This window comes from Theropithecus gelada, chromosome 14 (genome assembly GCF_003255815.1).
Source record: "Theropithecus gelada isolate Dixy chromosome 14, Tgel_1.0, whole genome shotgun sequence".
Lineage (NCBI taxonomy): Eukaryota > Metazoa > Chordata > Mammalia > Primates > Cercopithecidae > Theropithecus > Theropithecus gelada.
In genome coordinates, this window is record NC_037682.1 from 14,270,948 (window position 1) to 14,332,733 (window position 61,786).

At 40.6% G+C, this 61,786-nt stretch overlaps 1 protein-coding gene across 1 annotated transcript; it reads left to right on the forward strand.

Annotated features, from left to right (window-relative positions):
• Positions 1-25,723: 25,723 nt before the first annotated feature.
• PATL1 (PAT1 homolog 1, processing body mRNA decay factor) lies at positions 25,724-58,364 on the forward strand. The gene is made up of 19 exons (XM_025357713.1): positions 25,724-25,908; positions 27,794-27,905; positions 35,237-35,454; positions 35,764-35,844; positions 36,972-37,166; positions 38,098-38,199; positions 38,660-38,749; positions 38,960-39,177; positions 40,545-40,634; positions 41,584-41,764; positions 42,015-42,138; positions 42,953-43,050; positions 43,777-43,836; positions 45,221-45,369; positions 47,234-47,393; positions 52,065-52,220; positions 55,699-55,790; positions 55,885-56,034; positions 56,672-58,364. The coding sequence occupies exons 1-19, from the start codon at positions 25,894-25,896 to the stop codon at positions 56,691-56,693; spliced, it is 2,313 nt and encodes a 770-aa protein (XP_025213498.1). The 5' UTR covers positions 25,724-25,893; the 3' UTR covers positions 56,694-58,364.
• The last annotated feature ends 3,422 nt before the right edge of the window (positions 58,365-61,786 follow it).

A 61,786-nucleotide genomic window follows, 5' to 3' on the forward strand; every position in this document is an offset into this window, starting at 1 on the left:
TGTGTGTGTGTGTGTGTGTGAGAGAGAGAGAGAGAGAGAGAGAGATTGAGAGGAAGAAGTTTGGCAGGAGTTTTTCAAAGCAGTCTTGAAAAAAAATACAAAACCTTTCCTTTTCTTCTAGAATCAGACTCCAGGGAGTTTGGAAGAGAAAGTGATGGGATCCCAGGTGACTATGAGGCTATTACTATGATCAATGCATCATTTTCTCCCACATTCCCCATTGATTTACTGAGAGCCTCTAGCTGACCCCATCACTTCAACCTGAGTCTCCCAAATGCAACCACGAACCCCAGTGGACACAGTTGGCAAGTATGGGCTGTGTCTGTATGGCTTGAATAGGGGCCCAGCCAAGCTTGCTATTGATAAATGAGGCCTCAGCAAACACCTACATCTCCCCTCTCTAAGAAGAGTGAGTATTTACACTCCAGTAAATGTTCTATGCCCCCAAAGATCTTTTTATTTATTTTTATTTCTATTTATTTATCCATGTATCTACTTATTTTAGAGATGGGGTCTCACTATGTTGCCCAGGCTGGTCTTGAACTCCTGGGCTCAAGCAATCTTCCTGCCTCTGAGTCCTCGATTGCTTCAAATTACAGGTATGAGCCACTGCTAAAAACTAAGAGTGAGGAGTGAATTTCACTTCAAAAAATTATTAAATCATTCGATTTTTACTGTTTTTTTCTTGAAATTTTTTGGTTTCTAGGTCAAACTTACCTGGGTAACAATCAAACCTTAAAATATATCTAAAGGAATTGTGTTCAGTAATGCAAAGATGGACACGAGTCTAACAATTTGCATTTTCAGTTTGCTCATGGGCCAGGTGCCCAACACTTTGGGAGGAGAGATGAGAGGATTGCTTGCATCCAGGAGACCAGCCTAGGTCACATAGTGAGACCCCATCGCTACAAAAAAAAAAAAAAAAAATTAGTCGAGTCTGGTGACACGCACCTGTAGTTCCAGCTACTCAGGGGGCTGAAATGGAAGGATCGCTTGAGCTCAGGAGTTAAAGACTGCAGTGAGCTGTGATCACGCCACTGCACTCCAGTCTGAGTGACAGGGCAAGAAAGATCCTCTCTCAAAAAACCAAACAAACAAACAAACGAAAAACAATTTGCTTATGAGTTGACTTCTACAGCCTGGATTCTGTTACGGTAGACTTATTTCATTCAGAGCTAAAGGACCATTCCACCTATTACCATTTCCTTAAGTCTTTGCTGTTGATTATTTACATAACCATTTCTCTGAAAGTATTCCCAGAAGATAGTCTTCATTGGGCTAAATTCATAGGTGGTTAAAGAAAGAGTTCTCATGATCAAATGTTTTAGGGAGCTTTAACCCTACAAAGATTGTTTCATTCTAGGACGTCCCAGATGAAGTGCATGTGAGTCTTCAAGAGGAAAACAGTGTTAGTATGCACTTTTCTTCCTCTTAGCCATGGAACTCTTTTTTACCAGTCATTTGAGGAAAGTAGGCACCTGAAAGTAAGCCAGCATTTTAAGCAATGCTGATTTATTCTGTTCTAGAAGAGAAGATGATACAAACTCTTACGGTAACTCCTTTTCTGCAGCATTTGAGAATTCTGATATCTCGTGGCTATTGGAACTTGACACACTTGCCTTCTTAGCTAATAGTCACCTAAATAATGTAAATGCATTTCAGAAAAAAAAGAGAAATGGATTTTGTTTGTAGGAAGCAACAGAATCAAGACCCAAGTCATCTGAGATCAGACTTAGCAATTTACATAGGACTATTAGGTCCACAGTCTCACTTGATGGTACTTTCTTTTTTTTTTTTTTTCTTTTTTTTTTTTTGGACAGGGTCTGGCTCTGTCGCCCAGGCTGAAGTGCAGTGGAGCGATCTCAGCTCACCGCAAGCTCCGCTTCCCAGGTTCAAGCTATTCTCCTGCCTCAGCCTCCTGAGTAGCTGGGACTACAGACGCCCGCCACCATGCCCCGCTAATTTTTTTGTATTTTTAGTGGAGGCGGGGTTTCACTGTGTTAGCCAGGATGGTCTCCATCTCCTGACCTCGTGATCCGCCCGCCTCCGCCTCCCAAAGTGCTGGGATTACAGGCATGAGCCACAGCGCCCGGCCTTGATGGTACTTTCAACAGGCCTCACAAGCAGGCTGATTTTAGAGATGAAAAAAGACATTGTGTCTTCACAGCCAGAAAGTGGATGCACAGCAACAAAAGGAGAGTTAATAGAATTTACAACAATTCCTGACACTTACATGTCTTTTTTCCCTTAACTTCTGTATGATTCTGTATGGTTCATTCAATTTTTTCCAAGTAGAAATAGCTTCTTGATCAACAATATCCAGAAAGAGTCAGTATGTTCTGAGCAGCAAGAACCTCGCAATTTCTTCTTTTTTAAAAAGAGCATGCTTGAGTTCCTTCTTCCTCATGCTGCAGATCAAGGGGTTTAGCACAGGAGTGACGCATGTGTAAACCATAGACACTACCTTGCCCCTCTCACAAGAGAAGATGGAGCTGGGGCACAAATAGGTGAGGCTTGTTCATTGTGCTGGAGGAGAATTAAACCAGGTGGAAGGAGCAGGTGGGGAAAGCCTTGTACCTTCCCTCTGCAGAGCGGATATCAGGATGGCAGCCACAGTGAAGACGTAGGAGCGTGTGATGAAGAGTTAGGAACAATTAGGACATCGACACTGACCATATGATTTGTGCAATAATTTAACATTTACAAAGTTTCATTTATATTTTATTTCAGTCCTATAAAGATACTACTTTACTTAGTCTCTTGGGCAATAGTTAACATTCAGCTCTGCAGATGGCAAAACCACAATGCACAGAGGCGAAATGATTTTTCCAAGTTTGCACGGTTCATCAGTGTCTGATGTGGGATTTTAACCGAGACTTTTGACTTTATATTTAATCTCCTCCACTAATATGGGTAATCCGCAAAAAGAGACCGTGAATGTCAGAGAGGGCCCTCCTAAAACTGAGTTACGGCCTGCCAGACATTTTTAGTTTAAAAAAAGAAAGTTGGCTGGGCACGGTGGCTCATGCCTGTAATCCCAGCACTTTGGGAGGCCAAGGTTGGAGGACTGCTTGAGGCTAGGAGTTCAAGACCAACCTGGCCAACAAAGTGAGACCCCATCTCTAAAAGAAAAAAAAAAAAAAGGAAAGTTTTTTTTTGTTGTTTGTTTGTTTAATTACTACCTCTATAAACTAGTTAGCCATTCAGACTATTTCCTTCACATAGTTAATGCCACTAGGATTCACTCCAGTGGCTCAGACCAATGAGTAAATAAAGTTAAATTAGAAAATGGGGACCGGGTGCGGTGGCTTACACCTGTAATCCAACACTTTGGGAGGCCGAGGGGGGCAGATCGCCTGAGGTCAGGAGTAGGAGATCAGCATGGCCAACATGGTGAAACCCCATCTCTACTAAAAATACAAAAATTAGTCAGGCATGGTGGCGGGCACCTGTGGTCCCAGCTACTCAGGAGGCTGAGGCAGGACAATTGCTTGAACCTGGGAGATGGAGGTTGCAGTGAGCTGAGATCATGCCACTGCACTCCAGCCTGGGCAACAGAGCAGAGTTGCCCAGGACACCATCTCAAAAACAAAAAAAAAAAAGAAAATTACTCCTGCTTGCTTTTGGTGTCCATTTCCGTGGAATATCTTTTTCCATCCCTTTACCTTAAATTTATGTGTGTCCTTAGTGTTAGGTGGGTCTCTTCAAGACTGCAGAAATTTGGTTGGTGAATTCTTATCCATTCTGCCATTCTGTATCTTCAAAATGGAGCACTGAGGCCATTTACATTCGATGTTAGTATTGAGATATCAGGTACTACTCTATTCATCATGCTATTTCTAGCCTGAATACCTTGTGTTTTTTCATTGTGTTATTGTTATACAGGTCCTGTGAGATTCATGCTTTAAGGAGATTCCATTTTGGTGTATTCTGAGGATTTGTTTCAAGATTTAGAGCTCCTTTTAGCAGTTCTTGTAGTGCTGGCTTGGTAGTGGTGAATTCTTTCAGCATTTGTTTGTCTGGAAAATACTTCCTCTTTCCTTCATTTATGAAGCTTACTTTCTCCAGATACAAACTTCTTGGCTGATAATTGTTTTTTTAAGGAGGCTAAAAGTAAGACCCCCAATCCCTTCTAGCTTCTAGAGTTTCTGCTGAGAAATCTGCTGTATCTGATAGGTTTTCCTTTTTAGGTTACCTGATGCTTTTGCCTCACAGCTTTTTTTTTTTTTTTTTTTTTTTTTTTTGAGACGGAGTCTGGCTCTGTCACCCAGGCTGGAGTGCAGTGGCCGGATCTCAGCTCACTGCAAGCTCCGCCTCCCGGGTTTACGCCATTCTCCTGCCTCAGCCTCCCGAGTAGCTGGGACTACAGGCGCCTGCCACCTCGCCCGGCTAAGTTTTTGTATTTTTAGTAGAGATGGGGTTTCACTGTGTTCGCCAGGATGGTCTCGATCTCCTGACCTCGTGATCCGCCCGTCTCGGCCTCCCAAAGTGCTGGGATTACAGGCTTGAGCCACCGCGCCCGGCCTTGCCTCACAGCTTTTAAGATTCTTTCCTTCGTCTTGACTTTAGATAAACTGATGACCATGTGCCTAGGCTATGATCTTTTTGTGATGAATTTCCCAGGTGTTCTGTGAGCTTCTTGCATTTGGATGTGTAGACCTCTAGCAAGGCTGGGGAAGGTTTCCTTAATTATTCCTTCAAATATGTTTTCCAAACTTTTACATTTCTTTTATTTCTCAGTAAAACCAATTATTCTTAGGTTTGGATGTTTAACATAGTCCCAAACTTCTCGGAGACCTTGTTCATTTTTCATTTTTTAAAATTCTTTTTTGTCTTTGATAGATTGGGTTAATTCAAAAGCCTTGTCTTCCAGCTCTAAAGTTCTGTATTTCTTTCTTTTTTTTTTTTTTTTAGATGGAGTCTTGCTCTGTCAGCCAGACTGGAGTGCAGTGGTATGATCTTGGCTCAGCTCACTGCAACCCCCCGCCTCCCGGGTTTAAGTGATTCTCCTGCCTCAGCCTCCCAAGTAGCTGGGATTACAGGCATGCGCCACCACACCCAGCTAATTTTTGTATTTTTAGTAAAGACGAGGTTTCACCATGTTGGCCAGGCTGGTCTCAAACTCCTGACCTCAGGTGATCTGCCCGTCTCAGCCTCCCAAAGTGCTGGGATTACAGGTGTGAGCCACTGCACCAGCCTAAAGTTATTTCCTCTGCTTGTTCTATTGCTGAAACTTTCCAGTACATTTTGCATTTATCTAAGTGTGTCCTTGATTTTCAGAAGTTGTGATTGTCTTTTATGTATGTTATCTATTTCACTGAAGAATTTTCCTTTCATATCCTGAACCATGTACCCTGTTTTTGATTTATTTAAATTAGACTTCACTTTTCCCTGCTGCCTCCTAGATTAGCTTAATAATTGACCTTCTGAATTCTTTTTCTGGCAATTCAGAGATTTCTTCTTGGTTTGGATCCATTGCTGTTGAGCTGGTATGATCTTTTGGGGGATGTTAAAGAACCTTGTTTCGTCATATTACCAGAATTGTTTTTCTGGTTCCTTCTCATTTGGGTAGACTATGTCAGAGGGAAGATCTGGGATTCAAGGGCTGCTGTTCAGAATTTTTTGTCCCCCGAGGTGCTCCCATGACATGATGCTTTCCCCTTCCCCTATAAATGGGGCTTCCTGAAAGCTGATCTATAGTAATTGTTTTTGCTCTTCTGGGACTAGCCACCCAGTGGAGCTACCAGGCTCTATGCTGGTACTGGGGAGTGTCTGCAGAGTCCTGCGATGGGACCCGTCTTTAGGACTTGCAGCCATGGATACCAGCACCTGCTCCAGTGGAGGTAGCAGGGGAGTGAAGTGGACTCTGTGAGGGTCCTTGGTTTTTTTTTTTTTTTTTTTTTTTTTTTTTTTTTTTTTTTGAGACGGAGTCTCGCGCTGTGTCACCCAGGCTGGAGTGCAGTGGCGCGATCTCGGCTCACTGCAAGCTCCGCCTCCCAGGTTCAGGCCATTCTCCTGCCTCAGCCTCCGAGTAGCTGGGACTACAGGCGCCCGCCACCACGCCCGGCTAGTTTTTTGTATTTTTAGTAGAGACGGGGTTTCACCATGTTAGCCAGGATGGTCTCGATCTCCTGACCTCGTGATCCGCCCGCCTCGGCCTCCCAAAGTGCTGGGATTACAGGCTTGAGCCACCGCGCCCGGCCCCCTTGGTTGTTTTTGTTTAGTGCGCTGGTTTTGTGTTGGTTGACCTCCAGGCAACACCATGGACTACTACTCAGCCATAAAAAGGAATGAATTAATGGCATTCACAGCAACATAGATGGAATTGGAGACTATTATTCTAAGTGAAGTACCTCAGGAATGGAAAACCAAACATCATATGTCCTCACTCGTATATGAGAGTTAAGCTATGAGGGCGCAAAAGCCTGAGACTGATGCATTGGATTTTTGGGACTTGGGGGAAAGGGTGCGGGGTGGTGAGGGATAAAAGACTACACATTGGGTACAGTGTACACTGCTTAGGTGATGGGTGCACCAAAATCTCAGAAATCACCGCTAAAGAATTTATTCATGTAACCAAACACCACCTATTCCCCAAAAATGTATTGAAATAAAAACATTTTTTAAAGAAATGAAAACCAGTCATGTCCAAATCTTGTACACTAAATGTGAAACTTCTTACTCATTATTATTGCAGAATATAGGTGTTCCCGCTCTTGGGGAGAAACTATAATCAGAAATTTTCTCTTTTCCAATTCCTATCAAGATACTGGTTGAGTAAAACAGTGTTCGTGGAGCATTTCTTGAACAACTTGCTGGCTAATCAGGCTCTAAAAGTTTAGGTTTATTCCCTAAAATCAAGTTAGACAATCAAATAGCTGTATCCTTTTACCGATTGTGATGGCCCATTCCAGAACTGCTCAAAGTGCCTTGTATGTCAATGACACACCATTAGCCTACATTGAGAATTAATGGTTAAGGTCACAGGCTCTGGAGTGAGGCTGAGCCAGCACTTAGTACCTGTATAATCTTGGGAAATTTGCTTACTCTCTCTGAGCCTCAGTTCTTTATGTGTAAAATGGGAATGATAATTGTACCTACTCCATAAGATTTTGTGGAATCAAATGAGTTAACATGTTAACTAAGCACCTAAAACAATGTCTGATACATACTTAAATGCCCAATAAAAGACAGCTAGTGTTATTATCATTGTTGATGTGTTTTAATATATGGTATATTCTCCTTTGAAAACTGTAGGAAAAGACCTTTTTACATAGAAAGTTATGCCAAAAAACTTAGATTTCTTCATATACTTGTATGTTATTATATGACTTTAAAATTCTCAAATTTAATTGTCTTTTATTCTTTCTCTTGGCTACTAGGAAGCTCAGATGCCCATAGGTGGCCACTCTCTAAACCGCAGAGGAGTGCATGCTTTGCCTTTCTGCATAGCAATCTTACTACTGTATTTTTTACAATCCTGACAGATTTTTTTCTTTACCCCAATCTTCTTGACCATGTGTTTTTAACTTTTGGATTAGATGTATCTTTAAGCTGCTTCAAATCTTTTGTGGAAGGATATTGGGAATAGAATAGATTAAAAATAGAGAAGTAATTTATTAAGTTCAACAAATGCCATTGTTATAGATAAAATATTTATCAAATCTTCTCCACATTAGCACCATTAAAAATAATTGTGCTAAGACTATGGTTGATCCTTGTAATCCCAAAACCTCAGGAAGCTGAGATGGGAGAATCACTTGAGGCCAGGAGCTCAAGCTGCGTGAGCCATGATTATGCCACTGCCCTCCAGCCTGGGCGACAGAGTGAGACCCCGACTCTAAAAAAATAAAACAAAATAAATAAAATGCTTGTATGGCCCTGCACTTCTTAATGTTGTTGCCCAGCCAAGGACCCCAAGAATTCTTGCCACTGGGTTTCCATATTGGTTTTCTTCATTTTTTCCCTTTTTTGTATATTGCACAATCAGATACAGGATAGAGTGGCTTCTATCATCTATTGCATTGCATTTGCAACATCAAGAAGAGAATGAGGGGCCAGGTATAGTGGCTCACGCCTGTAATCTCAGCACTTTGGGATGCCATGGTGGGCAGATCATTCGAGATCAGGAGTTTGAGACCAGCCTGACCAACATGGTGAAACCCCATCTCTACTAAAAATACAAAAAAAAAAAAAATTAGCCAGGTATGGTGGTATATGCCTGTAGTCCCTGCTACTCGGGAGGCTGAGGCAGGAGAATCGCTTGAACTCAGGAGGCAGAGGTTGCAGTGAGTCAAGATTGCACCACGGCATTCCAGCCTGGGTGACAGAGGGAGACTCCATATTGAAAGAAAAAAAAAAAAGCAGAAGAAGAGAATGAGTTTTTTTTTTTTTAATCTTATTAAGGAAGGTATCTTGAAAATATCTTTCCCTACTCCTAATCTTCCATTTGAACCTCTCCACCAATCTCCACAACAACCCTGCTCATTGCCTATTGTGGTTTTCGCATTCCCCTGGAAGGATTGCAGGACCCAATATACTGCCATAAGAAGCAGCTGACTCTACTACGTATTTTGGGAAGCGCTGATATGACCTTCAGGAAGGTGGGACTTAAACAACTTAGTGAGAGCTATTCAGTTGCAAGTGAGTAAGGACCTTAAAGATACACACACACACACACACACAGAGCTTATTGTGTACTTTCCTATTATATTTTTGCATACCCATTATCTCATTTGACTATCATTCCAATCCTTTGAGGTAGGAAAGCTGTCATTATTATTATCCCCTTTTTACATAAAGGAAAGATTAGAGCTCAAGTTTGTGCCCTAGACCCTAAGGCTAAGCACTTACTATATGCCCAGAACTGTGCCAGAAAATACAGAGAAAAAGTAAGCCATGTCTTCTGACCCAAGGGGCCTTATAGGCATATTATAGAGGCAATACCAAAACCTATGAAACTCAGTTTATAGAAAGAAGTATGATTTAATGAAAAGAGAAAGATCACCAGCAGATAGAGTTGCCAGACAGATTTTCTTGAAGCAGTGGAACTTGAGCAGGCCTTAAAAGACAAAGGGTCAAAAAGACATATGGATATGTAAATCCATTGGGTCTGCATGCCTTCAGGGATATAGGCCCTCAAAACAGGAGACAGGATGGCATCCACTCTAGCACCTGCTCCCACCATGCATCCATTCATTCATTCTTTTTTTGTTTGTTTGTTTGAGACAGAGTCTCGCTCTATCGTCCAGGCTGGAGTGCAGTGGCGCAATCTCAGCTCACTGTAAGCTCTGCCTCCCAGGTTCACGCCATTCTCCTGCCTCAGCCTCCCCAGTAGCTGGGACTACAGGCACCTGCCACCATACCTGGCTAATTTTTTTGTATTTTTAGTAGAGACGGGGTTTCACCATGTTAGCCACGATGGTCTTGATCTCCTGACATCGTGATCCGCCTGCCTCAGGCTCCCAAAATGCTGGGATTACAGGCGTGAGCCATCGCGCCTGGCCACATTCATTCTTTTATTCGTTGACCTTCCTGTGCCAGTCCTTATTCTAAGCCCTGTGGTGGAAGAGGAGTTTGGTGGAGGTGGTAGTATCAGAGGCATTTGAATCAGAGCAACACCATCTTGAATAGGGGCTGGGTAAAATAAGGCTGAGACCTACTGGGCTGCATTTCTAGAAGGTTAAGCATTCTAAGACACAGGCTGTGATAGGAGGTCAGTACAAGTTACAGGTCACAAAGACTTTGCTGATAAAACAGCATATGGTAAAGAAGTCAGCCAAATCCCACCAAAACTAAAATGGCAATGCAATGAAAGTGACCTCTGGTCATTCTCACTGCTCATTATACACTAGTTATAATGCATTAGCATGCGAGAGGACACTCCTACTGTTCCCAGACCAAACTGAGGGTTGAGCTGCTATTTCTCATGGCCCAATAATGAGATGCAAATAAACAGGGAGGAAGAGAGTTTTCATTTCTGTAACCGGAGAAGGGAGAAGGCCTGGAAATTATGACCAGATCAACTCAAAATTATAGTTTTCCAGAGCTTATATACCTTCTAAGCTGTATGTCTATATGTAAGTGTGCATTCATGTAAAGACACAAGTGATTAACTTTTTTTTTGAGACAGAGTTTCACTCTTGTTGCCCAGGCTGGAATGCAATGGCACAGTCTCAACTCACAGCAACCTCCACCTCCCGGGTTCAAGCAATTCTTCTGCCTCAGCCTTCCAAGTAGCTGGGATTACAGGCACCCACCACCACACCCAGCTAATTTTGTACTTTTAGTAGAGACAGGGTTTCCCCATGTTGGTCAGGTTGGTCTTAAACTCCCGACCTCAGGTGGCCTGTCCGCTTCAGCCTCCCAAAGTGCTGGGATTACAGGCATGAGCCACCACGCCCGGCCAACTTCTTTTAATCTATAACTAAGGTCTGAGCCTGAAGACCTTTTTCTGGAGCCTCAGTCAGTTTATTTAATCTAAATGGGTCTAGGTGCTGAGGTGATTACCCTTATCATGTCTCCTGCTAAATCGTAAAGGTCTGGGGAGTTCCTTTAGACCCCAGTAAACCTGTTTGTGGAGGCCTGGGGAGTTTATTCAGACCCCCAATAAAACTTGGTTAATCCTAAAAGGGTCCTGTTAAGCATTCCTTCATTACCCTGCCATGCTTCAAGGCCCAGGAAAAGCCAAGGCAAAACTCTTGGTGGGCTCTTTGTTACATTCCAGCCTTTGTATAAGGGCACCGGCTCGATCAGCTTTTAATGTTTAACCTAGCTACTCAGTCAGTGCTGGGACAGTTGTAACGGAGGCCTGCATTAGTGAGACCTGGCCTGCCATAATACCAGCGCCATGGCAGTCTACAAATGCCACGGCAATGTCAGGAAGTTACCCTATATGGTCTAAAAAGGGGAGGAATCCTCAGTTCTGGGAATCGCCCACCCCTTTCCCAGAAAAGTTATGAATAATTCACTCCTTGTTTAGCATACAATCAAGAAATAACCATAAAAATAGCCAACGAGCAGCCCATTCTGCGCTCTGCCTATGGAGTTGCCATTCTTTCATTCCTTTACTTTCTTAACAAACTTGCTTTCAGTTTACTCTGTGGACTCGCCCTGAATTCTTTCTTGCACAGGATCCAAGAACCGTCTCTTGGGTTCTGGGTCAGGACCCCTTTCCACAACAGCGGGAGCCAATCCAGGGATTCATCATTGGAATCTAATAAAAAGTGGAGAAATTACTGCTGATCAGCATTTCATAGGCCGACAGCCATCAAGGGGTTTGGATCACAATCTCGAACACCATACAGAATCCCAAATGTTGAAATCCTGAAAGATCAAAATTTCTAAACTGAAAATCCCTTATATTTAAATTCCCCAAAATCACAATCATGTGACAGTTGCATCACATTAGGCAGAACTATTACCTTATTATTGTATCTATCTGGAAATTAACTGTGGTTTAAAGAGATGAATGTTGGTGCCAAATTGACAAAGGTGGACTTGTGGACTCAATTTTAGGTGTCAACTTGTCGGGATTAAGGGATATCTAGAAACCTGTTAAAGCATTATTTTAGGTGTGTCTGTGAGGGTGTTTCCAGAGGAGATTAACGTGTGAGTCTGAGTGGATTAGGTGGGGGAGATCTGCCCTCAATGTCAGCTGGTACCATTCAATGGGCTGGGGACTTAGAGAGCCCAGAGATACAGAAGGCAGGCTGAGTATGGTGGCTCATGCCTGTAATTCTAGCATTTTGGGAGGCTGAGGTGGGCAAATTGCTTGAGCCCAGGAGTTCAAGACCAGCCTGGGCAACATGGCAAAAAATCCTCTCTCTACCAAAAAAAAGAAAAGAAAAGAAAAAATTAGTCAGGCATGGTGGCTCATGCCTGTAGTCCCAGCTGTGCAGGAGGCTGAGATGGGAGGATTGCTTGAGTCCAGGAGGTGGAGGTTGCGGTGAGCCAAGATCATACCACTGCACTCCAGCCTGGGTGACAGAGCAAGATCCTTTCTCAAAAACACACACACACACACACAAAAAACCAGAAGCAAATTGGCCTCTCTCTGAGATCTGGGACATACTTTTCTTCAGATGCCTTAGACATCGGAACTCCAGGCCAGCACCTTTGGACTCCAGGACTCACTAGCAGTCCCCAGGTTCCTGTCAGCCTCAGACTCAGAGTTACGCCATCAGTTTCCCTAGTTATGACAGGTTTGGAATTAGGTGCAATCAAGACTTCTACAAATGAATTTCAAGGTGTTACCAATAAAAAGGTTTTTAAAAAAATTCATCCCAATGCATTTGGTGAAAAATTCAGATGAGTGAATTGGCCACATGATGTGACAATGACAACAACTTCAGTGTGAGAATGGATAATTTGCCTGCATTGGCATTCCTTTCAGCTGATGACATTCCAGAAACTTTGAACAAATTAAAGTTGCATTTGCCTGAAGAAGTCAGTGAAGTTACTGATTGGTTCGAAAATAATTATGTGCAAGGTAAGCTAAGAAGACACACAATGGTGTTGCTGTTTGATCACCAGTATTGTTTCTGCCAAATTTATGGTCTGCATGTAAGTGTATGAATTTCCACATGCCCAAAACAATATAGATGGATGGCACAGAAGATGAAAAAATGTAATAGGGAATGCTCATGTCCATATATATAGAATCATAGAAGAATTTCCAAAAAAGCAGCACCACATAGAAAATGAATGCGAGCATATTCTCCAAGAAGAGCCATGTCCGAAAAGAAAAAAAGCAGCTATTTATTGCAATGCAAGACTTCAAAACGTAGTTAATGACTATGAAACTCAGAAAGATCTTATGGACTTCCTTTGTGTAACTGCCCATAATCTAACCCTGAAATACGCATTTTCATATGTCAACCTTTCGTTTTAGTTTTGTTTTTGTTTTGGTTTTTTGTTTTGTTTTGTTTTTTTCAACCTCTAGATACACACTGGCAAATTGCATTAAAAAATCTTACTAATTTCTGTTCCCACAAGCTATTTACAAAGTGTTCACCTTATGGTCAACACTGAACTGACCAGCTTGCTTTCTCTCTTTTTCTTTCCTTTTTTCTTTCTTCCTCTCTTCCCTCCCTCCTTCCTATTTTTCTCCCTTCCTTCCTCCTTTCCTCCCTTCCTTCACTCCTTTCCTTCCCCTCCTTCCTTTCTTTTTTTCATTGGTTAATTTGATGGTTTACAATGTCAACTATTTATCTTGTTTACATTTATTAATTAAATTGATCTAATCACATACATTATAGCCATTTGCTACATTTGTGTATTTTTCTAAAGTGCTTAAAGAATTTTGAGACTGATTTTGAAGTCTGTATTTTATGCTAACACTCTAAAATGTGTGTAAAAATCATTTTGAAACTTTGTGAATTATTTTTATGTATGTTTTATTATTATGGAATTCAATAATCAACATTTTGCTCTGTGACTTTTCCAGTCTTATCATGCATTCTAAAATTTTATCCTGAAATAATATAAATATCCATTCATATTTTGTTCCTGCTGCTTTATGATTTAAAATTTTACATGAAACCTATTATTATTCTGGAATTTATTTTGTTGTATGCTATGGTACAAATCTTGAACTTTTCTACCAGTTGCATTAGCACAATTTTAAAAATTATGTTTCCTTTTTCCATTGAATTGAGGTATCATCTTTATCACATACTAAACACATATTTACCCTAAGGGTTGATTATTGTTGGCTACCTTTTGTGTTCTATAAATTAGTCTGTATCATCCTACAATTGTTCCCACAATTCCACATTGTTTGCATCACTGGTATTTTATAACACTGGTATCATAATGTCATAATCTACTTTTTAGTGTCATTTTATTTTTGGTTGACACATTATAATTGTATGCTTCTATGGAGTACAATGTTATGTTTTGATACATGTATACACAGTGTAATGAGCAAATCAACGTAATTAGCTTATCTATTACCTTAAACAATTATAATTTGTGGTGGGAACATTCAAGTCCTCTGTTCTAGCTATTTTGAAATATACAATACATTATTGTAAACTATAGTCACCCTACTGTGCAAAATAACACCAAAACTTATTCCTCCTATCTAACTGAAACCTTGTACCAATTGACCAATCTCTCCTCACCTTCCCTCACCCTCCCCAGACTCTGATAATCACTATTCTACTCAATTTCTATGAGATCAACTATTTAAAATCACTATTCTACTCTATTTCTATGAGATCAACTTTTTAAAATCACTATTCTACTCCATTTCTATGAGATCAACTTTTTTAGAGTCCATATATAAGATAACATGGCATTTGTCTTTCTGTCTGTGCTTGGCTTATTTCCCTTAACATAATGTCCCCAGGTTCATACGTGTTGTCACAAATAACTGGATTTTGTCTTTTTTATGACAGAATAATGTTCCATTTTGTATATATACCATATACTCTTTATCCATTCATCCACTGATGGATACTTAGATTGATTCCATATCTTGGCTTTTGTGAGCAGTGCTGCAATAATCACAGGAGTACAAGTACCTCCTCAACATACTGATTTCATTTCCTTTGGAAATATACTCAGTAGTGAAATTGCTGGATCATATGATAGTTCTATTTTTAATTGTTTGAGGAACCTTCATTCTGTTTTCCATAATGGCTATAATAATTTATATTGCCATTATGAGTGTGTAAAGTTTCCTTTTTCTCCACATCTTCATCTTTTCTTTTTTAAGTAATAGCCATTCTAATGAGTGAGGTGATATCTTATTGTAGTTCTGATTTGCATTTCCCTGATGACTAGTGATGTCGAGTATTTTTTTTTCATATATCTGTTGGCCATTTGTATGTCTTCTTTTGAGAAATGTCTATGCAGGTCTTTTGCCCATTTTTAAAATGGGTTGGGTTTTTTCTGTTGAGTTATTTAAGTTCCTTATATATCAGATGTATACTTTGCAAATATATTCTCCCATTCTGTACGTTGTCTCTTCACTCTTGATCATTTCATTTGCTGTTTAGATGCTTTTTTCATTTGCTGTGATCCCATTTGTCTATTTTTGCTTTTGTTGCCTGCGCTTTTGAGGTTTTCTTTTTAGAAAAAAATATTGCCCAGACAAAGGTCATGAAGCTTTTCCCCTAGGCCTTCTTCTAATAATTTTATATTCTTAGGGCTGACATGGAACTCTTTAATCCATCTTGAGTTGATTTTTTTATATGATAAGAGATAAGGGTCTAATTTCATTCTTCAATATGCAGATATTGAGTTTTCCCAGCACCATTTATTGAAGAGACTATTCTTTGCCCAAAGTGTGTTCTTGGCACCTTTGTTGAAAATCAGTTGGCTGCAAATGTGTGGATTTATTTCTGGGTCTCATTCTGTTCCATTGATCTATATGTCTGTTTATGCCAATACCATGATGTTTTGGTTACTATAGTTTTGTAATATATTTTGAAGTCAGGCAGTATGATGCCTTCACAACTCTGTCCTTTCTGCTCAGGGTTGCTTTGGTATTTGGAGTCTTTTGTGGTTCCATAAAAATTTTAGAATTTTTTTTCTATTTCCATGAAGAATGTCATTCGTATTTTGATAGGAATTGCACTGAATTGGTAGACTGCTTTCAGTAGCAGAGACATTTTAAGAATATTAATTCTTCTAGTCCATAAAAATAAATGGAATATCTTTCCATTCATCTGTGTCTTCTTCAATTTCTTTCATCAGTGTTTTATAGTTTTCATTGTAGAGATACTTCATCTCTTTGGTTAAATTTATTCCTAAGCATCTTATTTTGTGCAGCCATTATAATTAGGATTGTTTTCTAGATTTCTATTTCAGATACTTTTCCATTATCATACAGAAGTGCTACTAATTTTTATATGTTGATTTTGTATCTCACAACTTTACTGAATTTATTAGTTCTAGTAGTTTTTTGGTGGAGTCTCTAGGGTTTTGTATATACAAGATCACGTCATCTACAAACACATAAAATCTAACTTCTTTATTCCCACTTTGGATGACTTTTCTTTCTTTCTCTTGGCAAACTGTTCTGGCTACAACTTCCAGTACTATGTTGAATAGAAGTGGCGAAACTGGACATCCTTGTCTTGTTCCACGTCTTAAAGGAAAAGCTTTCAGCATTCCCCCATTCAGTATGATGTTAGCTGTGGGTTTGTCAAACACGGCCTTTATTGTGTTGAGTTATATTTTTTCTATTCCTAATTTGTTGAGAGTTTTCTATACCTAATTTGTTGACAGTAAGAGATGTTAGATTTTGTCGAATCTTTTTCTGCATCTGTTGAATTGGCCATATGGATTTTATTGTTCATTTTGTTGATGTAATATTTTACATTTATTGATTTTATATAATGAAGCATCCCTGCACTCCTGGGATGTATCCCACTTGATCATAATGAATATTTTTAATGTGCTGGTGAATTTGTTTACTAGTATTTTGTTGAGGATTTTTGTATCTGTTTTCATCCAGGTTATTGGCCTGTAGTTTTTTTTACCATTGTGTCCTTGTCTGGTTTTGTAATCAGAGTAATGTTGGCTTCATAGAACGAATTTGAAAGAATTTCCTCCTCTTCAATTTTTTGAAATGATTTCTGAAGAATTTTATTAGTTCTCTAAATGTTGGTAGAATTCAGCAGTAAGGCCATCAGGTCCTGGACTTGTCCTTAATAGGAGACTTTTTATGACTGATTCAGTCTCCTTATTCAATATTGTTCTATTCAGATCTTCTATTTTTTTATAGTTCAATCTTGGTAAGCTGTATGTGCCCAGGAATGTATCCATTTTTCTAGGTTATCTAATTTATTGGCATATAATTATTGATAATATTCTCTTATGATTCTTTTTCTCTGGTATCAGTTGTAATTTCTCCTTTTTCACTTTTGATTTTATTTCAATCTTTTCTCTTTTTCTTAGTCAATTTTGTTCATCTTTTCAAAAAACTTTTGTTGATCTTTTGTATTTTGTTAGTCTCTATTTCATTATTTCTGCTCTGATGTTTATTATATCCTTCCTTCTATTCATTTTTTCCTCCTACTCATTTTTGGTTTAGTTTGTTCTCTTATAGTTCCTTAAGGTGCAACATTAGGGTTAGGCAGCATGTAGTTTGGATATATATACACATACATACATATAGATAGATAGATTCAGCAATTTTATGTGTTTTAATTGGAGAATTTAATTCCCTTACATTCAGGTAATTATTGATAGGTAAGAACTTATTACTGTTATTTTGTTAATTGTTTTCTAGTTTGTATTGCGTATCTTTTCTTTCCTCTTCTCTTACTGTCTTCCTTTGTGGTTAAGTGTTTTTCCCTGCAGTCTGTTTTGATTCCTTTTTATTTTTAGTATATTGATTATACTGCCATTACATTATCAGAATGTTCTGAATTTTACTATATACTTACTTTTACAGTGAGTTTTGTACTTTTAGATGTTTTCATGTTACTCATTAGCACCCTTTCATTTCAGCTTGAAGAACTCCCTTTATCATTTTTTTGTAAGGCAGGCCTAGTAGTGATGAACTCCCTCAACTTTTGTTTATTTGGGTAAGTTTTTATTTTTCCTTCATTTCTGAAGGACAGCTTTGCTGGGTACACTGTTGTCAGTTGACAGGGTTTTTTCTCCTTTAGTACTTTGACTATATCATCCTATTCTCTCCTGGCCTACAAGGTTTCTGCTGAGAAGTCCGCTGTTAAGCATACTGCAAAAGTCCCTTTGATGTTGTTATTTTCTCTTGCTGATTTCAGCATCCTCTCTTTGACATTTACCTTTGACGATTTAATTATAATATGTCTTAGGGTGGTCTTCTTTGGATTAAATTTGATTGGTGGCCTATGACTTTCTCGTACCTGGATATTTGTATCTTTCTCCAGGTTTGGAAAGTTTTCTGCTATTATTTCTTTAAATAAACTTTCCACTCCTTTATCTTTCTCTACTCCCCCTTGAACTCCAGTGATCCATACATTAGCTCTTTTGATGTTATCCTATAAATCCCATAAGCTTTCTTCATTCCTTTCCGTTACTTTTTCGTGTTTCTCCTCTGACAGTATATTTTCAAATAACCTATCTTCAAGTTCACAGATTCTTTCCTCTGCTTGATTAATTCTGCTTTTGATGCTCTCTACTAATATTTTTCAATATTCATTGTTTTTTAGCTCCAAGATTTCTATTTTTTTTATTGCAATATCTCCGTTAAATTTCTCTGATAAATTTTTAAATTGTTTCTCTGTGTTTTCTTGAACTTCCCTTTAGGGTCAGTCACTGGCATCTTATTTTTTTTGGTGAGGTCAAATTTCCCTGCTTATTCTGGATGCTTGCAGATGTGCATCGATGTCTGTGTATTAGGTATTTATCCTAGTCTTTGCATTTTGGCTTTGTTTGTCCCTGTTTTACTTCAATAGGCCTGTCTAGAAGTTTTAAGCAACCTGACTTGTGTTTCCTAAGCCTGTGGCTGTTGCATCCACTTCAGCACTAGAGGGGGCCCTAAGCCCAGGTTCACCACAAGTTTTGCAAGGACTTTTGAGGTTGACACAGCACCCCAGTCAGGATGGACCTGAGGAAGATTGAAGGAAGGTACCTAGGCTGTATAGATAAGCTAGCCAGGGACCCAAGCCCAGAAGCCTGTCCCAGTGGCCTGGACAGACACCCCTCCCAGTAGTTCCCTGCACAGGCAGGATAATCCCCACATGTGGAAAGAGGGGCTGGAGCTGAGATTGGGCCCCCTCAGGGGCCCCCATGGAACAGAGGTCAGCAAACCCATCCCATTGGTTTAGATGGGTGTGGGGCCAGACTTGAGACTGGGTCTCAGAATCTGCTGTTGGACAGAGACTGGAAAGCCCATTGCAGAGGATCAGATGAACTCCTGTGAGATATGGACAACTTTCCCTTTGGGAAGCAATTTCCCAGCAAGTAGTACTAAGCTGGGACCACAGCTGAGGAGGGGTGGAGCTGAGCCACAAGACAACTTTCAAGTCGAAACTGCCAAAACAAATGTCAGCAGGCAGATGAGCCTTCCCTGCTGAGACACTGGTGTGCACGATTCTTCCTGCACTCCCTGGCAGACGGTTTTGGTGGTAGCCTCAAGGCCAGTAGGGGTTGTTGCCAAGCCCCTTGGGGAATGAGGCCATTTCCCCAGGCTTGACTCTGGGAGCACAACTGATGGGCCTGCCAACTGGGTATAGGCTTGCACTCTCAAAATCACCCTCCTAGGCCTTAGGCTCCATCAGGCTTCCACAACCTTCTACCTGAGTCCTGAGGCTTCCACAAAGAGACTTTTGTCTGGATGGGTGAAGAATTCTTATTGTTGGGGCATAAAAACAGGTGACCTCCTATACCACCATCTTGCTGACATCATTCCAACCCTGGAATCTATTTATCTGTCCAGAAAATTTGCCATGATTAAAAGGTCAGTTCTTCTTCTTCAAGTAGGCTGTGGTGGTTCTATAAAATATGTCCACAAATTCTTTGAAACTCCTCCCGTTACACAGTGGAGCCTAATTCCTCTCCGTTTGAGTATGGGCTGTACTTAGTAACTTATTTCTAGTACATAGAATGTGGCAGAAGTGACAGTGTGTGACATCTGAGGGGAGGGGGGGTCATAAAAGGTATTGTGGCTTTAGCTTCTACCTCAGATTACTCACTCTAAAAGAAGCTACCATGTCCTGAGGACAATCAAGAAGCCCTATGGAGATGTTAATGTAGCAAGGAACTGAGGTCTCCTATGAACAGCCAGGAAGGAACTGACACCTCTTGCCAACAGCCATGTAAGTGAACCATCTTGAGCACAGGTTCTCCAATGCTAGTGAAGACAATGCTAGTCATGGGTAAAATGCCAAACAGCATTGCATGCTACAGAGAAATCTTTCATGAAAGCAAAAGTCAACTGAGGTGGCTTACTTCCTTGTCTTATTTTAAGAAATTGCCATAGCCACCCCAACCTTCAGCAACCACTGCCTTTATCAGTAAGTAGCTACCAACATCGAGGCAAGACCCTCCATCAGGAAAAAGATTAAGATTCACTAAAGGCTCAGATGATCGTTAGCATTTTTAGCAATAAAGCGTTTTTTAATTAAGGTATGTACATTGGGTTTTTAAAGACATAATGCCATTGTACAGTAGGCTATAGCATAAATATCACTTCTCACCATTTTACATGATAGATTCTCGATAAACATGTATTGAGTTGAATCCCCTGCAAAAAAAAAAAAAGTTTAATAGTTTGCCAAAGCATAACTTTCAAAAAGCTAAATAAAAATTATTCTCTTTCAATTATATTATGAGCATGTGTCAAAATATTTATTTATCTTATTAATGAAAAGAAACAGCAAGGTGGTGAAGCTGATTCAAAGGAGGATACAAGAAACTATGAACTATATAGAGTGGGGGAAAATGCTGAATTAAGACTCAAAAGTTAAATATAACACTGGTTAATGTTCTGTGTGGCAATAAAACTGTCTCCTTTGAGATGATCTTTCCTACCAAAATGAAATTATCTCCACTGGACAAAAATAATTTGCAACTTGCTAATCTTCTATAAACTAATATCTAACTTTACTGAGTCTGGTCTCATTAATAATAAACACTAAGTCAAACAAGGTTACCTCTCTGTAGAACTTTAAATGACCTTTAGGCAGGCTTGTTAGATAATGCTCTTATTACAACACTGCAAGGCACACAACAATCCTTTTTCCTTATTTCCAAGTTTTGTATAATTTTTCTAAACGGACACATTCCCACTATCTATTAGTGAGCAATAAATGACTCTAAAACTTTGTGGTTGAAATGTACATATATATATAGCCACATGTGGTGGCACATGCCTGAAGGCTTGGCTACTGGGGAGGCTGAGGTGGGGGAATGGCTTAAGCCCAGGAGTTTGAGGTGGCAGTGGGCTATGATTGCACCATTGCACTGCAGCCTGTCTCAAAAAACAACAAACAAACAAAACAAACAATACAATTTGTGGCTTAAAACTATAACCATTTTATTCTATATATGTATACATATATATAAAATACTTCTATGGGCCAGGAATTTGGGAGCAGCTTTACTGAGTGATTCTTCTGCTCTACATGGCATGGAATGGAGTCACAATGTTCGGCTGGTAGCTGAACAGGTGTGAAGAGTCCAAGACACCTTCATACACATACTTGGTGTCTTGACTGGGATGGTTAATAAGCTAAATACAGCTGGACCCACCTTCCTCTTTATGTAATTTCAGTAAATGTGATCTCTTCAGCAAAGCAGCCAGGTATTTTACATGGACTTACACTGCCAATCTTCTTAAAGGTGACCCAGAACTGGCAGAGCATCTCCACTTCCATATTCCATTAGTCAAAGCAGTTATAGCCCAGTCCAGAGTGAAGGAAAAGGGAACATAGATCCTACCTCCCAATGGGAGAAGTAGCAGGGTGTGCTGGTTTGCGCCTGTAATCCCAGCTATGCAGGAGGCTGAGGCCAGGAGTTCGAGACCAGCCTGGGCAACAGAGTGAGACCCTGTCTTTACAAAAACAAAAAATAAATGAGCTGGGTATAGTGGTGTGTACCTGTAGCTCTAGCTATTCAGAAGGATGTCAGGAGAATCTCTTGAGCCCAGGGGTTTGAGGCTGCTGTGAACTATAACCACACCATTGCGCTACAGCCTGGGCAACAGAGTGAGACCCCACCTCTGAAAAGTAAATAATAAAAACTAATCAGATAATTATTAAATGTGAGAACTGTCAAAGAATTTGTGGCCATGTTTAGTCCATCACAAATTTTGCCTTGTAAACAGTTATTTTTATTATATGGGTAAATCTTTTCCCCTAAGATCTGTTGCACTAAGGGTTCCCATTACTTTCTGGGAGGTTTGTCATAACTTTTTTCACTACATGAGAAATGACCCTGGGTGCAGCCCACTACTCTTTTCTCCCTCTATAACCCTGCAAGCACTAATGGACAATGTGGGGTTTCAAAGTGTAGTCACAGAACTAGTAGCATCGGCATAATGTGGCAACTTGTTACAAATGCAGATTCTCAGGCCTGACTTCCCTCCTACTGAATGTGAAACTCTGGGGATAGGGCCCAGTAGTCTATGTTTTCACAAGCCATCTTGGCAATTCTAAATGCATGCTAAAGTTTGAAATCAGTGTTTTAGAGATGTAAGTTACTTGATGAAAATATCTGAAACTAGTCTCACAAGAAAGTAAATTTTATGTCATTTTTTTTTTTTACATTTAGAAAAGAAACAGGCCAGGTGTAGTGGCTCACGCCTATAATCCCAGCACTTTGGGAGGCCGAGACAGAAGGATGGCATGACACCAGGAGGTCGAAGCTCAGTAAGCTGTGATCATGCCACTGTACTCTAGCCCAAGTAACTGAATGAGACCTTGTCTGGTTTTAAAAAAAAAAAAAAAAGTAAAAAAGAAACAATGCATAGTCTGTAAATACTATAATGGCTTACAGAACCTCCAGAAAGCACAGATAATGACAAAGAAAGCTGGTGTGGTGGCTTTTCTCTAACTGATGGCCTTCCTCAGTGGTCAATAACTTTTCCCATATACTTGGCATGCAGGAGACACCTCCCTTCTCCCACCCACTCAAGGGACACTTCCCAGAGACGTCATACCTTATGTCTAAAGAACCACCTGTGAAAAGAACTGGTACCTTCTCCATCTTAATAATGGGCCTATTAAGCAGCTCAAAAAGTGTGTATATATATATACATTATTCTTTTTTTTTTTTGAGATGGAGTCTCACCCAGGCTAGAGTGCAGCGGTGCGATCTCAGCTCACCACAACCTCCATCTCCTGGGTTCAAGCAATTCTCCTACCTCAGCCTCCCGAGTAGCTGGGACTACAGGCACGTGCCACCATGCCAGGCTAATTTTTGTATTTTTAGTAGAGACGGGGTTTCACTATGTTGGCCAGGCTGGTCTCGAACTCCTGACTCTCGTGATCCACCTGCCTCAGCCTCCCAAAGTGCTGGAATTACAGCCGTGAACCACCAGCGCCCAGCCTAAAAATACATTATTCTTTTAAAGGGACTTTCAATCTCCCTCACAGACAGGGTATAAGAGAAAACGGGAAATTTTGCTGATCCTGTCTATGACACCTTGTTTTCTGCTCCTTTAATTCCTGCTCTACAGCATTTCTTTCCTTGTACTTTCTTTGGGTTTATTTTATAGTTAATTTATATTCAGCCTTCCCTATTTTCGTTCTCAGTCTCTCGAGTAGCTGCTTGGGACTACAGGCACAGGTGCACACCACTAATACCAGAAATAATGCCGAGCAGCTAATAAAAAAAATTAACCCAGCTAAGTTTTATATTTTTTGTAGAGGCGCGGTTTCGCCATGTTACTTAGGCTGGTCTCCAACTCCTGAGCTCAAGCAATCCACCCAGCACAGCCTCCCAAAGTTCTGGTATTACATGCATGTGCCATCACACCCATCCCCTATTTTATTATATAAACTGTTTTGTCAGTGTCCTAAAAGTTTTGATATATTAATACATTTATCACTCAGTTGTAAATATTTTCTGCTTTCCATTATTTTCTCTTAAGTAGTCAATGAATTAGAGGGGTTTTTGTTTTGTTTTTGTTTTTGTTTTTTTTTGAGAGGGAGTCTGGCTCTGTGGCCCAGGCTGGAGTGCAGTGAGGAGATCTCAGCTCACTGCAAGCTCTGCCTCCCGAGTTCACGCCATTCTCCCACCTCGGCCTCCCAAGTAGCTGGGACTACAGGTGCCCGCCACCATGCTCAGCTAATTTTTTTGTATTTTTAGTAGAGACGGGGTTTCACTGTGTTAGCCAGGATGATCTCGATCTCCTGATCTCGTGATCCACACGCCTCGGCCTCCCAAAGTGCTGGGATTACAGGCGTGAGCCACCACATCCGGCCTAGACGGTTTTTTTTGTTGTTGTTTTGTGTTTTTTGTTGAAAATTTAAGACTTTTTTTCCTAATCTGTTGTTACTATTGATCTTATATAATAATCAGAAAACATTATCTGCAAGATCAGGGATCAGCAAACTCTGTAAAGGGCCAAATAGTAAATACGTTACACTTTACGGGACACACTGTATCCATTGTAACGACTCAATTCTGACTTTATAACATTAAAGCAACCAAAGACAATATGTAAATAAATAAGGTTGGCTGTATTCCAACAAAGCTTCCCTTACAAAAACAGGTGGCTGGCCAGATTGGGCTGTGGGCCACAGCCTGCTAACCCTTGATCTACATGGCACCAATTCTTTGGTAATTATTAAGAGGTACTGCTACTTAGTACTTGATATTTTATAATGTTCCATGCATGTTTGAAAACCAATAAATCATCTTGTCCCTAGTCTCCTCCACTTCCTTAAAGTTCAGGCCTGGCCCATGTCAACATTTGCTTTTATCTTGGCACAGTGATTAAGACACTGGGCTTTTAACAATCAGACAAATCTCAGCTACTAGCTTTGCCACTCGCCATTGGGTGGTTGGAGGCAAACTACTTAATGTCGCTAATTCTCAGGTTCCTCAACTATAAACTGAGAAAATAACAGTACCTACCTCATGGGGAGCACATAAGGAAGGATTCAATGAGACAATCCGTATAAAGCGCCTAGCAGAGTCCCAGGCAGCCTTCAATCGTTAGTAGTAGTGTTAACATCATGAGGCAGGTGTAATTATACCCATTTTACAAGAAACTAAGGCTTAGAGAGGTTTCGGTAAGTCGCCCAAAGTTTCCTAACCAGTGACAAAGCACGAACTCCCACCCAGAACTTTTCTTCACAAATTCAACGTTTCCCGTACTCAAACTGATGCAGATACACTAACATTTAGGAGATTTACTGTATGCCATTCCGAGGCGAGGCTGCATTTTAAGACGCCCAGGGAAGAAACGGATTGCGAAATCCACAAGAATTCACTCTTTGTGGTGCAAGTTTTGTCTGAAGGGAAAGGGGCAAGAAGGGCATGGAACGTGCTAGAAGTAACAAACCACCCAACAGAATTCTGGAACCAGGGGTCCGCAGCTTCTAAGCTGGACACATTCCTCTCTAAGGAAGTGGCGTCACCCAGCGGCGCATCCCGGCCCGAAGACCCTGCTGCTGCGTGACCCGCAGCCCATGGCCGTGCTGCCCTTCAAGGCTCTGCAGCTCCTCGCGCCTGATGAGCCTGGCGCCTAAAAATACCACCCTAGTTAAACCTCCCAGAACCTGTCTTCGGAATTTCAAAAAAAAAAAAAAAACGGGCGCCGTCATCGTTTAGAGCCACATAAATCACAGCCCTGACCTGCTGCGGATTCAGCAGGCGACGAGCTACTGAAAGTGGCGAAGTCCGCCCCTTTCGAAGACGAGCAACTTTCCATTCTTTTTTCCCTGCGCAAGGCGCAGATCGTAACGTGGAGACCCCCGAGCAACCCCAAGAGTGAGTCGGACGTTGGAAAAACAGCCAGGGAATCTCCATGTTTCCCAGCCCAGGCTAAGCCCAGGATTCTTCAGAGCCATACCCTGTGACAATCACAAGGGTTTTCTCCGCCTCGCGGGTGACGGAGAACTCGTGACCTGCCCCTCAGCTCCAAGCCGAGCGCCTAGCGGGCGCGGAGAAAGAGGGGGCGGAGCTGCAAGCCCAGATCACCAGGCAGCCGACAACGGGCAGCGCGTGCGCAGTCTCTCGCCACGGGACCTCCTTCCCGCCGCTGAGACTAGGAAGCAGGACGCCAAATCTGTCCCTGCGCAGCCGCCGCCGCCGGGCACCGAGCCGGGTGGCCGCCCTGCCTGAGGCGCGCCTGCGCACGTCCCCACGCACGCTCCGGCGTACGGCGGCGGCCAGGGGTCGCGAGCCGGTTGAGGACCCGCGCGCGGAGGAGCCGGGGACTCAGCGCTTCTTCCCTCCCTCCCCCTCTCCCCTCCCCGCTCCCTGCCCCCCTCCCCAAGAATGTTCCGCTACGAGGTGAGCTGTTGCGACCGGAAGTGACCCCTCCCTCCCTCCCGCGCCCCTCTCCCTCACTCCCCCTCCGCACGCCGGTCCCGTGTTCCTGCGGGGCAGGGGGCGGGCTGGGGGAGTCGCAGGACTTAGCTGGACGCGACTGGCGTGGGGTCGCGGGTCTAATTCTAGGGCTGGGAGCTGGCTTCAGGGGTCGAGACAGTCCCATTAGTTGTCGCTGGGGAAAGTTGGCCTCCGTTTTGGGGTGGGGAGGGCCCGTTAAGTGCTGTAATCAGACCACACCCCCGCCCCCACCCCTAGAGGAGCCATCGAGGGTACAGTATTGCATCTACCTGGGTGCTTTCCTTGAGTAGGAGTCACCCGGGAATTCCCAGAGCCGAGTTTCCCGCCCTGGACCCGGAACCACCCCCCACCCACCTCCACTCGAATTACACTGACACACACCCCATTCACACAGGCTACCTTCAGGTCAAGGGGGCCTGGGCGTGCCGTTGGACTAGGGCCCCAGCCCGTTTACTAAACAGGGCTCCGAGTTGGGAGGGGGGCGTGTCCAGCAGAAGTTCCCTCTGAGCTAGTGCTGGGAGACGTGGGTTTGGTGAAGGTCCCGGGAATGTAGCAATAGCAACAAACAGTGCTGACCCTGTCACCAACTCACTGTATGACCTTGAGCGACTCCTAATCTCTGGACGTAAACTTTCTGGGTTTGTAGCATGAAAGAACTGATGTAAATGATCCTATTTTTAATTGAAAAAGCAGTGATTTGGTAAAGTAGATCTTTGTGATTTGGAAGGGAGTGCTGCTGGAAGTTGCCTTTGATAGGAAAGCAGCTGCATGCCTATTTGCATAAATTTGGAAGGGCTCTGGCAGGAGAATAATGCCCTTTGACCTAATCTTTCCTTTGTAAACAGGGTAGCTAAGAGGTAGCCAGGCAAGGTGTATCACAAACGTATCTACTGATCGACTATTGAATTCTGATTCTGAATTTTTGAAAATTGAGGACAGATATACTTAATAGGAATGATCCAAGACCAAACCGAAAGGAAAACTTGGAGAATAAATCAGTTGAGTAAAATTGAAGTGAAGTTAACCTACCTAGGATGTGGTGACCTCTAGCCTTTGTTCGATAATCTGTAATCTTTGCCTGCTTTGATCATCACAACTCTCTGCCATAGTTGGTATAGTCCCTGCATTACGATATAAGAGACTGAGCCTTACAGCCTAGCACAGAGCCTTAGACACAATAGGTTGTATAAAGGTATTTGATGAGCTAATTAGAAATTTTCTGAGTTGCCCATGTTCACACTGACTGTAGAAGTGGAGCCAGAACTTGAACTTGTCATATCACAGCTTTTCCAGAGTTCATTTTATTGTGGTTGAAGACCTAACTTTAATCACTAGAGTTTAGGCCTATAGGGAAGATAAAAAAGATGGAAAATGAAGACAAAGCTTTGAAAGGAAATAATAGTTGAAAACATGACATGAATATAATGAGAAAGATGAGAATTTTGCTAGAAAAGATACATAAAGATACAAGAAAATAAAGGGTTCATTATTAGTTGTCATCACTTTTCCAACCAGTGATATAAGGGAAGTTGTGGACTTAATTTCTTGGTTGCATGAGGAACTGCTGTTAGTGGATTCTTGATAAAATAGAGAAATGGAATGCTGTGAGGTGGGGCGAGAATTAAATAAGGAATAGGAAATAGAAAGTGAAAGAAAGTTGATGAAATCTTCCAGTGTCAGAAATTGGGAAGTAGAAAATGCCATCTTTACAAAAAGTCATAATGAAGCAATTATGTTCATTGAGAAGGTAAGATGAACATTTTTAGAACCTTTTTAAAATGAGGGTGTGAATTTCATGAATAACTAATGTCTTTCCTCTTTTTTTTAGTCTTTGGAGGATTGTCCTCTGGATGAAGATGAAGATGCATTTCAGGGACTGGGAGAAGAAGATGAAGAGATTGATCAATTCAATGATGATACATTTGGGTCAGGTGCAGTTGGTAAGTGACATCTTTCTCTTATAATATCATCTTGGCTTCTTGCTCTTTTCAAGTGCTGTCTTTTAGAAGTGCTTTATCTTATTAGGGGTAACCTCATTCACTAACTTGGCAAGATATTCTTCTATTCCTCATCTTAGTCAGAATGTTTCATTCTTCACTGGAAACAGCACCTATCCTGATCCTCTGAGTATCTTTTTGCCTCACCTATAAAATCAGGTATTCTGTAAGCCTTGCCCCTTCCAGCTATATGATCTATGGCTACAGGTTGCCCCTATGAGGGATTCAAATGTTTAGAGAAGTAAACATTTAAGAGAGATTAAAAGTAATCCTAAATGAGAGGAATTTTTATTTGTATGACATATAACTTAAGGAAAACTAGTGTACTAGTAGAAAAGTATGTGGGTGTATGTGTTTTAAAATTTAGTCTATCACTAGTATATTATATAACTTTGCAACTTATAGTATCTTCAACAAAACGTAAAGCTTTTTATACCAAGAATTTTGGGGGTCAAGAAAGGTCTCATAAGTTAGAAAAGTATGCACAGATGAAATTTTGTTCATCCCTGGATATAGATACATATTTTTTTTTTATTTATTTATTCTTTTTTGAGATGGAGTCTTGCTCTGTCACCCAGACTGGAGTGCAGTGGCATGATCTCAGCTCACTGCAACCTCCACCTCCCAGGTTCAAGCAATTCTCTTGCCTCAGGCTCCCGAGTACCTGGGATTATAGGCACCTGCCACCACACCCAGCTAATTTTTGTATTTTTAGTAGAGACGGAGTTTCACCATGTCGGCCAGGCAGGTCTCGAACCCCTGACCTCATGATCCACCTGCTTCGGCCTCCCAAAGTGCTGGGATTACAGGCCTGACCACTGCGCCCAGCCTGTAGATACATATTTTAAGAGTTGGGAAAAGTTTAAAACCTAAAGAGCCAAACTAAGCTTACAGACCACAGGGTTATAAATACCGAGATGGAAAATTTAGAAAGCAAGCTTATAACGTTCAAGAACACATGTTACTTAGAACAGGTGTAGAACAAGTGGAGTAATAAGTTAAAATTTAAACTTTTAAACTATATACACATACGTATACATATGCATATACATATACATTTGATTTGAGACAGAGTCTTGCTCTGTCACCTAGACAAGTGCAGTAGCATGATGTTGGCTCGCTGCAGCCTCTGCCTCCCCAGTTCAAGCAGTTCTCCTGCCTCAGCCTTCCAAGTAGCTGAGAATACAGGCGCCTGGCTAATTTTTGTATTTTTTAGTAGAGACAGGGTTTCTCCATTTTTGGCCAGGGTGGTCATGAACTCCTGACCTCAAGTGATCCCTCCTCAGCCTCCCAAAGTGCTGGAATTACAGGTGTGAGCCACCGCGCCTGGCCAAAACTATATATTTTTAAGCAAATGAATAGGTAAGAGTCAATGCAGGTATGTTTGCTTAGACTTGGTGCTGGAAAGCAGCAATAAGAGTGTTTATGTTCAAATGTATAAATATGTATGATTCTTTGGAGTCGCAACACTTCTGTCTGCAACAAATGCTCCAAGTTAAGTCATAAGGAAGAAGAGAAAATTTAGCAATAGTTGGTAATCCCAAGATGTTGAATATCAAAAACAAATAAGAGACCTTAAAGTATTATAATGGTCACTGGTTTTGCAGTGACCTAATACATTTATTAAAGCTTAGACTGAATTGAATAAACTGGCAAAAATGAAGGTGTTTTAATATTGTCAGTTATTTGTAAAATTCAGTAGAGAACTAAAACTTTGTTATGATTAGAAGCAGCAAGAAAAGTGTCGAAAGTGGAAGCTAGACTCATGATGGAAGGGAATCAAAGACCTTTTGGATAATAGGCATGGGTTGGCAGATGAGATTGTCCAGGAGGATAACTTGATCCAAGATGCTATTATCTCTCTCCATGGAGATCACAGGCAAAGAGATGTAGAGTGGAATTACAAAAGCAGGAAACTGATGTGAATTGCAAATTATATTTGGAAGGTAGTTTAGTGATGATCAGTAGAACACAATAAGCTATTTGTGGTAGCTCAAGCCCACAGCTCTCAGCACTTTGGGAGGTCAAGGCAGGAGGATCACTTGAGGCCAGGAGTTCAAGACCATCCTGGGCAACATAGTGAGACTCTTTCTCTACAAAATTTTTTTTGAAAAATATCCAGGCATGCTGGTATGTGCCACTTAGGAGGCTGAGGATCCCTTGAGCCCAAGAGTTCAGGGCTGCATCAGCTATGGCGGTGCCACTACATTCCAGCCTGGGTAACAGAGCGAGACCTTGTCTCTAAAAAGTTAATTATCAAATAATTTAAAAATAGAATACCATAGAAGCTACCAACACGTGCTTGTTTATAGAACTCTTTTTCTATTAAAATACTGTACTGAATGTTAACCATTTTTTCAACAAGTTCCTCAGTATTAAAATGAATTAGCTAGAATTGATTTATAGACATTAAAATGAGGCAGCATTGACTTCCAGAGTGCTATGGACAGTCTTTTTTTCCTGAGTTTCTATTTTTTCTCGTAAGATGGGAATAATATTGCCTTCAAAGGATGTTAGAGTGTCCAGAACTGTATTTTATATGACGGGGAAGAAGGAAAGTGCACATGTGCTGAAAAAGCCATTAGGTTTACACAGTAAAAGAACAGGTAGTACAAAGTAAAGGCAATGAAATGGCGTATGATTAACCCACTTTGTACCTTAGGGCCAAAGGGTGATTAGAAGGACTTTTTGCCCAAGAAAGTTTATAATGGAGAAAAGATTTCCAAAGGTGAGCCCTTTCCCTTGAGAGTGTAATGTACTTGAATTGTAAGCTCTTAATTCTTCATAACAGCTTGGTGTGAATACTATAAAAAGAAAATTGTTTTCCAAGTCAACCTGTGACTTCTTTGATACTCGTCTGCAGGTTGATACAAAGCTGGTATAGAGAGTTTAAATCTAGAGGTGAAATGTCAGACTTTGACATTTGTTTTGATTTTATGATTTTTAATTCATATAGTGGGCATCTTGAATAATACCTGCTAGTACAGTGGACATTTTAGGTCATTGGCTACAAATGGTCACCTTTCCTTAAGAAACGAGTCACTCTCTTCTGCATGAAAAATGTTTGCATCATCTAAGAGCAATAAATAGTGTTGCAGTAATCCCAACTCCTTCTCTAAAAATAAAAGCTTACACTTAGCATGGTGCTTATTATGACTAGGCACCATTCTAAATGTTTTACATATATTGTTAATCCTCACAGCAACTTTGTGAGATAGGTACTGTTATTATCCTCATTTTAACAAATGAGGAAGAGTGACGGGTTAAGTAACCATAAATATAATTACTGTAAAGTACTAGTTATGTTAAATAGTTTTTGGGGACTCTTTGGAAATCTCCTGCCTCCACTTGGAAGAGATCACCCTCCTTCCTACCTCTCTTGTATTGATAGCTACTATAGTCTTTAGAGATAAAGATTGCCTTGAAATTAAATCACTTCTACTTCTTTTTTATTTTGTTTTCATTCAAAACTATACCTGAGACAGGCTTCAGGGGTTGTTATTACAAGTATAAGTTTATAGAAGCAGCCAGAAATTCAGTAACACACATCAAGGGTATAGGTTAGTTCATTATTACAGATAGTCTCTTTCCCTTCATTTCTCTGTTACTCTTTTGCCTACCTTTTATCATTTTGACTAATAATGGACTCAGGTCAAGCCCTGGCATATCTAAGTAACTATATTTTTAGGTCATTTGAAAAAGATACAGGGTGAAGTATTCTTTTGCAGTAAGGGCATAAGATCTCTAAAATACTACTTCAGATAATTTTTGCAAGAGTAAGAAAAATCTAAAATGATGATGATAGTATTTTATGGCATAGATTCCTTTGCTTACGTGTGTGAAAATGTAACATTCAATTCACCAGCGATCTATTCTCACAGAATATGGCAACTTAACCAATATTTTAAAAATATTATTATTAAGGGGAAGTAGATTATCCATATTTGATAGGATTTGGTAAAGTTAGCAAGCATGAATATGGGAAGTAGTGTCAGAAGCATGCAAATTAGAACTCTACTGCATTAGAACAAATCCACTAACAAATTAACTTCTTAAATTTGGGAAATAAATGTTTTTACAAATCCCTCAATTCAAGATGATAGATTCTCACTCTTGTGACATTGCTAAGTTAGTAAAGTTACAAAAAACAATTTATCCTGTCTCAGCTTACTCTTCCTTACCAAGGATGACACAAATATGAATGTCACATTTGGTTTTTAATTACATTCTTCTTTAAATATTTTCTTTCAGATGATTAGTCATTTAAATTAATACTGTAATTTTCATTTAAAGTGGATTTTTCCATTTTTTGGAGCACATCAGGATAGACTTATCAGAGACCATCATCATAAAATAGCTACCTTAAATTCTTTTTTGTAAGATGACAATTTAGGAGAAGAGTGTCACCTGACTAGTCACTCAGGTAAGAGGAAGCTGTTGGGTAGGCAAAAAATACCACATAATTATAAAGAAGACCCAGGTCCCGGAGGCTTAGGTAAGGATATTTTTATAGCTTTTGCCTGCAGCCTTTATCCTAGTGATGGCAAAGTGATCCTTAACTTAAGGAATCCCTTACCACAACTAATACACTCAAATCTACCACGGTGTCCCCAAACTAGACAGTGGGTCCTGTGATACCAAAATTATATATTTGAAAGTCCCACTTCCCTCACTCTGTGGATCACTAGTATTATGTGATACCTTGTTGTATGATAAAAAAATACATATAGCAAATTTTAACTGTTAGTATAATCTGATTCTAAAAGGAAGTTAGTCTATTTAAAGTCACATAAACTGTTAAGATATGTATGATGTTCATTACAGTATTAATTATTATATTGGAAAATTGTAAATAATCCAAATATTTACCAGTAGGGGATAAATTACATTATAGTTTAGCAATAAAATATAATCTTATGTAGGTATTAAAAAGAATGAGATAATACCAGTAGTTATGCCTGTGTGCATGCATGAAAACATGTCCAAGACATATTGCTTAAGTAAAAAGAAACAAGTTAACTTTATAAACTTAACACAACTTAAAACTATTTAAAACTTAACACAGCTGTGGAATTATGGGGAACTTTCACTTAAGTGACCTGTGTTTGAATTTTTTGAACATGTATTTTCTTTGAAAGCAGAAAAGAGAAAGTCCTGTTTCTGTGTTATGACCTATTATCCCTGTCTGTTGAATTATATAAAACATGTAACTAAAAAAGAATACCATATAACATGTACAAAATAATACTTTTTGTGGATTAGAAAGTAGTGCATATTGAGATGAGGTAAAGGAAGAAATAAAATGAAAGGATTATTTAGGAGTAGGAATGAGGAGGAAAAAGTTTCGCATTTGAATACCTGAAAAGAAAGGCCGGATGCGGTGGCTCACGCCTGTGATCCCAGCTCTTTGGAAGGCTGTTGCGGGTGGATTGCTTGAGCCCAGGAGCTCAAGACCAGTCTGGGCAACATGGGGAAACCCTGACTCTACAAAAAATACAAAAATTAGCCTAGCGTGGTGGTACAAACCTATAGTTCCAGTTACTTGGGAGGCTGAGGTTGGGGGATCACCTGAGCCCAGGAAGTCGAGACCACAGTGAGCCAGATCACGCCATTGCACTCTAACCTGGGCGACAGTGAGACCCTGTCTCAAAAAATAGAAATAAAAAAGAATACTAAAAGAAGCAAAACTGTGAGTACAGCTTTCCTGATGGAAGCAGAATGGAATAAGATTGGAGAGAACTGGAGTGAAATGTGATGGAAGTAAGGTCTAGCTCCACAGCAGCTGATAGAGGGTTCTGAAGATTGTCATCTGTGCTGTAATGGGATTCAAAAACAGAAAAAATGATGCCAACATACCAAATGCAAAAATAACCTTAGTGTCAGTGCTACAGACTTTATAGTAGTGTGCAGTAATAGCAGACATAGTTAAAATAAAAAAGGAAATGCCCCTTCCTCTTCCCCAGCCTGTTTTCAGCACAGCAACCAGAGTGATTCTTTTAAAAGTTAAGCCAAATGAAAATTTTCATTGGCATAGTGGCCCAGAATGAGCCCCCTCCTCATGACTTTTTGACCTCATTTTCTTCTACTCTCCCCACCGTGCTCATTCCATTCCAAACACAGTCCTCCTTGCTGTTTCTCAAAACCATCAATCTCTCACCTTAAGGCCTTTCTTTATACTGACTGTCCCTCTGCCTGGAACCGTCTTCTCCCAGATACCCAAATTGCTAACCCTCTTACTCTTCAGAATCTTTGCTCAAATGTCATCTTCTCAATGAGGCCTACCTCTGACCATCTATTTAAATTTGCAATCTGCCTTTCTTCCTTTATATTCCTATAGCAGTTTCATCTTCTGGTATAGTATCTAATTATTATGCTTATTGTCTATCTCTCTCTTTCCTGCTTGCATGAAAGTGTTACAAAGGCGGAATCTCTGTCTTTTTGTACACCAGTGTATCCCATGCATCTAAAACAGGGCTTGTCACATAATAGATGCTTACCAAATATTTATTGAATGGAACAAATGGATTCAAAAGCATGTAAAGAATGTGGCACTTATAATCTAAAAGAAAGTTGTGTGCTAATGCTATGAGTTTTAACTTCCCTTTAAAGTTTTTGCTTGAAATGTCATAGAATCTCAAAACCAACTAGTAGTACTATACATATCTATCACCAGTTTAGGAAACAGTTTCAGAATATAGTTTGGACATTATTGATGTTTTAAGCTATTAATTCACATTTTTGAATTTTATTCCTGGTATAGTGTTATTTGCTTTTAATAGTAAAAAGCACGCTTTTATGTCCCTTAGTTTAAACCTTATATCCTGTTTCTAAGTGGAAACTTAACTTTCTGCCTATCTTCTGGAATTATTCATTTGGTTAACAGAATTGTGTAGGCCGGGCATGGTGGCTCATGCTTGTAATCCCAGCACTTTGGGAGGCTGAGGTGGGTGAGGTCAGTGGATCATTTGAGGTCAGGAGTTCGAGATCAGCCTGGCCAACATGGTGAAACCCCACCTCTACTAAAAATACAGAAATTAGCCAGGTGTGGTGGCGGGTGCCTGTAGTCCCAGCTACTCCAGCTACTCGGGAGGCTGAGGCAGAGAATCGCTTGAACCCGGGAGGTGGAGGTTGCAGTGAGCTGAGATCACGCCACTGCACTGCAGCCTGGGCGACAGAGTGAGACTCTGTCTTAAAAAATAAATAACAGAATAATTGTGTAAAACTTTTTCGTACCACTATGAACTATTTCTTACATCAACTGTGTCATCTTATAGATGATGATTGGCAGGAAGCACATGAGCGCCTGGCTGAATTGGAAGAAAAGCTACCAGTGGCAGTTAATGAACAAACAGGCAATGGAGAGAGAGATGAAATGGACTTGTTGGGTGACCATGAGGAGAATCTGGCAGAAAGGCTCAGTAAGATGGTGATTGAAAATGAACTAGAAGATCCAGCTATCATGAGGGCAGTGCAGACCAGGCCAGTTTTACAAGTAAGTAAGTTACTCTGATTTGAGAACTATAGCAGACTAAAAATTAAAGTGAAGTATTGAACTTTGCCATTTTATTTTATCTATTCTAATGAGAGATTTACATGTGCCAGAGAAAATTGATAATATATTTCCTGATGATAGCAGTTCTAGAGATAAAGTTGGGGAATAATATATATTCTGGAGCCCCATAATTTCTTATTCTAAAGCAGCTTGAGGCTCTTTTGGAACCTTGCTCCCCAACAGCAGATAAGTCACCCAGAGAGTATACAACATTTCAGACTTTGTGTGTATGTTTTCCTTTTTTGTTAGCCCCAACCAGGAAGCCTGAATTCCAGTATCTGGGATGGATCTGAAGTTCTGAGGCGAATCCGAGGACCACTGCTTGCTCAGGTATTAAATACTTTCTCTTTATATAAAATTTCTAATATCCAAAAATTTTAAGTGGGTTCCTGTTGTCATCCTTTCCTTACTGAAGGGATTTATAGGTCTTTCATTTGCTAGAATTATGTCAACTACTGCATCCAGCACTTAGCTATGCCTTTCTTTAGCCTCCAGGGTAAAGGTTGCAAGGGAGCCATTGGAATTTAAATTTGTTAGTGTATGATTATGATTTGAATCACTTAAGAAGTCTTTTCTGAGCCAGGCGTGGTGGCTCACGCATGTAATCCCATCACTTTGAGAGGCTGATGCGGGCGGATCACTTGAGGTGAGGAGTTCGAGACCAGCCTGGCCAACATGGTGAAACCCCATCTCTACTAAAATACAAAAATTAACCTGGTGTGGTGGTGGATGCCTGTAATCCCAGCTACTCAGGAGGCTGAGGCAGGATAATCACTTGAACCTGGGAAGTGGAAGTTGTAGTAAAGCAAGATCGCGCCACTGCACTCCAGCCTGGGCAACAGAGTGAGACTCCATCTCAAAAAAAAAAAAAAGTCACTTCTATGCAAAACTATAGGGACAGAGAAGTCATCAGTGTTTACTAGTGGTTGGGCATGGCAGGAGGAGTTAACTGCAAAGGAACAATACAGTGGAATTTGTGGGGAGCGATACAGCTGTTCTTGCTCGCTCTCTTTTTTTTTTTGAGACCAGGTCTTGCTGTGTCAACCAGGCTAGAGGGCACTGGTACAGTCATAGCTCTCTGTAACCTTGAACTCCTGGGCTCAAGTGATCCTCCCACCTCGGCCTCTTGAGCAGCTGAGACTACAGGCACATGCCACCATGCCTGGCTAAGTTTTTTTATTTTTGTACAAATGAAGTCTTGCTGTGTTACCCAGGCTAGTCTCAAACTCCTGGCTTCAAGTGATCCTCCCACCTCAGCCTCCCAAAGCGCTGGGATTTCAGGCATGAGCCACTTACTTACCAAACTCAGAGAACCATATACCAAAAAGTAAATTTTACTATATGTGAATTAAAAATAAAGTTTAAAAATTTCTTAAGGTGTTTTTGGCATCTGTAGAGATTACTAAAACGTATCAAGTTAGTTAATTTCTATTTTATTTTACCACTTCCTCAATTAGGAAATGCCTACAGTGTCTGTATTAGAATATGCCTTGCCTCAGAGGCCCCCCCAGGGTCCAGAAGATGATCGGGACCTTTCTGAACGTGCATTACCAAGGCGGTCAACTTCACCTATCATTGGCAGTCCTCCTGTTAGAGCTGTCCCCATAGGCACCCCACCTAAACAGATGGCTGTACCCAGCTTCACCCAACAGGTACCTCTCATTAACAAGCACACAGCCCAGGATATTGGGAATCTGGGCAAAATTATTTGGAAAATTGGTGATGTTGGGTGGAGGGTGGAAATTTTGGGTAGGCATTAGATTAGAAAGAAAAATAGCTAGTTAGAGGATAAATTAGTACAAATAAGAGACACATTCCCTGATACCCTTTGCTGCTGCTATTGCTGCTGCCTTTTAATTGGGGGAGAAAAAATGGTAGTTAGCCACATTTAGCACATATATCCTTTTTAAAGTGTTTTGCTGGCTGCCCAAAACATTGTCAGAGAGATAACTGAAAGCTGGGGGGAGTGGGAACACACAGCATTGTCCACATCCCTTTTTACCTTTAAGATATCCCTGCTTTCCCTAGAGCCTGTGCAGTCCTGTTCCATAGACTTTCCTCCACCTGAAACCAGCAGCTGAAAAGGAAGGCCAATTTGGAAGGTATGGGGGGAGGGTGGTGTTGGTATGGCCTAGTTAGGCTCAACATCCTATGAAATGGTGGAGTCACAATGTATCACAAAAGTGCTGAGCATGGCGGCCATATCACAGGGGCTTCAGAATAGGACTTAGTTAATCCTCCAGCTTTCTTATCATTCCTTCTCCCTCAGTGCTACCAAAATATATCCTCTTGGAGAGAATTTGCAAGTCAGAATATCTGCTGGTATCTCCCTCAGACAGCATGGAAGGGTGGGGATAACTGGAGAATTAGCTAAATCTTCCTCAGTTAATGCTGACACTGTACTTGATTTGTGAGAGAAAGTGGCCCAAGGTTCTGTATTTGAACCTGTAGCCATAGCAATTTGCTTAGAAGTAGGGCTTTGCATTGAGTTCTGTGTCTCTACCAGTACTTGAGGGGAGGGAGTGTAGGTGGAAGAAAAACTGATTTCATTGAGTGTAGTTGTATATATGTTTGTCCTGATAGATTCTGTGTCCGAAGCCTGTCCATGTTCGGCCCCCAATGCCACCTCGTTATCCTGCTCCCTATGGTGAGAGGATGTCTCCAAACCAGCTCTGCAGCGTCCCGGTATGTCACTTTAAGCCTCACAAAAATGTGCAGTATGTATTTTCTGATCGCTATTTGTATGATCACTGCCAGTATTTAGATTTGCTGACATCTCCTAAATTATACCTATTTTTTATAATCTCCTTAAATTTCTGGATCCAATTGTCCCCAGGTCAGAGGACAGTTGTTTCTTACATCAACTCTTTTCTTATCTTCAAAAATCTAAACTGATTGTGATCATCTGGTTCCTACCGTTTCAGTCCCACATTCTACTGCTTTCTTTTTCATGTCACATGGTCATGGTGTTTTTGTAATTCCTAGCGTTACTCTTTTTTTATATTCCAGAACTTGACTCTGTAATTTGAGAGTTATTATACCCAAGTTTATACTGCATTTCTGCTGAGTTTCCTTATTATTATATTGATGTACCCCCTGTTTTATAGCATATTCTTTTTTTTTTTTTTTTTTTTTTTTATCTTAGAACTCTTCCCTCCTGGGTCACCCTTTTCCTCCTAGTGTTCCTCCTGTTCTCAGCCCCCTCCAGAGAGCACAGCTTCTTGGAGGAGCACAGGTAAGCCTGTGATTAACCCTACTCATAAAGAACTCTCCTACTTTCCTAAAGTTCATTAGATGGTAGCCCCTTTTTTGCTGTTAATCACTACTCTTATTTTTGCTTTTACTTTTTCAAATAAAGTTATTGATGGAAACAGTATTCACCTTTCTGTAGACAAAAGCAAAGGGACTTGCTAATTGTCTAAATCTAAGATTTTCCTCTTTGTAGCTACAGCCTGGACGGATGTCTCCCAGCCAGTTTGCACGGGTGCCTGGATTTGTTGGTAGTCCACTTGCTGCCATGAATCCCAAGTTGCTACAAGGGCGAGTTGGGCAGATGCTTCCCCCAGCACCAGGCTTCCGTGCCTTCTTTAGTGCTCCACCCTCCGCTACACCACCTCCACAGCAGCACCCTCCTGGCCCAGGACCCCACCTGCAAAACCTAAGGTATACAAAATCAATGCCACTATTTATCAATTATCAGCCAAGTCTCTTGATTGTGGATGTGTAGTTTTATAAGTCTCTTGATATTTGCTAACTAATAAATTTTAAGATGTTATTGGATCCTCAGGTTGACAAACATGGAAATGTTTGACAATCCCCAGGCTTTCTTGTGAATCACATTTTTCTCACATTACCAGAAGGTATGGAATAGAGCGACAGATGCTGAAAAGTCAGCTAATCTTCACACTAGCTAAGTTGTTTGCTTTTATCCTCTGGTTTTATAACAAAAGGGGTTCAAGTTCCTGTTTCGGTGAAGTTGTGTTTTATTACATATCGTATTGTGGCAGTCAGGATTTTCAAGAGACACCCGAGAACCAGTAGAGGAAAGAGAGCAAGAATGTTCATGTGAGCAAGTTTTATTTTAAGAAATCGGCTCATGTGATTGTAGAGACTGACAAGTTCGAAATCCGTAAGACAGACCAGCAGGCAAGAAACAGTTTTTAAAAGCTCAAGTTGCAGTCTTGCGTTTGAAATAAGTATAGCAGGTCAGCAGTCAAGGCACTCAAGCAGGATTTTTGTGTTCCACTCTTGAGGCAGAATTCCTTCTTCTGGGAAACTTTAGTTTGTTATAAATGTTAATCACATCTTTACAAAATACCCTCACAGCAACATCTAAGCAGTGTTTGACCAAATAACTGGGTACTAAGGCCTAGTCATATTAACTATCACACATATATCTTTAATAATATTCCCACATAGTTGAAACTGAGTATGTTAAACCTACTTAGAGACTTCTGTTAAACAGTTAAAAGCAAAGAGAAAAAGAATTATACTGCTTTACTCCTAATTCACTCAGATTTCATGATCACCCTTTTAGAACTTGGTCTTTGTGGAAGATATGTAAAAATATGACTATCTTTTGCTTCTAAAAGGTCTCCTTAGAATAGACTTTTTTATTTTTTTATTTTTTTGAGACAGAGTCTCACTCTGCCTCCCAGGCTGGAGTGCAGTGACCCACACGATATCGGCTCACTGCAAACTCTGCCACCTAGGCTCAAGCGATTCTACTGCCTCAGCCTTCCAAGTAGCTGGAACTGCAGGCGCCTGCTACCACACCCAGCTAATTTTTGTATTTTTAATAAAGACAGGGTTTCACCATGTTGGCCAGGCTGGTCTTGAGCTCCTGACCTCAAGTGTTCCACCCGCCTTGGCCTCCCAAAGTGCTGGGATTACACACTGCACCCAGCCCGAATAGACTTTTGTAGTCCCTTAAGTTAACCTGTATGAAGTTATCCTGTACTGACAACATTCTTTAAAATTTCAAATCATCAGGATGACCAAGCTGAGAACCTCTGTTCCATTTTTCTTAGATCTCAGGCCCCAGTGTTTAGACCGGACACAACTCACCTTCATCCACAGCACCGTCGACTCTTGTATCAAAGACAGCAACAGAATAGAAAGTAAGTACTCATCCAACTCCTTTATGGCTTCTTAATTCAGCTTTTAATTTTGACAGTGTAACAACATGCTATTTAGTTGTTTGTTTTTTTTGTAAGTTTACTTCGTATCCGTAAACCTGAATGTATTATCAACATGTAAATATGAAAAGCATAATATTGAGTAAAGAAGCAAGGAACGGAATTACATGTACCATTTATGTAAAACTAAAAGGCACACAGAATAATACTGTGTAATATTTAAACACAGACACACAAGTAATAAATGTACAAAAACATTTCAGGGAGGATACATACCAAGGCATGATAGTGGTTCCTCTATGAAGGAAGAGAAGCTGGAAACTGGGTCTAGAGGGGTACAACAGGGCCTCTGTCAGTGTAACACTGTGTTAATTTAATATTACTTTAAAATATTTGAAGCAAATTCAACCAAATACATTTTTTTCTATTAGCTCTAGATGATGGGTAAATGGATATTTATTATAGTATTTGCTGGGCTTTTTCTCTGAATTTGAAATATTTCGTGATTTTTAATGAGTTTAAAATATTTATGTAGACTTCAGAGCTAAATCGCCTGTGTCAAAATCCCTTAGTCCACCACTAGATGTATGGCTTTGGACAAGTTACTTGATCTCTCTTTGGCGTCGGTTTGTTGTCTTAAGTGGGGAAGAGAAAACTACCTACCTCACAGAGTTATTCTAGAGCTTATACAAAAGTCCACAGGTGAATATGCTTAGCATATGGAAAGGTACTCAGATCTTAGTTTTATTTCTTGATTATTACATAGCTCTTTCCTCTTAAATTCTATTAAAACTTAGTTCTTTTTCACTCCCCTTTTAAGAAAAGCAAGGGGAATCTTTAAAAAAAAAAAAAATTGGCCTCATTTATTCCTCTGTGTTAAAAAGCGTAATTAATTTGCCCACTTGGAGTGAATGTGGTGTATGTTTTTCAGTCAGCATCGGAATCTCAATGGTGCAGGAGATAGAGGAAGTCACCGGAGCAGTCATCAAGATCATCTCCGAAAGGATCCATATGCCAATCTCATGTTGCAGCGGGAAAAGGACTGGGTCTCCAAAATCCAGATGATGCAACTGCAAAGCACTGATCCCTACCTGGATGATTTTTATTACCAGGTAAATACTCTGTGCTAGTTTTGAGGATAATAGTTTGGTCCCCTACACTGGTAAGGGTATTCATTTAAATATTGGTACAATTAAATATTTGTAAAATTTTCTTTTGAGATACTTAGCCTCTTGCACTACTCACTATCAGTACATTTCTAGAACTGAACTTGTATTACTGTCACTGGCATAAATTATTTGATGGTAAACAACAGTCGTGTTCTGTGCTTATGTTACAACCGAAATCATCCTCTCATGGTAGAATTACTTTGAAAAACTGGAGAAACTGTCAGCTGCTGAAGAAATACAAGGTGATGGCCCTAAGAAGGAGCGCACCAAGCTTATCACGCCTCAGGTGGCCAAACTGGAGCACGCCTATAAGCCAGGTAAGGTCCTCATAAGAAAGATGCCCATAATAAAAGAAATTTGAGAAGCCGCTGATTAAATATAGACAAGTGTATATGTGGAAGGATATGTAAAGACATTTCAAAGTGATTTTAAAGTACCATTGTCCTTAATAAATGCAAAACTCAGCCTTTATTCAAGCCTGGACTGAACGCTTTGACATGTGCCTTTTCAGGTCCTTTTCTACTTGAGATTTCATGATTTTTTAAATGTATTCTAATTTTCAGTACCCCTAAAATAAGGGGGAAATACTTTAGATTTTTATTGTGATAATTATTGTAACAAAAAAAGAGAGAAAGGATAGATTTTGATGAGGGGTTGCTTTAAATAACACAATGACCCTTTTTTTTTTTTTTTTTTTTTTTTTTTGAGAAGGAGCCTTACTCTGTTGCCCAGGCTGGAGTGCATTAGTGCCATCTCAGCTCGCTGCAACCTCCACCTCCTGGGCTCAAGCGACTCTCATGTCTCACCCTCCTGAGTAGCTGGGATTACAGGCGTGTATGACGACATCCAGCTAATTTTTGTACTTTTAGTAGAGACGGGGTTTCGCCATGTTGGCCGGGCTGGTCTCGGACTCCTGGCCTCAAGTGACCCACCCACCTCGGCCTCCCAAAGTGCTGGGATAATAGGTGTGAGTTACCACACCCGGCCTAAATAACACATTGACTTTTGCAGTAAGTTATTAGACTATGAGTAAGGTACAGAGGAAAGTAAAAATCTTATTTGAACACTGCCTGCCTGCATTGCTGACTTTTTATTTTGTTGGATTTTTTTTTTTTTTTTTTGTCTTTGCAGTGCAATTTGAGGGCTCTTTGGGAAAGCTTACTGTTTCTAGTGTGAATAATCCCCGAAAAATGATTGATGCTGTTGTGACATCTCGGAGTGAGGATGATGTAAGTGTCAACACAATTGTCTGTTTAAGAACATCTGATTTGTGACCATTTCTTTTGGGGCCACCATGGAATGAGATCGGGCATGGTAGAGTTGTTTGTAGTCTAACCTGGGACCTCCTACCTTGTCATGCATTCTAGTTTTCCACAGATGTGCTGCAATATTAACACCTTCATTTCTAAGGCAGCCAGGCAGGGACTAGGGTGGCAGGAGTCTTTGGACTGGGTAGCTCTGGCTGCAAACAGCATGTGTTTACTCCAGTTTGATGTTTTAAAAAATTATCATTTTCTATGTATTTTAAGATTTTCAGAAAGAGGATCAGAAAAATTAATTATGGGGTACGAGGCTTAGTACCTGGGTGATGAAAGAATTTGTACAACCCCCATAACACAAGTTTACCTGTGTAACAAACACATGTACCCTATAACCTGCACGTGTACCCTTGAACGTAAAATTAAAGTTTAAAAATAAAAAACAAGATTTTCATATTTCATATGATTTCCTTATCCTCTACTAAGATTACCCTTTGCCTACCTATGAATGCAATTTAATAGTTTGTGGGTTAAGTCAGCTTTGACCTTTGTTCATACTAGGGTTGTTTTAGATTAACTTTCAGAGACTCAATTATCTTCTCAAAGTACTGTCACAAATGAACCTACAGATGCACACTTGGTAAATTATGTTGACAAAGGTAAAGAATTTGCATTGAATAGTCTTCTCTTTTTTAGGAGACAAAAGAAAAACAAGTTCGAGACAAGAGGAGAAAAACCCTTGTCATAATTGAGAAAGTAAGTTTAGAATTTGTTGCTGTAGTTAGTTTCAAATATGGAACGGTCACATGTATGTATACACTAGAACGGAAACAGTGAGCAATCAATCAGTGTTCTTTGGTTTTAATTCATGAATATATTCTTGGTAAGTGACTGTTGTGTACCAGATAACTCTGGAAAGGATTATGTTATGTTTCACCTATTGGCATCATAGAAAGAACACTGCAGTTAAAGTTGGAAGTGTACTGGGTTTTTGTCCAAGCTTATTCAGTTAATAGCTGAGTGTCTTTGGGCAAGTCACCTCTCTAAGCCTGATAAAATGGGAATAAAAATTACATTGTCCTACCTATGGATTAATTTAGTTCACAGATATTTACTGGGCACTATTCTGGGTGCTGAGGAAACTGATGGATATTAATAGTTGATTTGTAAAATGTAAACACCACATTGTAAGGCCATACACCATAGTGGTTAAAAGCATGGACTCTAGAACCAAGCTGCAAATCATGTCTTTTCCATTTCTGAGTCTGTAACTTAAGGCACGTTATTTAACCTTTCTACGCTCAGTTTCTTTATCTGTAAAAATGGAGATGATAGTAGTAGTTTTCTCTTTGGATTGCCTTTTTTTTTTTTTCCTTTTTGAGACAGAGTCTCACTCTGTCGCCCAGGCTGGAGTGCAGTGGTGTGATCTCAGCTCACTGCAACCACCACCTCCTGGGTTCAAGCGATTCTCCTGCCTTAGCCTCTTAAGTAGATGGGATTACAGGTGCAGGCTACCTCACCCGACTAATTTTTTGTATTTTTAGTAGAGATGGGGTTTTACCATGTTGGCCAGTCTGGTCAAGGAAAGTGTAATTATTTTACTATCTTTTTTTTTTTTTTGAGACAGAGTTTCACTCTTGTTGCCCAGGCTGAAGTGCAATGGCGAGATCTTGGCTCACCACAACCTCCGCCTACGGGGTTCAAGTAATTGTCCTGCCTCAGCCACCGGCATAGCTGGGATTACAGGCATTTGCCACTACACCCGGCTAATTTTGTATTTTTAGTAGAGACGGGGTTTCTCCATGTTATTCAGGCTGATCTTAAACTCCCAACCTCAGGTGATCCGCCCATCTCGGCCTCCCAAAGTGCTGGGATTACAGGCATGAGCCACCGTGCCCAGACTATTTTAATATCTTTGCCTGGTAGAATGGAGGTCAGAGAGAGACAAAGAATGGTGGTTTGAGGAACTTTTTAAGTTATTTCATATGGTTTTCCACATTAAAAAAAAGCTCAGTCTTTCTATAATAAGTTTGTATTCTTTTGTCTTTTTCTAGTAGTCAGTCCTAAACAGTGAAATTGTTTAACTAATACTCTGGTTCTGACCCAGCATGCTGTGGCCTGCTTTTGTCTCCCTTCTTAGACCTACAGCTTACTCCTTGATGTGGAGGACTATGAAAGACGTTATCTCCTATGTCTAGAAGAAGAGCGACCTGCCCTAATGGATGAGAGAAAGCACAAAATTTGTAGCATGTATGACAACTTGAGGGGGAAATTGCCTGGACAAGAGAGGTAAGCATTATGCACTTTGAGGAAAACATTAAACTAACTGGACTCCTTCCTCTGTCATAACTGGACTTCATACATTTCTGCTTCTTAGGTACACTCCCTACCATCTCTGTAAGCTCAGAATCTATCCTTTTAGCCTAACTCAAATGCCACTTTATTTAAAATATGAATTATCTTTTCCAGTGAGGAAAGAAGAAAAACCTCTTTATCCTGAATTTATCATTCAACAAATACATAGTATCTTCCAGGGACAGTGCTAGGGGCTAGAGATATAGTGGATAACATTATTGGGTTCTTGTTTTTGTGCTTACAGATTGCACCTGATTTATGATTACTAGCATGTTTAACCTTGTAATCTTTATTATTATTAAGATCAGATATACAAACATTTATACTTCCTGGGATTTCCACAAAATATTTATATCCTGTTGAAACCATTCAGTCTTCCAATGAGGAATCCCTCTCCTACCCCATTATCTGCAAAAGAATCTTGCTCATGTTAAATGTTCTGTAAATCTTAAATACTTATTTGATATATTCAAGAGAACTACAACTTCTAATAACTCCCTTTCCTTTTACCCGTTCAAGAGAATCGCTGATCCTTCTAAGCCAGGACATACACAAAACCAAACATAAGAATAAGCACTTCCGCCGGGCACAGTGGCTCACGCCTGTAATCCCAGCACTTTGGGAGGCCGAGGCGGGCGGATCACAAGGTCAGGAGATCGAGACCACGGTGAAACCCCGTTTCTACTAAAAATACAAAAAATTAGCCGGGCGCGGTGGCGGGCGCCTGTAGTCCCAGCTACTTGGGAGGCTGAGGCAGGAGAATGGCGTGAACCCGGGAGGCGGAGCTTGCAGTGAGCTGAGATTGCGCCACTGCACTCCAGCCTGGGCGACAGAGCGAGACTCTGTCTCAAAAAAAAAAAAAAAAAAAAGAAAAAAGAATAAGCACTTCCTTTTCAACACACCTTGTCTGGAGTTAGGCTGACAGGGAACTGGTTGAATAAATGGTTTATCCATAGATTGGAATGTTATCTAGCCATTAAAATGTATGTGGTTGAAATATATTTATTGACATAGAAATAAGTTGTTGAGTGAAAAAAGTCAAGGTAAAAAACCATATGCATTCTATGAGCCCATTGTTTTATGAAAGAAAAAAATATGTAATACAAAGCAAAATGTTGTTTAAAATGGTAACACTAATTAACTCTGAGTTGATGAATGTTTTTCTTTTTTTTTTTTTTTTTTTTTTAAAGCTATTGCTCTGTTAACCTATGTTATTTGTATGGTTACTTAAAAGTTAAGAGAGGGAGGCCAAGCACTTTGGGACCCTGAGGGGGTGGATCACTTGAGGTCAGGAATTCAGAGACCAGCCTGGCCAACATGGTGAAACCCTGTCTCTAGAAAAATACAAAAATCAGCTGGTCATGGTGGCAGGCATCTATTGTCCCAGCTGCTTGGGAGGCTGAGGCAGGAGAATCACTTGAATCCAAGAGGTGGAGGCTGCAGTGAGCCAAGACAGCGCCACTGCACTCCAGCCTGGGTAACAAAGTGAGACATTGTCTAAAAAAAAAAAAAAAAAAGAGAAAAAAAAAAAGAAAAAAAGTTAAGGAAATTAGTGCATACAGTTGGCCAAGTTTTTTTTTAACCATATAATTTGTGAAATGATGATTTTCTACATTTGTAAAACCTGAAAATTTACTTTTTATTTGGTTGAGATTTGGAGAAGTAATTCCTACTAATTTATTTTATTGTAGAATGAAAATGAATGCAGTATATTCATTCAGTAACATCTAAGAGGAAAAAAATGAGGGTTTCTTAATTGTTCTTGCTGACCTAAGTTGGCATTTTTCTTCCGTTGCAGGCCTAGTGATGACCACTTTGTACAGATCATGTGTATCCGAAAAGGGAAGAGAATGGTTGCCCGTATTCTTCCTTTCCTCTCCACAGAGCAAGCAGCTGACATTCTCATGACAACAGCCAGGAACCTCCCTTTCCTTATCAAGAAGGATGCACAAGATGAGGTGACTATGCAAGATGGGACATCTTGCCTTTGAGTCTTTATAACTGATAAGATTTCTAGAATGCAAACTTATTTTCCTCTCCTCTTCCCTTTTGTATTTTTGTCTAATCTTTGGCCGTGTGATTTGATTATTTAAAACAAAACCTTTAGTATTTCAGGCCTATATTTTTAATCCCATATTTGGTCAAACAGACTACGTTTCTAAACATGAGAAAAACAACAATTCCCTCTTACTTGACATAGTTGTGAAGATGTGGTCTGTATCAGAATTACTTGTGTAGATAAGTCAGTTCCACCCCAAACTGCTGAATCAGAATTTACAGAAGGATTAGGGTTTTTGTATCTTAGTCTCCAACTGAATCTGATGTTCACTGAAGTTTGAAAACTTTTAGTCTTGGTTACTTTGCTAGATATAAAGTATCATTATTGGTCTGTTATCAGTAGCTTAACATTAGCCTGTAGACTTAGTTAAATGGTATCCCACAGCAGTTGAGCTAGTCCCCTTTTGGTTTCTTTTTTTTTTTTTTGAGACAGAGTTTTGCTCTGTCACACAGGCAGGAGTGCAATGGTGTCATCTTGGCTCACTGCAACCTCTGTGTCCCAGGCTCAGGTGATTCTCCCACCTCCTGAGTAGCTGGGACTACAGGCATGCGCCACCATGCTCGGCTAATTTTTTTACCTTTTGTAGAGACGGGGTTTTGCCACGTTGCCCAGACTGGTCTCAAACTCCTGGACTCATGCAGTCCTCTTGCCTTGGCCTCCCAAAGTGCTAGGATTACAGGCTTGAGCCACTGCGTCCAACCCGAGCCAGCCCCTTAAATAATTTTTATCATGATCTAAACTGGGCTGGAATTTTAACATGGTTATCACATGTGCAAGTTAATTCTTGGTTAGAGTTTTTCTCTCCTTATCCTTGTCATAGCACACCTGAAAGATGAGCAAAATTTAGAATAGTCTTAAGAAGTTCAAAATAAGAAATTGATAAAAGTAGGACAAAGGATGAATATTAGTGCAAGATTCAGAGTAGTGAAATATATGAGAGTGAACCTGTTATAGACTACAAGTTGAGTAATAACCATCTAAGTAATGAGTCCCCAGAAAACACAGAACACCAGAATACCTTCTAAATGGTATGCTACAAAAGGGAAACTATTCCTTCATAGATCCTTGAAATGTTAGCATCTGCAGAAGAAATGAAAGAGAAGTTTAGGTCTCATTGAAAGCAGTGAAGTGGGTTGGGACAAGTATATATTTAAAAGATTTGGCTGGGCACAGTGGCTTACACCTATAATCCCAACACTTTGGGAGGCTGAGGCAAGTGGATCACTTGAGGCCAAGAGTTCAAGACCAGCCTGGAGCAACATGGTGAAAACCTGTCTCTACTAAAACTAGAGGAAAAAAAAAAAACCAAAAAACTGAGCCGGACACAGTAGTGTATGCCTATGGTCCCAGCTACTCAAAAAAAAAAAAAAAAAAAAAAAGATTCCACAAATGAAAAATGAGTTGGGGAAAAGTTCCAGTATTTGAGGTTTATCCTAGAAAATAGAAGACCAGACTAAAAAAGTAACAGCTACCTTAGAGCATGTAAATTGTATGCAGTGTAATGGGCACTTGTAATCCCACCAGAGCTCTTCTGTGGAAACAAGTTTGGGAGATATTTGCTGAATACTTCTATGTGCCAGGCACTATTTTACCTCCTAGAAATACAGCACCTAGTTCTAGGTGCTAAAAGATAAGAGTACAAAAATGCCTGCTTTCGTAGAGCTTACCTGCTAGGGAGGAAAGTTTGGCTAAATATCAAGGCTGATTTTTTACCTGTATGTTTTAAGGAGTAATAAACCATATCTCTAAATACCATTTTCTTGAAGTAATAGCTGGTTCTAGGTCTGAATCATGAAATGTACAAGATATCCTGGAATATATCGTGCCAGAAAGCAAGAAGTTAATAGATTACTAGTGTCCTGTCTAAAGGATGCACAAACTAATTTCAAGGGACTCACATTGGCCAAAAGTGGAATAATTTTCATCAGAAAGAACAATTACAGCAGTAGATTGAAATATATCAAATATATTTAATGAGTTAATAATGTTTAAGCATATATTGATCTCCTTTGGAGACTACTAGACCATCAACTCACTATTCAGAAAATTGGTAAATAAAGGAAAAGAAAAGCATTTATCCTGCCTTTCCATTAAAACCAAATGTCATGGTAATCAGACAGTTGATAATACAAAGTTCTTCTTTGTAGAAGAATTTTCGCTAATAAATACAAAAGAAATGATAAAATTAGAAAATAACTGTTTTCACAAACCTCAATGGAAAAGCAGTCAATCTAGACAGTGCTCATTACTGGCTGCTAAAAGCATTAGGTAAAAAGTGGATGGGGAACTTTACAGTGGTTGGAGCAGCCTGGCAACACGTGAACCCGCTGATGAACTCTTAACACCTCTAAGAGTGGGACAACCAAGCACTGTGCTTTTTTTTTTTTAAAAAAAAAAAAAAAAAACAAAAGGAAACAGAGTCTTCCTATGTTTCCAGGCTTGTCTCAAGCTCCTGGGCTCAAGCAATCTTCCCATCTCTGCTTCCTAAAATGCAGGGATTATGGGCATGAGCCACCATACCTAGCTCTTCTTGACATAATGCAATGGAAAACACACAAGTTCTATCCATGACGTTTTCTCACATGTCCCTCCCACACCCTACTGAACCTGAATCAAATAAACCTGTTATTCTAACTATCCGTTTAGGAGGGAAACAAAGGATAGCAGAACCTGCTAAGTGATACTGCCAACATGCAGTTTGCCAAATTCAAACTACAGAACAAATGACCCAGTTTCTTTAACAGTTAAATAACAAGAGAAAAGGGCCAGTGGCAGAGGACCTGTTAGAGAGATTTTAAAAACCTTACCAGGCAAATGCAATGTGTGGATCTTGTTTGAACCATAATTAGCACAATAATGGTTCTAATACAAAGTTCAGCTGCTAAAAGACATTTTTAAAGGCATTTGGGGGAATTTGGATTTGGAACAGACACTAGATGATATTTTAAAATTATTTCCTGAGAAATGTTCTATGAAAAAAAATTATTATTTATTTTGTTAGGTATGATATTGTGAGAGATTTTGTTAGAAATACAAACTGATGTATTTTGGGATGAAATGATATGATACAGGAGGAATATGGATTTAATAAGACTGGCAAAATGTTGTTTGGTTGACGTTGAAATTGGGTGGTGAGTACATCAATGTCATTATGCTGCTGTTTGTATTTTCGTGTATGTTTTAAAATGACCATAATAAAAGCTTTTTTTATTTATAGTAGTAGACCACAAAAAATATTTTACTCCCCATTTGCGGGTGCCATTTAAAGTAAAACCAGCCATCACTTTATACCGTGGGCATTGATTGTCTGGAAGCACTCTTGATTTCCTTTGTTGTGTTATAACCTAGTTATTTATATTAATAGTTCTGTATTCTAACTTTCCAGTTGGCTACATGACAAAAGAAATAAATGACTAGAAGACTGGAATTCAACAGCCTTGGGTTCTGGCTCTAGCTGCTGGCTGTGTAACTCCAAACACTGAGTTTCTCATCACTTTATAGATTCTCTAAAAATCTATAAAAATTGGCTAATTATTTCTCTTCTTCCTCATTGAGCTTTTATAAGAATAAGAGAAAATACAATTAAATCTGAAAACACTTCTTTTTTTTTTGAGACGGAGTCTTGCTCTGTTGCCCAGGCTGGAGTGCAGTGGCGCAATCTTGGCTCACTGCAAGCTCCACCTCCCAGGTTCACGCCATTCTCCTGCCTCAGCCCCCTGTGTAGCTGGGACTACAGGCGCCCGCCACTGCACCCGGCTAATTTTTTTGTATTTTTAGTAGAGACGGGGTTTCACCATGTTAGCCAGGATGGTCTCGATCTCCTGACTTCGTGATCCTCCTGTCTCGGCCTCCCAAAGTGCTGGGATTACAGGCTTGAGCCACCGTGCCCGGCCACTGAAAACACTTCTTTTGAGACAGGGTGGGTCTCACCCTGTCACCCAAGCTGGAATGTGGTGGTGCATTCATAGTTCAATGTAACCTTGAACTCCTAGACTCAAGCAAACCTACCACCTCAGCCTACTGAGTAGCTGGTGACTACAGGTGAAATTTTTTTATTTGTTGTAGAGATGAAGTCTCACTACATTGTCCAGACTAGTCTTGAACTCCTGGCCTGAAGTGCTCTTCTGCTTGGCCTTTAACCTATCTTAGAGTGCTTCTCACAGTATATTGAAATTGCCAATTAACCCATATCTCCTCCGCTGTACTTTAGATCCCTGAGGTTCTGTGTCCTGTTTGCCATTTGTTTTTAGCCCATGGGGCCTGGCAGAGTGTAAGCATTTAAGAATATTTATGGGATGAGTTAAAATATTGATGTTTTAGCATAACTCTCGGTATGTATTTGCGAGTGATTTTTTTTTACACCCTTGGTTCACACAAGTCGTGGTGTTTTGAGATGAAAAAGTTCTCAGTAGATAGCTTAGAAGTCATTGTTAAGACTCTAGTCATATCTGCCAGACTTGTGCCTTAAGTGGTTGAATATGCAAATGAGCATCCTTCCATCCATGCCCCTGATGGAGGGTAACTGAAGTAACACATGCCAGGATATAATGCTTTTATTTATTTTTTGTAGGTGCTGCCATGCTTACTGAGTCCCTTCTCTCTCCTCCTCTATCATCTTCCATCAGTGACTATCACCAGCCTTTTGCAACAGCTAATGAACCTACCTCAAAGTGCAGCTACACCAGCACCCTCCAATCCTCACCTCACTGCTGTGCTCCAAAACAAGGTGATCTTGCCCTCTTCAGTCCTTGAACTTTGTGAAGTGTCTTAATTTGCATTATAGATTAAAATAATGGCTGCTGTATCTCTAGCAACTTGTGAAAAAGGCTTCTTTCAGTCAAGAGTTACATTAAGCTCCTAGTAACAGAGGCTAGAAATAACAGTGGTTTCAACCAAATAGGATTTTATGTGTCTGGTGTGAAATAAATTTGATTTAGTAGCTCCACAGTCATCAGGGATCCAGGCTTTTTCACTTTTTTTCCTCTGCCATTCTTAGCAGTGGCTTCCATGTTCATTATTCCTCATGGTCCAAGATGGCTGTGGAATTCAAGATTCAGCTTTACATCAAGAAGGATGGATGGATTTTGGAGGGCAAAAAGGTGTGGACCAGCTGCCCATCTTCCTTATTGAGACTTTTTCCAGGAGTTCTAACCAAAAACTTCTACTTACTGTTAATAGCCAGGACATTGTCACATGGCCACACCTAAGTGCAGGGAAGGCTAGAAAATACCTTCTAGTTTGTGCCATTGTCATGACACATAAGAGTTCTGATAATGGGTAGGAAGGCATATTAGGTAGGCATTTAGCAGTCTCTGTCATAGTAGAATCATCCATTTCATACTTTATTTGCATCAGGTTAAAGATTCAGAGATTCCTAGGAGAAGCATTATATGAAGTGAAGAATATGAATTTTTAGTCCTTGCCTGCTACTGTCTAGCTTTGTGACCTTGGACAGATGATACCACATTGCTGAATCAGTTTCCTGGTCTATAAGATGGAGGTGATGATTAGACTTCATAGAGTTGTCCTGGTACTTAAATGAGATAACAGTTGTAAGTGCTTCGATATAATACCTGGTACATAGTAGTTACTCATTAAGGGCCATTCTATGTATAGTAGAGATGAAAAAGTGGTCTCAAGGCCTCTTGCTCCTTTGCACCTGAAAACCTGCCAAAGCATGACACTAAAGGGTGGTATATCAGAGGCAGAAGAAGTGACAGTGCCTCCGGGGACATTAGATGGGGTTCTGGAGTGATCAGGAATGTGCCTTTCTGTTATTTGGTCTCTTAGTTTTAATTTTAGTAAAGGCAGTAGTAGTTTTTTTCTGAGAATAACATGAAAAGGGATTTTTTTTTTTTTTTTAATCAGGGTCTGCTCTGTCACCCAGGCCAGAGTGCAGTGGCAAGATCTTGACTCACTGCAACCTCTGCCTCCTGGGCTCAAGCCATATTCGCACCTCAGCCTTCCAAGTAGATGGAACTACAGGCACGTGCCACCACGCCCAACTAATTTTGTGTATTTTTTGTAGAGGTGGGGTTTCGCCATGTTGCCCAGGCTGGTCTCTATCCGCCGTCCTCGGCCTCCCAAAGTGTTGGGATTATAGGCATGAGCTACTGTAACTGGCCATGAAGGGAAATTTTGTAGAAAAGTGAGGTTACCTGTCCTCTGAGTGAGCTTAGAAAGTTGGGATGGAATCCCACAGTACTGCCAGCCTTCCTTTTATGGTCCATTTATAGCTATGAGTCATATATTTAACCTAGATCTTGTCCCTATTTGTATTTTCTTTTTTGAGACAGGATCTCACTCTGTCACCCAGGCTTCAGTGCAGTGGCACAGTCATAGCTCATTGCAGCCTCAACTTTCTGGACTCAAAGTGATCCTCCCACCTCAGCCTTTTAAGTAGCATGTGCCACCATGCCCAATTGACTTTTTTTTTTTTTTGAGACAGAGCCTTGCTCTATCACCCAGGCCAGAGTGCAGTGGTAATATGTTGGCTCACTGCAACCCCTGCCTCCCAGGTTCAAGCGATTCTCCTGCCTCAGCCCCCCAAGTAGCTGGGATTACAGGTGCCCACCACCACACCGGGCTAATATTTGTATTTTTAGCAGAGACGGAGTTTCACCATGTTGGCCAGGCTGGTCCGGAACTCCTGACCTCACATGAGCCTGCCTCAACCTCCCAAAGGGCTGGGATTACAGGTGTGAGCCACCATACCCAGCCTCCGATTGATTTTTATATTTTTTGCAAAAACAGGGTCTCACTATGTTGCTCTGGCTGGTCTTGAACTCCTGGACTCAAGTAGTCCTGCCTTCACCTCCCAAAGTGCTGGAACTACAGGCATGAGCCACCATGCCCATGCCCAGTCCCCTGTTCATTTTTTTTTTTTCTTTTGAGACAGAGTCTCCCTCTATCGCTCAGGCTGGAGTGCAGTGGCATGATCTCAGCTCACTGCAAACCCCGCCTCCTGGGTTCACACCATTCTCCTGCCTCCCCAGTAGCTGGGACTACAGGCACCCGCCACCACGCCCAGCTAATTTTTTGTGTTGTTTAGTAGAGACGGGGTTTCACTGTGTTAGCCAGGATGATCTCGCTCTCCACCCGCTTTGGCCTCCCAAAGTGCTGGGATTACATGTGTGAGCCACTGCGCCTGGCCCATAATTTTATCCTATGCCCCAAATACTACATTTCCTGATTTTACTGTCTACTAAATAAAACACATTTTTATATATTACTTTTTTTTTTTTTTTTAAGATGGAGTTCCACTCGTGTTGCCCAGGCTGGAGTGCAATGGTGTGATCTTGGCTCACTGCAACCTCCATTTCCCGGGTTTGAGCAATTCTCCTGCCTCAGCCTCCCAAGTAGCTGGGATTACAGGCATGTGCCACCATGCCTGTCTAATTTTCTATTTTTAGTAGAGATGGGATTTCACCATTTTGGTCAGGCTGGTCTCAAACTCCTGACCTCAGGTGATCCACCCACCTCGGCCTCCCAAAGTGCTGGGATTACAGGCATGAGCCACCACACCTGACCATTTTTATATATTTCATACTCTAAAGCATGTTTCTGAATTTTAATTATAGATACGGTATATACGTCTGTTTACCCTTTCTCTTTATTTTTTAGATTTTTATTAACATTCTCTCTAAGACTTTATATTTCCAGATAGAGATGTGCTTTTTAATGAAAAGTTTCCCTTTATACCATGTTTATTTCAGTTGTCCTTATTTGTATATTTTCCTACAGTTTATACCTTGTTTCTTAATTCAAAATATCTTACTGTATTTAATGGTTTTTCTTTTTTTTTCCTGATTTTAATTTCTGTATCAAAGTTGGTCTTCATTGACTTTCCTTTTTAGCCTATTTCAGTTCTCATAAATAAGAGAAAAGTCAAATTCTACATTATCCATGGCAAGGAAAAACCATCTGTTAACCTCAGCATGGGGAACAGAGAGGCGTGTTGGACACCATGACTTTCCGTTTCTGTTGGCTGCGCCTGGCCACTGCTATCCCAGAAAAAAACCTGGAGAGAGACATAGCCTTTCAACTCATGCTTGTCTGATCTTTGCCTGGTTTCACAGAAAAGCACAGTGGTGAGGTCATTTTGATTTAGAGCCGTTCCCCATCTGATGCCAGGATCCCTTTAACAGTGGTGGAGGAGGTCTAGACGCAGTGTTGAGTTTGATTCCCTCTGTCTTCTCTCGTAGTTTGGCCTGTCACTGCTCCTTATCCTCCTGAGCCGTGGTGAAGACCTACAGAGTTCAGACCCTGCTACAGAATCAACGCAAAATAATCAGTGGTCAGTGTGGACTGTTTCTTCTCTTATTTTAAGTTATTTGAGGTAATCTTTTAAATTTTTGTCTCATAATATTATTATGGGTCTTCCCTGTCAGGACGGAGGTGATGTTCATGGCAACACGAGAACTTCTACGAATTCCCCAAGCAGCCTTGGCCAAGCCAATCTCTATACCTACAAACCTAGTGTCCCTCTTTTCTCGCTATGTTGACCAGCAGAAATTGAACTTGCTGGAGACAAAACTGCAGTAAGTTTGAAACAGGAGAGTTTCACATCTCACTAAAGCTGGGACTTGAGAAGTTATGGTGGGGAGGCTGGGAGCGGTGGCTCACACCTGTAATCCTAGCACTTTAGGACACCCAGGAGGGTGGATCACTTGAGGCCAGGAGTTCCAGACCAGCCTGACCAAAATGGTGAAACCCTGTCTACTAAAAAAATACAAAAATTAGCCAGGTGTGGTGGTGCATGCCTGTAATCCCAGCTATTCAGTAGGCTGAGGTATGAAAATCATTTAAACCCAGGAGGCAGAGATTGCAGTGAGCTGAGATCGCGCCACTGCACTACAGCCTGGGTGACAGAGCAAGACCCTGTCTCAAAAAAATAAATAAATAAAAAGAAGGTATGATTGGGGTGAAGGGGGGAATAAAACTGAATTTGGTGGAAGAGATTGATTTTTTATTAACTATTTGTGTCTATCTGTTAGATATAAAACACTGAACTGGGTACAACAGGGCCTTCATAAAAGATGACTAAATGCTAAGGGTAGAGAAGTATCTCGGGTGTTTTGTTATGAGAAGTCTTACAAAGATGTAACTGTAATATGAAAGATTGCCTTTTGTTTTAACTCATTTATACAATTTTCCTTTCTCTCCTTTTACCCCTAGGCTAGTTCAGGGGATACGATAAAAGATCTCCAAATGTGTCCTGTACCTCCTTTTGGCTGTCACCTGCATTGCTGCCATCACCAATGGAGTGTTTTTAATGAGGGAGGGAAGGTAGCTTTTTCCCCAAAGCAAAGTCTTGTGGGATCGATTCCTGTTTACAGGGGTTGTCTCTCTAAATGTCAGATATTTCCCCACTGCTCTATGAAATTTGGCTGGGTGATACTTCTGCTGGTTTCTTCTTTACCTTCTATGTTACAGTTCTGCATGTCCTACTTTTACTCAGTTCTCAATTTTGCATTTTCTTTGCCCTAGAGACAAAAGTGTAATCTCTCCCTTTATCCCACCACTACTCCAGCTCAGAGTAGATTGTAGCCTGCCAAAGGATTCCTTCCCTCATCCTATTGAAGTTGTTTTTTCATTGCCCCATATTAATATGACTATAGAAGAGCCAATTAAGTAGAAATCAAGATATACACACACACGTAGATACACACACACACCCCATAAATGTATTTATGTGGTCTTCAGAGGGTCCTTAAAGAATGAATTTTAGATTGAAAAATATTTAGTTGTCTCATTACTTCCTCTAAACACAAACCAGCTGATGTATTTTAATCTGTTTCTGTTCTATCTTGTAATTAATTTGGTGGGTTCTACTTGTTTTAACATAAATAAAGAGTATGCAGCACGTTTAATAAAATCAGAACTCTTAATTGGCTTATGCCCAAATCTAGGCTGAGAAGTCCTTTTTCTTCTTCCCACCTTTATTTCCTTAGTTTCTGTCCACCTTAATGGAAATAGCACATGGTTATGTCTTTTTCCTGCTACAACTACAGTGTACTTGAGCCTTTCCCTCAAGTGCATTTGAAGTCACCCAGGATGGTCCTCACTAGTAGCCTGCTTTGGCAGTGTGGCTTTTTGCACACTTGCCCTGTCTTCCAGAGACTACTTCAGTAAGCCATGCTTCCTTCTTCCCCACTTTTATTTGGTGTCATGAATAGAAACTTCCAGCTGTAACCATGGAAGCTCAGTTTGGCCTGCTTTACTTTTTAGTCTCCACACCATGGGCAGAACTGCTGTCCTTACTACTTCATCTCACCCAAGTCCCGTTCCCAGGCAGCCAGGGGCCTGGGTTTGAATAATTGCAGGGCCAGCCTGCCATGATCTTTCTCACTTACTCCTCTCCCATTCAGCAATCAACCAGACTAAGGAGTTTTGACCCCTAGTGATTACAGCCCTGAAGAAAATTAAATTTGAATTAATTTTACATGGCCTTCCTGATCTTTCTGCTGTTCTTACCTTTTCGAATGTAGTTGGGGGGTGGGGGGGCAGGTTATGATATTTAAAGAGAATAAACATTTTGCACATACATGTATTGTACAACAGTAAGATCCTCTGTTAAAACCAGCTGTCCTTGTTCTCCATCTCCATTTCTTCCCATGCTGTAACCCCAGGCTCCACCAGCTGTTCCCCAGTGACGTTACCTAGCTTCCCTCTACCGTTATCTACTGACCATTTCCACTACACGCCTTTCCTACCTTCCCTTCACAACCAATCAAGTGAATACTTGATTATTATCTCTTCCTTACTGTGCTTTATCTTTTTTGTTTTGTTCTAATTAATGAAAATAAAAGTTTCTAAATTTACATTTTTATAGGGTATTGTAAATAAAAACAAATTGTATACTTAAAAATGAGTGCCTGCATTTCTACTTTGTTACCTCAGAATATGATTTTTATGTTTCTAGCATATTTAGATAGACTGGCAACTTGATGTTGGGGATTAAAGATATTATTACCTATATTTTTACCTTTTTAATTTTGTTGCAAAGAAGACATTTTTATATAGTAACTTTTCTTTAAAAATCTAAGATGCTTTCAGTTTCTCCTCCCCCCATTTTAACTATACGACAAAATTATAAATTGTAGTAGATAAACTGTAGTTTGTCTTCTCCATCCTGCCCATCTCTGGGCACTGAGGAATCTGTCCCCGTTTAAGAGACTCATGTAGCCCAATGAGGCATTCAGCTGCCTTCATGGATAGTATGTACTTAGTTCTGAGCATATTGTATTTCAAAATTCATCTCTTCAAAGAAGATGGGAAAAGGTTGGTCATTCTTTATAGTAAATTTATTTTTATTATTTCAGACTTGAGTATCATTTTTACTCTAAAATGCTCAAGATAAAAGATTCAGCAAACACATAGAAAGGGGCAAAAAAAGTGGGGTTTTGTTTTCAAGACAGGGTTTCTGTTGCTCAGGCTGGAGTGCAGTGGCACAGTAGCACAATCACCACTCACGGCAGCCTCAATCTCCCAGGCTCAAGTGATCCGCCTCAGCCTCCCAAGTAACTGGGACTACAGGTGTGCACCACCACACCTGGCTAATTTTTATACTTTTTTGTAGAGTCGAGATCTCCCTATGTTGCCCAGGCTGGTCTTGAACTCCCAGGCTCAAGTGATCCTCCCACCTTGGCCCCCCAAAATGCTGGGAGTACAGGTGTGAATCACTGCACACAGCCTGAAGGTTTTTTCTTTTTTTGAGACGAGTTTCTCTGTCACCCAGGTTACAGTGCAGTGACACAATCACGGCTCACTGCAGCCTCTACCTCCCAGGCTCAAGCAGTTCTCCCACCTCAGCCTCCCAAGTAGCTGGGACTACTATAGGTGGGTGCCATCATGCCCAGCTAATTTTTTTGATTTTTAGTAGAGATGAGGTCTTGCTACATTGCCCAGGCTGGGCTCAAACCCCTGACTCAAGGGATTCTCCTGCCTTGGCCTCCCAAAATGCTGGATTACAGGAGTGAGCCTCCAAAGTTTTAAATGATAAAGAGACAGGAGATCATTTAACATTATGAGGTGCCTACCTACATAAAGCTTTTTTTTTTTTTTTTCCCCTGATGAGGAGATGGGTTCCTTGAGGTTCAGCAGTAGCTTGCGGAGGTGACACAGGTAATGGGCAGCAGAGCAGGAGACTCATACAGCATATTATTGCTATAAGGAAATAAAATTATCTTTCAGTAAAAGATTTATTCACACCTTTTAACATGAAACAACACAAGGTATTAATAGATAGCCCTACTTTGTTAGACTGGACTGGCCCAAGGATGCCCCTACCTTCACAGTAGACTAGATTCCAAAAGTCAGACGTGAAGAAATCCCTAGAGATCATGTAGTTCAGTCCTCACAATTTGAGGAAGCCAGATCTCTGAGAGAGCAGTGACTTGGCCAAGGTGCCACAGCTGGCTAGTAGTAAAGCCAAGAAAAAAAACTCATATGTGAGGCCAGGTGCAGTGGCTCATGCCTGTAATCCCAGCACTTTGGGAGGCCAAGGCAGGCAGATCACCTGAGGTCAGGAGTTTGAGATCAGCCTGGCCAACATGGTGAAAACCTGTCTCTCCTAAAATTACAAAATTAGCTGGGCATAGTGGCACATGCCTATAATCCCAGCTACTCGGGAGGCTGAGGCAGGAGAATCACTTGAACCTGGGAGGCAGAGGTTGCAGTGAGCTGAGATTGCACCACTACATTCCAGCCTGGGGAACAAGAGCGAAACTCCATCTCAGTCTCAAAAAAAAAAAAAAAAGAAGGCCGGGCGCGGTGGCTCACGCCTGTAATCCCAGCACTTTGGGAGGCCGAGGCGGGCGGATCACAAGGTCAGGAGATCGAGACCACGGTGAAACCCCGTCTCTACTAAAAATACAAAAAATTAGCCGGGCTTGGTGGCGGGCGCCTGTAGTCCCAGCTACTCAGGAGGCTGAGGCAGGAGAATGGCGTGAACCCGGGAGGCGGAGCTTGCAGTGAGCCGAGATCGCGCCACTGCACTCCAGCCTGGGCGACAGAGCAAGACTCCGTCTCAAAAAAAAAAAAAAAAAGAAAAGAAAAGAAAAATTTGTACATGGGATTTTACTGTGTTGCCCAGGCTGGTCTTGAACTACTGGGTCCAAATGATTCTCCCGCCTTGGCTTCCCAAAGTGTTGGGATTACAGGCATGAGCCACCGTGCCTGGTCACAAATGACTTTTAAAAGTCATGAGCCACCACGCCTGGTTCTGGGCAACATAGTAAAATCCCATGTACAATTTTTTTATTATTATTTCTTAAAAAGCTGTTTGTAAACCTCAGAGTAACTAATGAGGACAATATTAACTTCAAAAAAAATTTAGTGATGCGCTAAAATAATCTACAAGAATAAGACAGAGTTGAAAACTGATACTAATGCAAGTAATATCCTGTGTAAGAAAAAGAAGACCCTGATAAATACATAGGTAATTAACCCTAATGGGTAATAGGTACAACCTTGTGAATAATCATTCACAAAATAAAGTACAAGTGAATAATATTAAGAACCTCACCCCCACTGGTAATCAGAGAAGTAAAAAGTAAATGTTTTTAACCTACCGAGTTAATAAACACTTTAAAAATAATGTTAGTGAGAATTTGGGGCTGCCACTCACTGGCGGGGGTAAATGTCTACCTTTCTGGAAAGTGCTTTCACCGTGTGGAGCACTTCAAAGTATTCTTAGCCTTTGAACAATGACTTTGGCTTTATAAATCTAAGGAAATATAACAAAGCAATAGTACTTACCACAGCTTTACTTATTTTATTTTTGAAGACAAGATCTCGCTTTGTTGCCCAGGCTTTAGGGCAGTGGCGCAATAGTAGCTCACTGCAGCCTTGAACTCCTGGCCTCAAGCAATCCTCCCACTCCAGCCTCACGAGTAGCTGGGACTACAGACACATGCCACCTTGCCCAGCTAATTATTTTAGTTTTTGTAGAGACTCTGTTACCCAGGCTGGTCTCAAACTTGCCTTGGTCTCCCAAATGATTCATTAGAGGCATGAGCCATTTCACCCAGTCAGCTTTACTTATAATAGAAAAATTAGAAATAATCTAAATGTTCAACATTACAATAATGATTAAGTAAACAATGATCCATGTGTTGTGGACAATTAGGCAGAATATTGGACTAGGTGCAGTGGCTCATGCTTGTAATCCCAGCACTTTGGGAGGGTAGACTTTGCAAGACTTTGCAAAAACATTTAAAAATCAGCCAGGCATGGTGGCATGTGCCTGTACTCTCAGCTAACTCAGGAGGCTGAGGCAGGATTGCCTGA

Excerpts from the sequence above, each read along its gene's own strand:
- PATL1 (XM_025357713.1), top strand. Across the intron at positions 35,845-36,971 it reads GAGGACCACTGCTTGCTCAG|GAAATGCCTACAGTGTCTGT; the intron begins GTATTAAATACT and ends TTCCTCAATTAG. Across the intron at positions 42,139-42,952 it reads GGAGCACGCCTATAAGCCAG|TGCAATTTGAGGGCTCTTTG; the intron begins GTAAGGTCCTCA and ends TTGTCTTTGCAG.